Below are 72,089 nucleotides of genomic sequence, written 5' to 3'. Positions count from 1 at the left end.
AGTAGAAAATAAACCACTCGGTAATGTATCTTACTATTGATATTGTTAATGAAACATTTCATTTTGCAAAGGATTTGGAATATTTTTTTATATGGTATGTGTGTTTCTGCACTAGTTTTGCCTTACATTTATTTGTAGAAATGACATAAGACACTAGTCATTTGCAAATTCTATGAACATTGACAACTGAAATCTTTACCACAGACCTCCATCAAGACCTGAGCAGAATTAGGGAGCCAAGGAGATGCAAATTAGCATGGGTTTAAACCTTAATATTGGTTTTACAGAGATTGCATTGACAAGGTTGCCTGAAACCTACCTTCCAAGGCAGAGGTGGCAATGAAAGCTGTCCAATGTTCTGTATTCTGGGATCCTGTATTGGCCTTAAGTTTAGGTCTTAGGAACATTGATTACCGTGCCATGCACACTCATTGCTTTTCACTAGTTGCTTACATCTTCTTCATGATCTTGGAGACCATCCCTGTAAGACACACGAATACATACAGGCATGCACATACTTGTGTATTTGTGTACACTTGTGTGTGCATATCTCTGAGTGTGAGCATACTTCTGTGTGTGTGTGTGTGTATGCTGTTTGCCAATTTTATCTCTGTATCATTTCCAGAACTTGATATAAGAATGTTCTTCTTTATTACAGAGCTACAGTACTGAAAACAGCTTGGTACTGGCATAAAAACAGAGACATTGACCAATGAAATCGAATTGAAGAGCCGGATATTAATCGACATCCCTATGAACACCTGATTTTTGACAAAGAAGCTAAAATTATACAGTGGAAGAAAGAAAGCATCTTTAACAAATGGTGCTGGCATAACTGGATTTCAACCTGTAGAAAAATAAAAATAGATCTATATCTATTGCCATGCATAAAACTCAAGTCGAAATAGATTAAAGACCTCAATATAAATCCAACCACACTGAACCTAATAGAAGAGAAATTAGGAGATAGCCTGCAATGCACCAACACAGGAGACCACTTCCTATGTATAACCCCAGTAGCACAGATAATAAGAGCAACAATAAATAAATGGAACACCCTGAAAGTGAGACATTTTTGTAAAGCAAAGGGCACTGTCATTAAGACAAAAAGGCAACCTACTGGTTGGGAGAAGATCTTCACCAACTCCACATCAGAAAAAGGTCTGATTTCCAAAATATATAAAGAACTCAAGAATCTAGACATTAAAAATTCTAAATAACCCAATTTAAAAATGGGATACTGAACTGAACAGAGAATTCTTAAAAGAAGAAGTTCAGATGCCCTAAAGATACTTAAGGACATGTTCAACTTCCTTAGCTATCAGGGAAATACAAATCAAAACAACTTTGAAATATCATCTTACACCTGTCAGAATGGCTAAATCATAAACACCAATGATAGCCTATGCTGAAAAGGATGTGGAGTAAGGGGAACAATCATCCTTTGCTGATGGGAATGCAAACTTGTACAATCACTTTGGAAATCGGTGTGGTGGTTGCTCAGAAAATTGGGAGTCAACCTACCTCAGGATCCATCAATACCACTCTTGGGAATATACCCAAGAGATAACCAATCATACTACAAAAACATTTGTTCAACTATGTTCATAGGGGCATTATTTGTAATAGCCAGAAACTGAAAACAACCTAGACGTCCCTCAATGGAAGAATGAATAAAGAATGAGTGGCACATATACACATTAGAGTACTACTCAGTGGTAATAAGCAATGACATCTTGAATTTTGCATGCAAATAGATGGAAGGTGAAAGCACTATCCTGAGTGAGATAACCCAGACCCAAAAATATAAATATGGTATATACCCATTAGTGGATTCTAGCCATAAACAAAGGACATTGTGCTTATAGTTCTTGATCCTAGGGAAACTAAGTAATAAGGTGAACCCAAAGAAAAACATATAATGATCCTTCTGGAAATTGGAAGCTGATAAAAATCCCCAGACCAAAGCTGGGGGTATGCAGGTGGGAGTGGGGGAAGGGAAGAAGGGGAGGATTAGGGAGTGCTTGGGGAGGTGGGATTGTTGAGATGGAGAAAAGAGGGATATGGGATCAGGGAAGGAGATATCTTAATTGAGGGAGCCATTTTGGGGTTGGCAAGATGATTGGCTCTGGGGAGTTTCCCAGGAGTCTATAGGGATGATCCCAGATAGGACCCTGGGCAGTGGAGGAGAGGGTGCCTGAACTGGCCTAGTCCCGTAGTCAGACTGGTGACTATCCTGAATATCACCATAGAACCTTCATCTGGCGACAGGTGGGGATAGAGATAGAGACCCACATTGGACGACTGGGTTAAGTTCCTAACGTCCAGTTGAAGAGTAGAAGGGAGAATATGAGCAAGGAAGTCAGGACCACGAGGAGTTGATTCACCCACTGAGGCAATGTGTCTGAGATAATAGGAGCTCACCAACTTAAGTTGGACTGGGACTAAATGAGTATTGGATCAAACTGGACCCTCTGAGAGTGGCTGACAATTGGAGCAGACTGAGGCACCAATGATAATGGTGCTGGGATTTGTCTCTACTGCATGTACTGGCTTTCTGGGATCCTATTCTCTTTGGTTCCCCATCCCGAATGAGGTAATCAAGACCCAAAAATATGAATATGGTATGTACTCATAAGTGGATTCTGGCTATAAGCAAAGGATATTGAGCTTATATTTCATGATCCTAGAGTAGCTAAGCAACAAGGTAAACCCTGAGAAAAACATATATAGATCCACCTGGAAAGGTGAAATAGACAAAAGCGTCTGACAAAACTGGGAACATGTGGGTGGGGGTAGAAGAGAGGATAGAAAGGGAAAAGTAGGGGGAAAGGGAGGGGGAAGGAGAACGTGAGGGAAACAGGTAGTTGATATGGAGGAAGGACAGAGAAGAGAGCAAGGAAAGAGATGTCTTGATTAAGAGAGCCATTATAAGGCTAGCAAAAAACCTGGTTCTAGAGAAATTCCCTGGAATTAACAAGGATGACCCCAGCTAAGGGTCTAAGCAAAATAGGAGAGGGTGCCTGAACTGGCCTTGCCCTATATTCAGGCTGATGAATTTGGTAAATATCACCAAAGAACCTTCATTTAGGAGCTAACAGAAAGAGAGGCAGAGACCCAAATTGGAACACTGAACCCAAAGTCCAGTTGAAGAGTGGAAGGAGTGAGAATATGAGCAAAGAGGTCAAGACCATGATGGGTACACCCACTGAAACAGTCTACCTAAGCTAATGGAAGTTCTTCAACTCCAACAAGACTGGGAAAAAGCATAGGTCCAATCTAGTCTTTCTTAATGTGGTTGACAGTTGCATGGCTGGGCCATAATGAGGGGTGATTGGCAGTAGCATTAGGATTCATCCCTACTGCATGTACTGACTTTTTGGAAACCTGTTCTCTTTAGATGTATACCTTGCTCAGGCTAGATATAGTAGGGAGGGCCTTGGACCTTCTCCAAAACAATGTTCTGAGCAGCAAATGGGGGCTGGGGTAGTGGGTAAATGGAGGAATGGGAGGAGGGAAGGGAGTGGGAACTTGAGTTGGTATTTATGATGAAAAAAAAGATAGTTTGTTTTCTTTAAAAAATAAATGAAAAAATATTAGCAATATCAACTTCCTCAAGGAGGGACAGCTTAGCAGAATGATCAGAAAATACGACAGAATTTTTGATGTCTACACGAAACACACCTCATGATCAATGATACACCCACCACCCTAGGGTAAAAGGATTGAAAAAGGTATTCTTAAGAACTTAAGAAACAAGCAAATGTCACTGTTCTGATATCTGACAAAACACACTTCAACACAAATTAATCAGAAGATGTAATTTGGGACACTTGAGTTTCATTTAAAGAAAACCCAACAAAATATAGTACCTTAAAGCACAGTAGCACCCAACTTCATAAGTAAAAACTATTGAATTTAAAATCAATAATTGACCCCAATATAGTAATAGGGAGTGATTTCAGACAATCACATTCACCAATGGACAATAATCTTAGAAAAAAAAACTCAGATCTTAAATATAAGACATCATCATCTAATGGAATTAACATATATGTACAAAATATACATAGCCACTAAATATAATACTTTTTTCTTTTCAGCCCATGGAACTATCCCCAAGGCAGACCTCATTTCGTGACACAAAGCAAGTGTCAACAAACACAGAAAAACAGAAATGGCATTTTGCATTCTATCAGACCATGGATTAAAGCAGGATATCAACAACAAGAGGAAAAAGATAATACACAGATATATGAAGAGTAAACAACACACCCCTGAATCAAAGTTATAATAATAAATGAAAACAAAACACATTATATCATCATCTATGCAATAAAATGGAGGGAGTACTAAGAAAAAATTCATATCACTGAGTGCCTACATAATGTGAAATCTCTAAAATTAATAACTTAACCTTTAACTTCTCTTATTACCAACTCCTGCAGCTTAGACTGAAAAACTGCATAACTGATCTCCTTGTTGATGATTCAGGGAAAATAATAAGCACACAAATACATGAACAGTCATTATGTAATAGGCTCAGCAGCTTTCAAATGTCATAACATTGCAGTGAAATTTCTTTCAACGCTATTGATACATATTTAATATGTTTATTGCTGTGTTGTATACTAGAGTTATAGACTACTGATGTACTAGCACGGCTTTACCACTTCTTTAAAGGTATTTTTGTACATTTGAAGAACTGATAAAATGAAAAAAAATGACATAGATTCTTCATAAGAAATTACACCAATTATACATGGTATGCACATCTTCCTGCTGATGGTTCAGATGTATTTCAAGTAAGGATCCGAAGGATAATGCAATGTAAATAGTAAATCCCCAAACTAAGCAAAATTGTAGCCAATTTGTAATACTCCATAACTTTATAGAGACAGTGAAACTATAGGAAGCCAAGAAGCAAACTGAGGCATATGAGTAGTAAAGTCAAGAGTCTAGAGGTGTGTGACAGTCTGGTGGTGTTCATTTTCTGGAAAATATGAACATTAAAATATGTATACTATTTCTCATTTGTCCTTCACCTCATTTATTGAAAACAATTTCTTTTCTCACACAATATATTCTGTTTACACTTTCCCATCTCTACAGCTCCCAACTCCTCTGTACCTCATGTCTGGACCCACTTCTTTCTTCCTCTTTTTATAAAAGAACATGCTCTAAGAGATAACAAAGCATAAAAAACTAAACAATAATAAGTTAAAAACAATGGTGTGGCATTTATTTACAGGCATGAGGATTTGAGAAAGGAAAAAATGACAGGAAAAAAGAAAGAAAATAGAAAGACAAAAGAAAGAAAAGGGAGAGTATAAGAGAAGAATCATTAAACAGAGACTATAGTACTATCTAACTGTCACAACAATTAAAAAGATTTATATGTGTCATTACCTAAGGGATCATCAGACAAGTAAAAGCAAATTACACCTAAAGGAATTAACTTTTGTCTAGTCTGCATTACCACAACTAGTTTGCTCCAGAGATCAATTTTAATGCATGCACTTCAGATAAAAATGAGCATGATTTTAATTAATGGCCAGTGGAACACCTAAATCTACAAAAAAAAATGGACTTGGAATAAAAAGGAACTTCTTGAAACAAGTTCATGCAACCTGATTAAAATTAAATAGATATTTTATCATTTAGTCTCATGAATGAAGCATTACATGGACGCTATACTTAACATACAAAAGTAGAATACTCCATACTCTGGGGATTCATTATGTTTACATGATATTTCATAGTAGATTGGTCATATTTTATGTTTTCAAATTGAGTTTTGTAATTCCCATAGTAAGGGAATTAGTTTATGTTTCACTAATCCATTTTCAAATGTTAATTATCTTTCAAAGAATTGATAAACTTATAATCCAAAGTTATTATCAATTTAAGTTCTCATTTCTTTTCAATACATTCCAACCAGTTTCCCCTTTCTCCACTACTCATAGCTCCACCACCCATGCACACACTCACAGTTCACTCCTCCTCTGCTTCTTCAAAAGAGCAGGTCATCTCCAAAAGATGGCAGAGAGCACAAAACAAGATACAACAAGACAAGAGGAGGCAATCGTATTGAGGCTGGACAAGGCAACCCAGTAGAAGTAAAATAGACTCAAAAGTATCCTAAGATTCCAAGATATGAGATATATCCATTCCTACTCTTGAGAGTATCATAAGAACAGGAAACTAACAGCCATAACATAGGCACAGAGGACTTATTCCAGACCCATGTAGGCACAGGATTTGCCACTTCAGTCTCTGTGAGCCCGTGTGAACCCTGCTTAATTGATTTAGTAGGCCATGTTCTTTTGGTGTCCTCCATCTTCTCTGACTGTTACAATCTTCCTTCCCTTCCTTTGTGGTATTCCCTGATCTGTCTCTGAGGGGAGGGACCTTATGGAGACATCTAACTTAGAATTTCATCACATATTAACTGGTTGTGGAATTCTGTACCTGCTCCAATCTGGTGCCAGAGGAAGCCTCGTAATGATGGATGGACAACAGATTGATCTATGAGTATAGCAGAATATGCTCAGTAATCATTTTATTGATTTTAATTTTTTAGTCATTGTCAGTCCTATTTCATTCTCACATAGGTGTCTGGGCTATTCAGTCTCTAGCACCTGGCCATCTAGTCAGTGCAATGCATTGACTTCCTCTCCTTGAGGTTGGCCTCAAGTTAACGCAGACATTTATTGGCCACTGCCATGTGTCCTGTGCCACCATTGTACTGGCATCCTAAAGGCAGTATAGATCGTATGTGAAGGCTTTTGGCTGCTTTGGTGTTCAGTTTTCATTTTTATATTAATACTTATTTCAAAGTAGACACTCATCTTTAGAAAGCCTTTTTTAACTAAATGGTGTTAGCAAAACTAGTTTTAATACTAAGAAATAGCAGCAATATTAAAGAAGCACATTCATGTTGTAAAAAATTATGGTGAAAGTTCCTGCTATTCTTGCAGATGACTGAATTTGTTTCATGGCACCAAAGAGGGTGGCTCACAACTGACAGTGAATTAAGCTCCAATGGATTTGACAGCCTTTTCTGACTTCTAGATATGTGTACATGCATGCTACCACACACATACACTCACAAAGAGTGAGAAAGAAAGAGAGAGAGAGACAGAGAGAGGGAGAGAGAGAAAGGGAGAGAAAGAAATCAAGAAATAAATTAATTGAAAAACACTAAGGAATAATTTTAATACCAAAGGAAATCAAGCAATAATTATTAGGCATTTTGTATAGCATTTAAAAAATTGTAAATTCCTTGTCTGGCTGTATATTTTAGTAGATAAAGTGTTTGCTGTGCAAGCATGTGGAACACCATTCAAATCTCAATCAGTCATGTCAAAGCTGCTCATAATGGTGCTTGATTCTAATTCTGGTGCATGGGGAGGCAGAAGAGCACAGTAAGATATGCAGGAATAACTTATAAGCTTGTCTATTAAGAATAGCAAGGATTACATTCTGCAATAGAGGCTATCTCAGAAAAAAATCTTAGAAATCCATAAAAAAGACTTTTTTCTACAAAAAGCATGGAAGAGCACATTTGCACACATATACACATGTGCACACAAACACAAACGTGTATTCATACATGCAAACATATACACACATCCATGAACATGCTCACACACACACTCGGACACTCATGTACACATTGGTACGAAGAAGTAAAATATACCTTTCCTATATTCTTTTAGACTCATTCCTTACTAGTTAGTTATTATTTTGTATTTGAATAGTACTTTGTATGAAATAGATTATTTTATTCTTAACTTTTTTATTTAAAATGTTATTAGTGAGTAATAAGTAGAGTATGATTAAAATGTAATATATTTATTTATCCTATACATTATATTGAATCCTTTCAAATGAATAATTTTAGGAAGTTTATATGCTTTTAAAAGAGTAATAGAATATACCAATAAGTTTGATGTCATACAATGCAAGTGATAAATTTAACGGACTACTAATTACTGGTGGTGTAACACACTTCATACGCTCTTTAAACTGCATAGATACAAAGGCCACAGTACCACCTGTGAAAATAACCTCAGAAAATTCATCAATGGGATTTACTATGCAGGAATTCTTAATAAATTGCCTGTACATACACATTTGTTGCTGACACAAGGAACTGAAGTAGAATAAGGACTCTGTGAACAATGCTAATTTTAATGTTTTTAAACTCCTTCAATTCAATAATTAGATGAATATAAGTCTTTATTAATTTTTTCTTGAGCTGTATATTTTTCTCTGCTCCCCTCCCTGCCTCCCCTATACTCCCTCCAGTTTTCCCCCAAGGTTCCCGTTTTCCTAATTCACTCAGGATATCTTGTCTTTTTCTACTTACTACTCCCATGTAGATTAGCTCTATATAAGTCTATCTTAGTGTCCTCATTGCTGTTTAAATTCTCTAGGATTGTGGTTTGTAAGCTGATTTTCTTTGCTTTATGTTCAAAAACTACCTATGAGTGAGTACATGTGATAATTGTTATAATTGTCTTTCTGTGTCTGGCTTACCTCACTCAAAATAATGTTTTCTAGCTCCTTCCATTTTCCTGCAAAATTCAAGATGTCATTTTTTTCTGCTGTGTAGTATTCCATTGTGTAAATGTACCACATTTTTCTTATCCATTCTTTGGTCAAGGGTCATTTAAGTTGTTTCCAGGTTCTGGCTATGACAAACAATGCTGATATGAACATAACTGAGCACATGTCCTTGTGGCACAATTGAGCATTACAATATAAGTCTTATAGCTTCTAAAAAGAATATTAAAATGCCAACATGTTAGTTCTTATTGTCATGGATAAAATATATTCTAGTTAGTTTGAGTGGTTAAAGAGACATCTTTTTTTAAAATTAATTAATTTATTTATTTATTAAAGATTTCTGTCTCTTCCCCGCCACCACCTCCCATTTCCCTTCCCCTCCTCCAATCAAGTCCCCCTCCCTCGTCAGCCCAAAAAAGCAATCAGGGTTCCCTGCCCTGTGGGAAGTCCAAGGACCACCCAGCTCCATCCAGGTCTAGTAAGGTGAGCATCCAAACTGCCTAGGCTCCCACAAAGCCAGTACGTGCAGTAGGATCAGAAACCCATGGCCATTGTTCTTGAGTTCTCAGTAGTCCTCATTGTCTGCTATGTTCAGTGAGTCCAGTTTTATCCCAGGCTTTTTCAGACCCAGGACGGCTGGCCTTGGTGAGTTCCCGATAGAACACCCCCATTGTCTCAGTGTGTGGGTGCACCCCTCGCGGTCCTGAGTTCCTTGCTCGTGCTCTCTCTCCTTCTGCTCCTGATTTGGACCTTGAGATTTCAGGAAGAATGGATGAAGAATGTATGGAATATATACATATTAGAGTACTACTCAGCAGTAAAAAACAAGGACTTCTTGAATTTTACATGCAAATGGATGGAAATAGAAAACACTATCCTGAGTGAGGTAAGCCAGACCCCAAAAGAGGAACATGGTATGTACTCACTCATATTTGTTTTCTAGCCATAAATAAAGGACATTGAGCCTATAATTAGTGATCCTAGAGAAGCTAAATAAGAAGGAGAACCCAAAGAAAAACATATAGGCATCTTCCTGAATATTAACCTTCATCAGGCGATGAAAGGAAACAGAGACAGAGACCCACATTGGAGCACCAGAAATCTAAAGATGCATCTTATTGAATATTAAATAACATATGAAGCATTGGTAAGACTAAAGAAACTAAATATATATTCCTCTTTCAGGGGAACTTCCAATGGTTCTACTCAGGACACAATCCCAAGGAAACTTCAGTTCTAGATTCCATTAGCATGTTCATGGTATCACAGTTACTGTGAAACACTCATAATCGAGAAGCCGTCATTCAAAGCATCAGACATAGCCACAATAACACCTTTCAGGAACAGATGGTATCTCTCTGCCCTTTACCTCACTTTTACCATGCAAATCATTTATGGTAATATAAACAAACTGAAAAACTATCTTATATGGGAGTTGGCGATGTCACTCTTCTGTGAAGCAATGGTTTTTGCTTTGGGAATAGAATGTCATAGTGATATATATAATATTGTTTCAGTTTATTTTCTTGTTCAGTGATAAAATAGTCTCACAACAGTAGCTTAACAAAGCAAGGGAATATTCTGATTTTCAGTTCAGTTCAAGGCTGTAGTCTACCATGACTGGAAGTTATAGCAGAAGGATCTGGTCATATAACATTCATGGAAGCAGAGAGAAATAGGCATGGGGATTGTTGGCATGACTACACATTTTTGTTGCAGTTATATGCAACAAAATCCCTATTATATGCACAAGCATATAATAGGGATTGTGACAGATTATCCTTTCCTTGTTTTGCCTTAGAGAAAGCTGAGGAAGTGAAGGTTTATTGATGCTGACATGTAAACACAACACATATGTAGGGTATTCTGGATAATGTCAGCCAGAGAATGATCATCCTTCATTTAAGTTATTGCAAATTTTATCCACCGTTGGCCATGTGAGACGCCGTCTTCATCTTAGACCTTAAGTATGACATTCTCCTTGATGTGGTTTGGCTCTTTTTCTAGGCTGTTGTTATTCTTGCCCACCAGTGTTTCACAAAAATCTATATCTTGACTTCTGTTAGTCATTTTTTGCTTTAAAATAAAAGAATGATATGCAAATGCTTAATTTTCATTTTCCAGAGTTAAAAATTAGACCTTGATAAATGTAATTTACAAAAATCTATTTGACTTAAGTACATTAACTTATCACAATAAGATTAAAGCTTTAAATTATACACCAGTAGGTATTTATTATGGTTTCTGTTGTCAGCTTAAACAAATCTATAATCACTTAGAAGAAAGGCTCCTGAGCTTGTTATCAAGTAATTTTTTTCAGTGGCATTATTTGATGTGGGAAGGTAAACCTTAATTGTGAATTGAACCATTGAGTGGATAAAATGTAGAACAAATGTATATTCATGTGCTCAATTATGGACATCTTGCTAAGTCTAACACCTCAGCTGCTCCCCAGCAATGAAGAATAATTCTATTGAGTGGAGCAGTTATAAAAGATAATTTTAAACTACTTACTTATGGGAAAAAGGAACATAACAGAATAATAATCTGTCCCATTGTTCACATAGGGCAATCTGTATGTTTAATTAAAACATTTTCACACATATTTACAACTTGCAAGTGTAAGTCCCTGCCTTTGATAAGCATATATTATTAATTATGACTGACAAACATATTATATACTCATTTTAAATTTATGAATAAATGATTGTGTAAATAATTTATTTGAGGAGATATTGTACAAAGGAAAAAATAAAATTGCTCTATAGTTATGCAATGTAGAGTAAGTACTGGGAAAAGAAGTTGGCAGTCACAGACCAAGCATATGAACTGGAATCTTCCAGCTGTTGACGCTGCTCCAAAATGGAATAGATTCCCACAGTAAGCAACTGTTCAGCAGAAAACTAATGGCCCACTTTAAGGAATAATGTGAAGAATAGTCTGTGCTGTAAAACTGCAGTAACTATAGAAAACTACAAAGTCTTCTAAATTCCTAACCTCATAACTTTAGTTATTGTTGAAAATCATAGGTACAGACTAGGGAACTCTCAAATATAGCATTAATTTGACTACAAGTAACATGATTAAATTGTTAAAAATCAACAACTGCTATTATTATAAAATTATTTTATGCTTGGTGCTATTAATAGGTTAAAGAACCATTAGAAAGTTAAAAAATGTCAATCCTAGACAAAAGTCAAACTAAAAAATATACTGATTTAGAAACACTGTTTCTGAAAAGGCTCCTAAGTATACAGGCACCATTGTATTTTCTTCTAGATAAGTTTTTATTTTAGCTTTTGAAATTAAATATATGTGTCAGCACTCTATTAAAACTCAAATACCATGTTTATATCTTGTGCATACTTGTGCTATTGGGAATTTTTAATAAATTATCGGATATGCAATGGATATGATATTTGTATCCATATCAAACTATAGGTTGAAAGTTTATCGAAAAAGGAGTATATATTTCTAAGTCTCTGAGACTTTTCAAATATGTAGTTGTGTAAACAGAAACTGCACTTTCATTTCCCGGCCACCCAGACATGAATAATCACACAAAACTATATTAATTGCAATACTGTTTAGCCAACAGTTCAGGTGTATTCCTAGGTATCTCTTACATCTTAAATTAACCCATTTCTATTATTTTATATTTTACCATGAAGCTCGTAGTTTGTTACCTTACATCTTGCTTCTTGGCGGGGGTGGGAGGTAGGCCCACAACAGCTGCCTGACTCCACCTACTTTCTTATTTCATTCAGTTTAGTTTTCCTAACTAAATTCATTCCTGCCATAGTTCAAAGCAGCTTCTTTATTACCCATTGGTACAGAGAGGAATAACATATCATAATTGTACTAGTTATACTTAGGCAAATGACAAGAGACTAAAATGGACCAGAATACACTTGTCCTTATCAAATAGACAAATAATAACTCAGAAAAACTTATCAAAGCATCCTCTCACAAGAGCAACAGACACACAAGGACTCCTTTCTTATATATTTTTAGCTGACTTTGAGTACAGTGGTAGACATTCACAGTGATGCATATAGCTTGTTTAATAAATTTCCAAAGATGATCATTTTAAACAGAGAAATACAACTATTGTGTTTATAAAATGTTGACATAATTATAAAAACAACACTATTGTTTCCAATTTTTAAATGCAGCAAAGAATACAAATGTCTAGCAAAATTTTGTCACAAAGTAATCTCCTATTTGAATAAGGGCAGGTCAAAGAGGATTTTCATATTTACTATTTTCTCTAAGAATAATTTATTTTGTCTTGTGTAGTTGAAATTCTATGTGCTTTTTATATCTATTTAGTTATATCTTTCCTTAATTTTGGAAAATTATTGTTTTTTGTATTTTCTTCTTTCTACAACATGTTTATAAATATTGCCTATTCCACTGACCATGACTCTTCTATACTTATAGTTTAAGGAATTGGTATTTCTGTGGAGTTTGGAATTTTCTATATAGTAGATTCCTTTGCTTTTATTGTTTTTCTTTTCTTTGATTACTCAATCAATCTTGATATTCTATCTTTTGTTTGATTCATTCTACTTGTAAGAATTTCCACTGAGTTTTCTAATTTGGCTAATGAGTTTTTCTGTCATGAATCTTTTTTTTTGTCATTCCAATCCACTCCCAAATAATGGTACTAAGACTCCTTATTAATTATGGAAGTTCAGCCTATATCTTAGACTTGTCCCTATCTAGGTATTAGAACTTTAATTAATCCATTTATATTAATCTGTATTCTATCATATGGCATTTATTCTTTTTTTATCTTGTACCCTCTGTTTTTACTCCATATCACCTAATATCTCCTGAACATCTAGTTTGCTTTTCTATACCTTACTTTCCCCAGAAATTCCACCTATACTTCCTGTCTTGTTACTGATTGTTCAGCTTTTTATTAACCAATCACAGAAAATACATATTCACACAATGGACAAATACTCAACAATTTTTCCCCATTTTGTAATAAAAAGGAATTGTTTCAACTTTAATACAATAAAACTATACACAATTAGAACAATTATCGATAAGAATTACATTCTCAGAATCTAATCTATTTGCATTTGACAAATATACAGAACTTTTTCCAAAAAAGTTGAAACAACAGAGATAGCTGACTGCCTTTATAGTCATTAACGGTTCTTCTGTAACATTGGGACATCCATCTTCAGTCTCCAGTCTTATATTATCTGAGAGGCTTTATTATGGAATAGAAATTTTCAAAGGACTGTCCTACATTGTCTTGGCAAAGTTTTACAGTGACCTTCTTTTTTGTCCTGTTTGACCAATTGAGACAGCAAATTGTTAATAGTTGAGGCAATGGCATTTTCTTACCTAGTGACCAACTTTAGCAAAATGAAAAAAAAAAAATTCCATAAAGACATTCTTGTATGTCAACCATCTCTTTTTAAAGTAAATTGGTGCTTACAGGGGCAGACATGTCTCACTGTCATGAAAAAAACTCATATTATTAAAACATTTTAAATGCTGTATTCTATATTGTTTTGAAGTGTTTGAAGACTGTCTATTTAAAATATGTATCACTTTGACTTTGAAAACAAACAAAAATGACTATAAGTGTGATTATTATAGATGACTAACTATTCTCCTATCTTTTTATTATCATAAATAGCTTTCAAGGACTAAAACTTTACATTACATGTGCTGTATAGGTATAATACCATAAGCAAGAGTAAAAACAGATATACAGTATAACAAAAAATAATCTTGTTTGTATCAATATGAAAAATACATACCAATGTAAATTACTTTAGACAAGTGGTTTTTCAATAGTAGAATAAAAAATCTACTCTTTTATACCATTATTTCTATACTATATCCCTCTTTTCCCCTTAAGAAAGAAATCAACTTATCTAATAACCTTTGTGTATCTTTCTTCCTGACAATGACCAACATAACTTTCATGCAATCCTCATAAAGGATGATTAACATCCATAATACATTGAATGAACAAAAACTAATTACCCCACCCCCAACTCTTGGAAATCTGGGCATCATGTTCTCTAGACTGCTTCTTGTTGTTTAAATGTCATGGCATCTTTGAGGGACACTGAGAAGTTTGAGAGAATGATGAAATCCTGGGAGAACTAGTTATATTACTTGTTGTCCAGTCTCCTGGATCAATTCATTTAGCAGCATTGAAGTTGTTCTGGATGAAGAATTTTGTAGAACTCCAAAAGAGACATTCTGAGAGGCTGGGTCACCTTCCGAGATACTTGTTTTTTTGTTTTGTTTTTCGAGACAGGGTTTCTCTGTGACTTTGGAGCCTGTCCTAGAACTAGCTCTGTAGACCAGGCTGGTCTCTAACTCACAGAGATCCGCCTGCCTCTGCCTCCTGAGTGCTGGGATTAAAGGTGTGTGCCACCATCGCCCGGCAAGATACTTGTTTTTATTGGGATCTAGTCCTTTGCTTTTGAAAACACATAAACCTTAAAAATATATGAATATATATATATATATATATATATATATATATATATATATATATATATATATATGCCTTGACACAAGTTTTGAATGTTCAGTGTGCATGGGTCAGTTAAAGTTAATCTTTTCTGTTTTTTGTTTGAGCAGGCAAATGACAACTATTAACTATAAGTTTGTTTAGACTATATAGCTCAACCTCTATCAAAACCATATGTTTTTGTTTTGTTTTGATTTTTCGAGACAGGGTTTCTCTGTGGCTTTGGAGCCTGTCCTGGAACTAGCTCTTGTAGACCAGGCTGCCTCAAACTCACAGAGATCCACCTGCCTCTGCCTCCTGAGTGCTGGGATTAAAGGTGTGAGCCACCACCGTCTGGCTATCAAAACCATATGAAAGAATGGAAAGCATAAGTCATAAAACTCTGTAGCCAACAATATTTATCATGTCTCATCCAGTCTCAGAGCTGATGCCATATTAAGTGATCAGCTTATATGGCATATGTCCTGTAGTCTTTATGCCTTTTTCTCTCATGTTTGCAGCCAATATCCTCAAAAGGTCACCATGATCAAATCTCATCTTTATTAATTTTCATTAAGATTATAACATTTTGTTTCATGTGCAAACAAAGGCATAAACTCTCCCCCAACAAATACATTGTTCAACTTCCATTCTGGAGTGAAACCATTTTTAAAATACATAGATTGGCTTAATTTAGCAGTTTCATAATCCAATATCTCTCAACAGGTATTTTTTAGATGTAATTTATTAGAATTAAAAAATTCAAAGTCAGCAAAAGACCATACAGGATCTAGACACCCTGTTTATTTCCTATATTTTCAAGGCTTATTCCCTTTATATCACTTTACTCTCTCTTTAAAGACTTTATATTATTATTTTTCAACTGTTTTTCTATGACTGCATCATTTTCTTTTCTTTCTTCAGCACATAAGCACATTGTTAAACATACTATACCTTCTTAGAGGTTTTCTGTGTCTTTACTAAGCTGGCTTTACAAAGCACTTGCAACATTCTCTGACCAAATGAGACAAATTTTAGATTGCCATATCATTTTACTGAATTGAGTTTTGATATCCTGAAATATATTTCATACCTGTATTTTTATTTTCTTGATCATAGAGTATCTTTTATTTTCTTCTTAAAATTCACTGACTCATTTGCTCATGTCTTCTTTAATTGTTTGATAAATTTTATCAATATTCCTTGAACTTTTTCCTTCTACCTCTTGGACTTCTTCTAGGAAGCTCTCACCTGAGAACACCTACATAGGAATAATCAGAAGACATGCTGTTTTGGTCCTTCATGTTGTTTTTATTGTTACTAATGCTGTATTTTCTTTCTTTCTCTTTATTTTTTTCTCCTTTTTTTCCTTTTAAATCTATTTTACTTAGCTACATGAATTTATTTTTTTGGCTATGTGTCTGATGAAATAATATGACTTTTCTTGGGCTGGGCCTGGACAGGAGATGTGCAACCTGACTTAGACTTGGAAGAGCTGCTGGATGAGCTGTTTAATTGAAAAAAAATATCTCCAAAAGCACAGGTTTTGAGTTAGTCCTGTAATTACAGAGATTGATGAGAGCAAAGATAGGAGGGGAAAGTATCATGCCAAAGTTGGTTTTTGAAGAAAGTAGGTCTGATAGTCACTGATCTGTAGCTAAGCTTGTGGACATGGTAATGGCTATGGTTGGCCTGAGTGCAGGGAGGGTTATGGAGTTGATGTGAGTGCAAAGCGAATTGTTAAGCAAAAGACATAATCTTCAAAGATGTCTCAAGAATGAGTGAATTTTGATCCTTAGTCTTAGAATGGTATTGTATGAGATTGCTTGTTTGTTTACTGGCTACACAGCAGCTCATCCAAGAAATAACCAAGCAGAAACTGTATCAATTAAATCAGTGCTTGGCCCATTAGCTCTTGCTTATTATTGGCTATCTCTTACATATTAATTTAACCCATTTTTATTAATCTGTGTATCACCACGAGGCTGTTTTTTTACTGGGTAAATTTCCAGCATCTGTCTCTGGTGGGGCTACCTGGTTTCTCACTGACTCCACCTTCTTTCTCCCAGCTTTCGGGTTAGTTTTCCCTGCCCAGCTAAGTTCTGCTTTCCTATAGACCCAAAGAAGTTTCTTTATTCATTAACCAATAAATGCAATATATATACAGAACTATCTTCCATACCAGATTAGGATTTTGGATTTCCTGATAGTGACTGATGGGAGAGGAAGGATATCTAACCAAAAGTGAAGAAATGACTTACCCAGAAAAGGTGATTTGTAAAAAATGGGGTTTTGGGGTCCAGTGTCTATAACTGATCTAATGGGTTTTCAGATGGGGCAGAATGCAAGTAAGGGGGAAAGAAAAAAAAGTGACTTAGCCAGAAAACTTAGATCTTACTAGCATGTTTCATTTAGTTGTTTCAAATGCACTCACGTAATATTAAAATCTACTAACTGATATTTTTGTTCTTTATATTTAAAGTATTGAATGGGCAATTAATATTGGTACCTATTCAAAATTTATCAGAGTATGATGAAGATGCTTTTTAAAGGCAAAGTTATGCTCTGTTGTGCAGTTGCCACTTTTCAAAGTATTTTTCAAATTTATTTTTCTCTCTTTTCTTCTTGAGGTGGGAGAGACATCTGTCTATGTGTTACTTTTATTGGTTAATAAATAAACTGCCTTGGCCCTTTAATAGGACAGAAAATTAGGTAGGCGGAGTAAACAGAACAGAATACCGGGAGAAAGAAGCTGAGTCAGGCATTTGCCATGATTCTCCCACCCGAGACAGATGCAGGTTAAGATCTTTCCTGGTAAGCCACCTCATGGTGCTACACAGATTACTAAATATGGGTTAGAATTAGCCAATAAGAGGCTACAGATAATGGGCCAGGCAGTATTTAAATGAATACAGTTTCCATGTAATTATTTCGGGTAAAGCTAGACCTAAGGGAGCTGGACGGCGGGAAGCAGCCAGCAGCTCCTTCTACATCTTCTTTTTCCCTTTTTTTATATTTTCTTTTATTGCTGCTAAGATAGTTGTCTCTATAGCTCTGTATATGCTGAGCTTACTTTCCATACTTGCCTGGTTGGGTACTTGCAGCTCGCTTTATATGTGATATGATCCTAGCACTGGCATAAAGGTATGCATCACCACTTTTTTCCATTACATTTATAAAGATAGAAAATATCCTTGTGTTTTGTTACTGAATGAGGTAATAGATAGCTTCCGAAGAAATAGTTTTGACTCTCCAGATGTCTCCCTGTTTATGAGAGCACTCTTTAGTGGAAGAAAATAACTGATATTCCATAATGTCTTAGAATTACAATATTCAATACCAAAATAGTACATTCACTTCACTAGTGTGTTATCAAGAGGGTAACTTACAAATTGAAGAACAGGTTAAGTACTAAGTAGTGCTCTTTGTACAAAGGGAATCCAGTCCTAAACAGTGGTTCAAAACCGGTGGGTTGTAACTCCCAAAATCATCAGAAAATACAAACATTTACATTGGATTCACAACAATATCAAAATTAGAGTTATGAAGTGGTAACAAAATTTAGTAGTTTTGGGTCACCACAAGAGACTGTATTAAGACATCAAGAAGGTTGAGAAGTACTGATATAAGGCAACCAAATACACCAAGTATTTGAGAATCACTGCATCATAAAAACCAAGATCACTTTGAAGATACAATTTTGCCATGTTAGTTTCTATTCTCTCAATACTTTGTATATCATGGCCATGTGTTGTCTTCCCTCTGAAATATTTCAACATGGCATGTGTGAAAGAAATGCTATAAATGAAATTGATTATTTTGTAATATATGAAATGGAAGAAGTTTTATATCTACTATGGAAAATGAATATTTGTCTTGACGTTCTTTTAGAAGAAGTTTTACATTCATTAAATTAGGCTGTGTTTTATCCATACTCACATAACAAAGTAACACTATTGTCATGCATTAAGTAATAGAAATCTGTTCTACAGTATTGGAAGTGAGAGTTTCTGCCAGGTCAGTTTCATTTGAGACTGAGAAACAGGATGACCTTTTAGGCTGTGGCCCATACTTTTCCTAAGAGTTTGATCCAGGTAGTCCTTTGTTACATGATTGAGTTCCTCTCCCAGGTCTACATCCATGTTTTCATTCAGAGTCTGTTGATAATATATCTCTCATACTCTGGTAAAAGTTTTTTTTTTTTTTTAAAAAAAAACTGATCCATGTTTTCACTTAGGCTCTTGTTCATGCCCTTTCTCATATTTAAATGGTTTGTCAAAAACCTTGGTCTCCTCATTCATTATTCGGAGTCTTTACAAAACAGCTTTACAAAACAGGCTTTATAGGATTGTATCTATTTATGAATTTTCCTAATAAAAAGATAATTGCTGCATTGTATATGTTAAATTCATCTGTCACTACTCTATGTTCAAATGAGGTAAGTTTTGTAAATTTAAGGTTAGAATATGAGCGAACTATAAACTAAGTTTCTCTGTCCTACCAGCCACTATTCAAATAACCACATAGAAACTAAATATTAATTATAACTGCATGGCTGATGGCCTATATTTTCTCCAGACAGCTCTTATCACTTAAATTACCCCATTTCTACTTATCTATTTGCTTCCCTGAAGCTCATTTGCCTCATCTTTGAAGTTCCCATTTTGCTTCTTCTGTGTCTAGTGTGCAACTTTCCTGACTCCACTCTTCTTCACAGCATTTTCTCTACCCTAAAACTCCTGCCTAACTATTTGTCAGTTAGCTTTTATTAACAATAAAAGCAGCCCGTTTTCACAGTGGACAGGAGAATTATTTCATAACATTTGCCTTTTTGGTCTAAATAAAAAGGAAAGTTTTAACGTTAACACAATTATAGGCATATCAAAGAGTTCCAAAACAGACCAGAATGGAGTATAACAAATGTTTATTTATTTGGGGATAAACTCACAGTAAGTGTAGCTATTCTCAGTCCTCTGTGGCCTATTGCAACTGGGAACTGAATCCAGGAAAAACAGCACTTCACATGCTTTTCACCTACACTTATACTACCTGAAACCATGCCCAATATGTGACAGTATCTAAAAGGTTATTGGCTGAAGGATTTTATACAAAAGTGCCATGGGACAATGGTCTTTTATCCTGTCATTAGTATTATTTTTATAAAATGCTTATTGGCCTGGAGTCAGACAGGAAGTATAGGTGGGGCAACGAGAACAGGAGAATTCTGAAAAAAGGAAAGAGTCAGTCTTCTGTCGACACAAAGGAAGCCAGACACAAAACTAGCAAAGATGAGAAGGCCTCACTGACATAAGGTACCAAGCCATGTGACTAACACAGACAAGAATTATAAGCTAACATGAGGTACAATAGTTACTAAGAAGCCTGAGCTAATAGACCAACCAGTTTATAGTTAATGTGGACCTCTGTGTGTTTCTTTGGGACTGAACAGCTGTGGGCCCAGGCGGGACAGGAGCCTCTGTCAACAAATGGCATCAATGTGGACAGCTAAATCCACTTAAAACCTGAGAGTTTGGGAAATAATTCTAGACATAAAGGAAAAGAGTTAAGCATGGCTTTCTGGTAGCATCATTTTATCAGATGGGCTCAGATTGCTAGAGGCAAGCACATGTCATTTAAGAGAGGCTTCCTGATTCAACTTTAGCTCCAAAAAAAAAATGTAGCTCTTTTAAGAGGTTCTGCAATAAAACACTTAAATTGTGTTAATGAATAGTCAACAGCATGCTATTTGGTGGTGGTGTCAGAAGCCTTGAAACTCCATAGAGTGGTGGCAATAAATATGTCTCTGGCCAGTACCTCCACCATGAGGCTAGACTCTCAGAAAGCTAAGGAATGGGATGGATCTGGCTGTCAAAGGCATGGTTTTAAGTCTGGCCATACTGCTTAGCAAAGTAAAAACTCATGTGATCAGTAAAAGAGAGATATACAGTAAAAATAAATTCCGGTGAAGAAAAAATCTATATTTGGGCGCTCTCAGGCAGAGCAGTCATGTCGCACAAACAGATTTACTATTAGGACAAATAAGACGACGAGGAGTTCGAGTACCGGCATGTCATGTTGCACAAAGACATAGCCAAGCTGGTCCCTAAAACCCATTTGATGTCTGAATCTGAATGGAGAAATCTTGGTCTTCAGCAGAGTCAAGGATGGGTCCATTATATGATCCATGAACCAGAACCTCACATCTTACTGTTCTTGTGGCCACTACCCAAGAAGCAAAAGAAATGAAGCTGGCGAGCCACCTTTCAGCCGCGAGCTTTACACAGCTGTCTTTGCTTCCTACCGTCTCTCTAATGGCGTGATTATCTCGTTTTCTTATTTCTCACTTTGATATTTAAAGGATGTTCAATACACTGAAGTGCTGGGACCTGCTTTACTTCTTGAGTTGAGCCACCAATGCCACAACTCTGTCCAATGAGTGACTTCAAAGCCCTAGAGCGCTCTGTATCCATGGGCCATATTTGCCATCTCTTGAAAGCATGTGAAGTCAGATCATGGCTGTTATAGGGATCATGTGAATTTGCTGTTGTAGTTTTTAGTTTTGGGTGCTGTATTTATGGTGACTTATCGGCTTATATTTCAGTGTGTTGGAAACTTTACATTTTATCTGACAAATCTGTTCCATGTTATAAGCCTCTATTAAAGGAAGTTTGTATAATTTAAAAAATATATAAGTAGGCTTGGGAGAGAAAGGAAAAAAAGGATAAAGTCATTAAAATAAAAAAAATAAAAAGAGTAGTTGGGAGTGGTAGCATATACCTTTAATCCCAATACTTGGGAGGCAGAGGCAGGCTGATCTCTGTGAGTTCAAGAACTACCTGGTCTACAGAATGAATGCCAGGACAGCCAAAGATACACAGAAAAAGTTAGTCTTATAAAAAACAAAAGTTAAAAATAAAAATAAAAGAAATAGAGTTTAAAATAAAGCCATGTAAAAATGAAAAACATGAGAGTCTGATTACTGATTATTATGTGTTATCTTTAAATTGCTTGATGGCTGAGGAAGACGCAACAGCTGCTAAAAAAACATTTGATTATAAATGCTGCTGGATTAATGAATGACAGGTATATTGAAAATGCCTTGACTTCAAATTTAAGTCAAAAGATAGGTTACTTTGGAAAAGAGGTTTTGCTTTTGTTTCCACAGGAAATGAGAGGCTGTGGATTCCTTCTGGGCTAAAAAAATCAGATTTGATCAAGGAACTACCCCTTTGATATCTTCAATAGATGAATAGATAGCCCGGATGTCTGAGCTCTACATCCAGACCATCCTCGAGACTGCTGACTAAGATGACCAAGCTTCATAGAATATTCCAGTCAGGACTTGACCATAATTCAAAAATTTTCTTTAGGTCCCTGTAAGATTATCAGCACCCCCAATCAACAGAAAGTAGCCTAGAAAACTATACCCACTTCCCCCAAGGATAGATTATGAATATTTATCATTGTTTTGAGTATTGGTTACAAGATGTTATAGATAATCATCTGGACAAAATCTAAACAAAGGATATTAGATTCAGAGTTTTTGTTTTGAACAAAAAAAAAAAAAAAAAAGAGGGAAGAGCTGTGGGACAACAGTATTGCTATCCTGTCCCGTTTAAAATTTCAATAAAACACAGATTGCTTGTAGCAGGCAGGAAGTATAGGCAGGGTGACCAGGCAGGAAGTAGAGGTGGGGTGAGGAGAACAGGAGAATTCTGGGAAGAGGAAACAGTCAGTCTACAGTCAACACAGAGGAAGCTAGGCACAGAGCAAGCAACATGAGAAGGCCTCACTGATAAAAGGTACCAAGCCATGTGACTAACACAGACAAGAATGATGGGCTAATAATATAAGAATTTATAAGAAGCCTGAGCTAATAGACCAACTAGTTTATGATTAATATAGACCTCTATGTGTTACTTTGGGACTGAATGGTTGCAGTACCAGGAGGGACAGAAACCTCTGTCAACTCAACACATCCCCCTTTTGTCTAAATTAAAGGGTTCTAAGCCTAATACAAAACTATGTACAATAAAAATAAATATCAAGTATTGTCCATGGAAAAGAAGGAACCAAAACATACATAAAAATTAGAATTACAACCAGCATGAACAATATGAAGCAAAAAACACATGCTGCATGTGCCAATAGTTAGCCTAGCCTAAGAAGTCTAAGTCTTATATTAAAAATGTCTTGATTAAATCATGAGAGGAAAGTAACTATGACTATCTAGACTTCAACCCCATCAGAAACCTGAGAATGAAAATAATATTACCTGAGTAAACAGGAACTACATTTAAGCAACTTCCATAATGTGCTAGAATAGACAGAGACAACCAGCTACCTGGGTAATCACCCAAAGTCTCATTTGCAATGTTGGAGCAGCCAACTTTGGCTAAGGCTTGAGCATCTGACTGATCATTTTCCTAGGCAGGAAAATGTTCAGAACTGCCTTCCCTTGTCTTAGCAAAGTTTGGCTGTTATGTTGCTTGTATCCTGCTTCTCCAATTTTGACACCATGCAAGGCAGCTCTTTGCGCAAAGGCCATTATTTCTAAGAAGAAAACAAGCTCCAAGTTGTGTGTCATTGGTGCTCATCATTCTCCCTGGAATAGATCAGTACTGCTAGGAGCAATCGTGTCTCACCTAAATAGAATCCTGCATTATTTAAGTGCCATATTCTTCAATTCTATGAAGTGTTTGAAGATTAGCTATCTATTTTGAATATAATTTCTATGCATCTAAAGAACCTGACAAGTATAAGTATGACAAAAATGAATGACTATTGACCTTCAATTTTCAATACATATATACATTAACGACTGAGGCTTCTCATTAAAAAATTTAAAAAAAATCTTTAAATAAATGTGCAGCAATTGGGGACAATGACCTCAAAATGTAAACAATTTATATAACTATCTTCATAGGAAGTAGAAATGTGTTGTGTAATATGACAAATATTTCCTAAATTTACATCAATATTCAAAGCTTCTTAAGCAAAGGTAGAAACATGCATGCACACAACAAGACAAAATAACTTTGTATAGGTGCATACATATTGTAAAGAGAAATTAGAACATATTCAATATAACAAATACAATTTGATTTTACGTCATTATACAAGGATCTATACCAATGTAAATTATCTATAACTAATAGTTCATAAGTAGATATACTAGTCTACATATTATCCCATCCATTCACCTCTTGTTTTTAAAAGAGATCCCTGAGCCTTCTTCATTTTTCCTCCCAACCCTGTACCACTTATAACAAATCCCTAATAGATGACAATTGTCCTAACCCTGAGGACAAACTTCATTGGGAGAGGGAACATTGTTTTCTAAAATTACTTTGAGTTATCATAAGGTTGATGTTATTCTTATGAGATTTTTAAAAACTAAAATTAAGGCTAACTTCAAGGTTACTGTCTGCTACAACTGTAAATAATCTCTGAGTAGTCAGTAAGGTTTTTCTGAAAATTTTATTTGAAATTTTCACCAGAATATTGTAATAAGGTGTACCATCTCAGCTGGCCAAGGTGGAATCATCTTGAGCAGTTTGTAGTCCAAAAACAGTCTTATAGTGGTGTTATCAGAATAATGGCATCATATCAAACAGGTTGAATCATTATTGTGGGGCACCATTTTTTCCTGGAGACTTCATAGATTACTGTATAAAAATTAATTTTTATTGTGGAAATTTAAATATTATTTACATCAAAATTGAACTTTTGAATTTTTGTAGGCATGTATTTAAGAAAAGATAGCATAGAGAAAAATATATAAGAAGAAGTAAAATTATTGAAAGCAGAATTTCAATAATCTTTGTACCTAGATTTTATCTTTCTTTATCCCATACCAGGTGGCTCCTAATATGCTACCAGAATTCTGAATTTTTCTCTTAACAGCATGCTTGGGTTTAGAGAAAGAGAGCCACCTTGCTTCTCCAGAGCCACCTTTGTTTTTTAGGTGATTCATGATCAGCATTATATGTATTTTTAGATAATGAGATTTTACCATGCAGAGGAGAGTGGTATCATAAGCCAGATTTCTATTTGCTTCGTAATACTTTTTGAATAGCTTTCTTTTCTTCTTTAGGCATATAAATGTTCAAGGTCTCTTCAATTTTTGGAGATGTGTATTTTTCTGCAAATTCAAGAACGGAACTCTGCCCCAATCCTTATGATGTTTCCTAATGACCTGTAGGATTGTCTCCTCTGTGAATGTGCTGTCACACTGGGAATTGAATGCAGCTGAAAAGAGGGCCACACAAGCTTTTCATCTGCACTTATACCATACCAAAAATGGACCAGTATCCAAAAAGACTATTGGCCGAAAGACTTCCTGCAACACATAATGTAACTATATGCAAAATAGTTATTAATTAATAATTTCAGTTAAAATAGCCAGTTCATTTATATTTGGCAAAATGGAGAAAACAATCCATCAGCTATCCTCTACTGAAGAATCCAAAGTTTTGAATCTAATTTACTTTCTACTATATTTAGGGAGAATTGCAACTATAACTATCTAGTCTTCAATACCATCAAAGACCTGAGTAAGATTTAATATTACATCAGTAAATAGGAACTGCAGAGCAAGTAGCTTCTAAAATCGAGGACAGAAACAGCTAGCTGCCTGAATAGTCATCCTAGGTTTTTTCTGTAACACTGGGGCATCTAACTTTGTTCTACAGGCCTAGTAATCTGACAGACATTGGGAAAAGCTGGAGATTTTTAAAAACTCTTTTCCTTTGTCTTGAAAATTTTGGCAGTTGCCTTTTTGCATGCCCTGCATGTTCAGTTTGGAGAGTAAATTGTTAGCAATTGTGAAAAGGGAAATTTATTTGACCAAATTGCTAGTTTTTCCCATAAAGAAAATCAACTACATAAGGAGTCACTTTGATGCATATTATCCTCTTTGAAGTATATTGGTATTTTCAGGAGCTGACATCTCTCATTGTCACTAAAAGCCTTACATTATTAAGCATATTAAGTGTCATATTCTGTAGGTCTTCAATGTGTTTTAAAATTATCTATCTATTTAAACATACCTGGTATTGGGCATGACCTTGAAAACATACCAACATGACTACAAGTTTCACTATTACAGATGACGAACTACTAACCTGTATTTTTGATTACATTACATTTTAAATTAAGTTGTATAAGCATAATACCCCAAAAGAGAAGAGACATATATGTAGCATAACAAAAATATCTTTAAATTTATTCCAGTAAAGCAAAATTAATATCAATGTAAATATTTTTAGGTTAATAGTTGGGTTTTTATTGAAGTAGATTCAATAATCTATCCTATTTTCTATCATTAGTACATTATATCCACCTTTTTTCCTTAGAAAGAGATGTTTGAATTTAACCCTTTTGTTTAGTTTTTTTCCTTATTCTGACCAATAACACCTTGTGACCAACTTACACTTAAATGATAGCATCCATAACCTTCTGGGAATATGGACCTTGTTTTCTAGTTTCCTTCCTATTGTCCGGGTGCACTGGAATCTTTGGAGAAAACTTGAGTAAGTCAGGATGCTTGTTAAGACTTGACTGGAGTATTTTTTGAGGCTGGATCATCTCAGCCAGCAGCCTTGAAGTTGTTCTGGATGTTGGATAACCTGGGCCATTTATTTTTATTGATGCTTGTCCCTTTCTCTGAAAATACATAAACTTTATACAGTAACCTATACATCTACATTAATAAAAGTATAGATTTTTGAATTGTTCACAATTTAGCCAAAACTGATTATTTTTATTTTTGTTGAAAAGATTTCTGTCCCCTGCCTGCCTTCCATTTCCTTCCCCCTCTCCCCACTCCTCTCCCCCTCTCCACACTCCCCTCCCCTCCCCCCACTCCCCTTCCCTCCCCCCACTCCATTCCCCCTCCCTCTCGAGTCTGAATAGCAGTCCAGATTCCCTGCCCTGTAGTATGTCCCAGGTTCTCCGCCCTCCATCCAGGTCCAGGAAGGTGTGCCGTTCAGCAGGTAAAATACAAATTACATGTCTTGTATAACTTCTATTTTTATTTTTTTATGTGTATACCTGGTATTTTCAGGGGAGTTTCCTCTATTAAATGTAGTACATATCAACCAGGAATGAATCCACAACCTCTCATTTTCTGTGGAAATAAAAGCATATCCTCTTCATCAATGTAACATATCTTTTAACTTGTAGTTTGAAGTCAAGACATTATTAAAACATATAGGTTGGATTAATCTAGCAGTTTTCATAATCCAATCTATCTTTGTAGTTGCTGTTCCTTCATTAGCAAACAGAAAATATAAAGACAGCACAATATCATATAGAATCCAAATTCTCCATGTGTTTCCCACCATTACATGGATTTATTTATTTATTTATTTATTTATTTATTTATTTATTTATTATTTTCCATGACTTTATTAATTTTGAAATACTGTTAATATATGACTATACATACCTTTTTCTCTTCTCTCTCTTCTAAAGCCCATGCGTGGTTTTCAATACACAGTAACACATTCAGAGGTTTATTTCTTCTGCATCTGTCTTTACTGAGCATCTGTATTATTTTTTGATTGCATAAGACAAATCTTAAACTGTTATGTCAGAAACTGCTGATGCAATTTACCTTAGTGCATAGTTGTAATGCATGGCGGTTGTTGCCTAACTTTTGTAGAAGGCAGCTGTTGGGAGACATGTCTTGGCGCCGCAGCTGTCAGAAAGACATGAGAGTAGGAAGCCATATTTGGCTCCATTTTGTGTGTTTAGAACCTGTTATGACCCTTATGATGTTTTATTTGTATGGAAGTGCTGAACAGTTTGGCATCAAATGTAGGCAGAGTTTTCTATCCTGTTAGTCGCTTACCAAATAATCACACAGAAATTTAATTATAAATGCTGAGTTAATAGCTTTGGCGTCTCTCAAGTCAGAGATTGCAATTTAAATTAACAAATTTCTTTTAATCTCTGTGCTGCCCTGAGGCTCATTAACCTCATCTTTGAACTCATGTTGTTTCTTCTGTGTTTGGCTCTTGACTTCTCAGACTCCACCTTTCTTTTTCCCAGCATTGTATCTGCCCCCCCCCCCCCATTTCAGCCTACCTATTCATCAACTGGCTTTTTGTTTTTTAATCAATGAGAGCAACAAATTTTCACAGTGTACAGGAGAATTATTCTCCAGCAACTTATAATGGAAAAAGCTGGAACAATTCAAACCAAGACTGGGGAATAGTAGAGGAAATGCTAAAACTGTTACTCTATGATCAACCAGTTATTCAGTATAAAATAGAGTTAAATCAGTTTCAGATCAGAGTGGTCAGGCTCAAGGGCAGAGGACAGTCTGAAAGCATGTGTTCTATAAACCCTATACTATGATGGAATTTGAGAACTGGAAAAGCAGTGCAAAGTCTGAGGGAACAAGTCCCCGCCTTAATGCTGTGCCTCTGAGATGAAGATTGAGTTAGAACCTCCTTAACAGTAGATGACATGTAGAATTTGACCTGTCACTACTCATCCCTCTCTAAGGCAGAGTTTGCAGACCCTGAGGCCATAGAATTGGGGAGAGCATTTGCCAATGAGCTATAACAGCTGGAGATTTTCTAGTATGGGCCAGTGCTGGTGAGTTGCCAGAGACAGAGTAAATGCACAAATCCAAGAGTTTCAAATGTGCCCATTCATGCTTGATACCTACTGCTGGCCCAAATGTAGAACATTCTATTGCTAGATTGCAGACTTTGATCTTAATTCCTATTTTGTGAAGGGCATTTGGGACTTTTCTGACCTACTAAAATCCTGTGTATGCAATCATATTCAAGAGATAAGCACAGAAATGACAACTTTAAATGTTATAGTTTGGCAAGAAAATGGAGGAAGAGGAGGAGGAGGAGAAGGAGGAGGAGGAGGAGGAGGAGGAGGAGGAGGAGGAGGAGGAGAAGAAGAAGAAGAAGAAGAAGAAGAAGAAGAAGAAGAAGAAGAAGAAGCATCTCAAGGTGTTTCAAATGCCTATAAGCGTGTTAAGCTTATTTTATTTGGAATCAATATAAAAGATACAAATTGACAGTCAAATTAGGTGCTACTGGTCCTCTGGAACCAGATTAAGCCCACTAAGATGTATGAGAGTTTTCCTAGCAGAACAGACATTAAGCTCAGTCTATCAGAAATATTTTAAATATCTCCAGAATTTTATGATACTTTAATCAAATGGCTTCATTTTGTGGGGCTAGAAACAGGTTTGAGTTACTTAGCTGGGGTTGCTAAATGACTGTAAGCCTTGTGCTGTATTGACTATTAATTGGTCTCTCTCAAATAAGCATGCAATGTTGTTCCTTGGTGAAACTATAGCTGACAACACTTTAGTCTATAAGGAGCCCAGATGGATTTCTTCAAATGGTTGCGTACATACATGCCCATACCAGATACAAAATTTAGGCCATCTAGTGACTGTGATTTTGTATATTGGTCAGGTAACCTCCAATGCTATATAGTGTTTGTTTCTCCAATGGCTGGACATATTCTAGGGATAGATATCTCACGATGACTGGAAACCTTCCAAACAATCTCTAATAAATTTACATTTCAAGTTAGGGCTGTTAAGCCAGCCATCTCCAACACGTGATTCAAGCTCCAAGGCAGAAGGTTCACATACGTTAATTCCAGGCACCTTTGAGGCATGAAGAAATTGTTCATACTGTTTTGCAGTTAGAAGCAGCTGATATAATATGAGTATACAGCGTCACTACAACTACTCCCCTGTTTGGCCAGTGCAGATGCCAGATGAACACAGAGAATGACTGTGGACTGCAGTGAACCGAATAAAGTGACTCCAACTCTGCATGCAACAGATCCACTCATCTTAGATATGATGAACCAATTAGCTTTTATTTTGGGTCAATATCATAATTTGGTTGATCTGTATAATCTTTTCTTCTTCTTTCTTTCTCCTCTTCCTTCTCCTCCTCTTCCTCCTCCTCCTCCTCTTCCTCCTCTCCTTCTCCTTCTCCTTCTTCTGTTTCTTCTTCTTCTCCTTCTTCTGTTTCTTCTTCTTCTTCTTCTTCTTCTTCTTCTTCTTCTTCTTCTTCTTCTTCTTCTTCTTCTTCTGTTTCTTCTTCTTCTTTTTCTTCTTCTTCTTCTTCTCCTTCTTCTGTTTCTTCTTCTTCTTCTTCTTCTTCTTCTTCTTCTTCTTCTTCTTCTTCTTCTTCTTCTTCTTCTTCTTCTTCTTCTTCTAATTTTGTACTGACATTGCTCAAAGAAATTAAGAAGAGTTTGCCTTTACCTATAGGGGTTGACAATGGATATCTGCCATTTGTCCCATGTTATATGCATATCTCTATTTGCCATTGTTTGGTGACTCAGAATTTAGTATCCTAGAAAGGGTCCAAGGTTGTTAAAATATATCACTATATTGATGATATTATATCTACTTCTGATTCTTCTTTTTTTCTGTCTCTTTTTAATTTATTTATTTATTAAATATTTATTTATCTATTAAATATTCTGTCCTTTGTTTATGGCTAGAAACCAAATATGAGTGAGTACATACCATGTTCCTCTTTTGGGGTCTGGCTTACCTCACTCAGGATAGTGTTTTCTATTTCCAACCATTTGCATGCAAAGTTCAAGAAGCCCTTGTTTTTTACTGCTGCGTAGTACTCTAATACTTTCTTCATCCATTCTTCCATTGAAGGGCATCTAGGTTGTTTCCAGGTTCTGGCTATTACAAACAATGCTGCTATGAACTGTAAGTCTGAGAGCTGTCTTGAAATAATGGGAACAGATAGCGAATGATTCCAAAGTACACAGGCTTGGTTTGTCCTTCAAATTCTTGGGAAGTGCATTGTTGTTTAAGAAAAAAAGTTATACAAGAGACCAAACATGGTAATGTTCAGGCAGGTCTTTGAAAGAAGATGCTAAAGTCTTTGTGAGATTTTTGGAATATTGAAGAGTATTAATCTCCCATCTGTCCTAGATATACATCCTTTGTAGGCACTGTGGGAAAAAAACATGGGAGCATAATGTCATACGGAGACACCCAAATGGGTAGCTGTAGCTGCCCAGTAGCTTATTGACCAACCACAGATACTTAGTAATATTAATCATATATATATATATATATATATATATATATATATATATATATATATATATAATTAAATTGGATGTGACCATTTTTCCAACAAGTTTTGGTTTCACCCTGTGGGAACATATGGAGGAGAGAGCAGTACCTGTAGTTTTTCAGTGACAACTGTGGAAGGAGGCTGAGGCCTGATACACCCTTCACTAAAAGTAATTCATGAGCATGTACACAGCCTCTAAACAAAAGGGTCTGTCACCAGGTGAGGTAAAGTTCTAGTGCACATTCAGATTCCACATACCATTTTTGGATGGAGAATATTTGGCTCTCCACTAAATAAATAGTTAGAGCTCAAACTTCTTATTTATCTAAATGGGAGGCTTACCTGGACATGGAAGGAGTACTAAGTGGTAGACCCTAAAAGAGTTGTAAATCTCTGGGTGCTGTAGACTGTGTGATGATGCTAGACATCAGTTTCCAAGAAATGGAGACATCCAAATCAAGTCACTACTGAGAAGGAACTACTCTGCCCCAATACCTGGTACATGATGACTGCAATAGAGAGCTACAGCCTACTAAAAGGCAGTATTAGTCCAGCTATTCCCTGAAATCCAGACTGTTCACCTCTCAATAAAATCATGTGGGCTTAATTCGAAGCTGTATAGCTGATAGTTATATGTGTTTCCTCTCTATTTGCATATTAAAAATTGAGCTATACATAGTAGTTTCTCTGCCAATCCCCACAGGTACCTGAAGGACTACTGCAGTCCTGGGGAGGTGGACTGTCATCTCCTGCAGGGATCTTCTTTGTGTGAAGAAGTTTGAATGTTAGAAAACAGAAATCTGTGGCAGTCATATGGTAGACCTTAATTTTTACTCTCCCATGTATCTTTACATCAACAAGGTCAATGCATAAGTATGTGTTCAGTGGATACAGTGTATAATAGCAGAGGATGCCACTATATGGCAGAATCAACACATTGGGAATGCAGAAAGTGAGATTATAATATGGATAACTGCCCCCAAGGAGGCAAAAGTTCTAGTAAGGGTAGAATGTCTTTTGGTGATGGCTGGTGTATATCCAGGTATTTACCAGGCAACAACAGCTGGTAACAGTGTCTGATTGGATAAGAAGGTATACAGATTGGTTACTGACAACTCGATACAAACTGGAATCAATTTGTGCAAGCCTTAACTATGGAACAGTCTTAGTCCAATTGGGCAGTTGACATGTGTGTGGATTGTTGACTTCTGCTTGATGGTTGTTTGTTTCTCATGATTTTGCTCAATGGTCCCACTGTGATAAATGCCTTTGCTTATCAGATGGACCTAGACTGCATAAAAGTTGGATGCTCTTTGGTTATCTGGGTTACTTTCACTATAATGTGTGTAACAACATCACAAGCAGATGTTGCTAAACCTAGAGTTATTCCAGTCTGTAACTCTTTTTCATCTATGTGGTCTTTTCCGTGAGAAAGACCATAGCTTTAAAATTCTGATTGAGAACAAGTACAATGTACCCAGAGTATTTACTGTTACACAAACAAGAGGGAACAAGATCATATCCAACATTCCCTATGGCATTTGCTTTAATTCCTGCCTCTAGATACATGACACATTCCTCCCCTGAACTGCCTTAGTGATGGAGTGTGACCTGAGAGTTGTAAGCTGAAATAACCCTTCCTCCTCAATTAGCTTTTGGTCATGATGTCTCTCAGGCTGGTTCAACATATGAAAATATGTCAATGTAATCCATCATATAAATACACTGAAAGAAAAAAATATGACCATTTCAATAGATGCTAAAAAGCATTTGACAAAATTGAACACCCCTTTATGATAAAGGTCTTAGAGAGATTAGGGATACAAGGGTCATACCTAACTACAATAAAATCTATTTACAACATGCTGACAGCTAACATCAGATTAAATGGAGAGAAACTCAAAGACATCCCACTAAAATCAGGAACACGACAAGGATGTCCACTCTCTCCATACCTCTCCAATGTAGTGCTTGAAGTTCTAGCAATAGCAATAAGACAACATAAGGGGATCAAGGGGATTCGTATTGGAAAGAAAGAAGTTAAACTTTCATTATTTGCAGATGATATGATATTGTACATAAGTGACGCCAAAAACTCCACCAAAGAACTCCTACAGCTGATAAACACCTTTAGTAGCATGGCAGGATACAAGATCAACTCCAGAAAATTAGTTGCCCTCCTATACACAAAGGATAAGGTAGCAGAGAGGGAAATCAGAGAAGCATCACCTTTCACGATAGCCACAAATAGCATAAAATATCTTGGGGTAACTCTAACCAAGGAAGTGAAGGATCTATTTGACAAGAACTTTAAGTCTTTGAAGACAGAAATTGAGGAGGACACCAGAAAATGGATGGACATCCCTTGCTCTTGGATTGGGAGGATCAACATAGTAAAAATGGCAATTCTACCAAGGGCAATTATAGATTCAATGCAATCCTCATTAAGGTCCCATCAAAATTCTTCACAAATCTTGAGAGGACAATAATCAACTTTATATAGAAAAACAAAATAACCCAGGATAGCCAAAACAATCTCAGAACAGTAGAGAATAAAAAAGATAGAAAGTGAAAAGCACTCCTTTGTGGGATAATAAATTGACCACATAAATTATTTTCTAAGTCTAAATGTTGTGATTATGTTCTTATTTTTACTTATATGTCTGCTGGTTTTTCTTTGCTTACCCTTTTTACCAGGCTGAATGTAACCTCTGTGTGTAAGATGGTAGGCCATGTAATATTGAAAATAATCATGGGCTTATTCTTTCTACTACCCAAGTCTATGCCTGGGATTCCCAGATGGACAATGAATGTAAGTTTCATGTGCCACATTTCTCCTAAGCATTAGAGATGATAGAAAGTTGTTACATTGAGATTTAAAATAAGTTGCATTTGTAAATATGTTTTCTATCCCTCAGGGAATGCATGATCTGCTTTGATGGAACAGTATTTGTCCCTCACAGTGTTCTTTTTTTTTTTTTTTTTTTTTTTTAATTTTTTTATTGATAAAAGGAGGATAAAGAAAAGAAAAAAAAAAACAAATTTCCACCTCCTCCCACCAGCCTCCCATTTCCCTCCCCCTCCTCCCACTCTTCTCCCCCTCCTCCCACTCTTCTCCCCCTCCTCCCACCCCTCTCCCCCTCCCTTTCCAGTCCAAAGAGCTGTCAGGGTTCCCTGCCCTTTGGTAAGTCCTAGGTCCTCCCCCCTCCGTCCATATCTAGGAAGGTGAACATCCAAACTGGCTAGGCTCCCACCAAGCCAGCAGATTGCGTAGGATCAAAACCGCGTGCCATTGTCCTTGGCGTCTCATCCGCCCTCATTGTTCGCCATGTTCCGAGAGTCCAGTTTTATCCCATGCTTTTTCTGGTAACAGTCCAGCTGGCCTTGGTGAGCTCGCAGTAGATCATCTCCACTGTCTCAGTGGGTGGGTGCACTCCTCGTGGTCCCGACATCTTTGCTCATGTTCTCACTCCTTCTGCTCCTCATTGGGACCTTGGGAGCTCAGTCCAGTGCTCCAGTGTGGGTCTCTGCCTCTATCTCCATCCATCGCCAGATGCAAGTTCTAGGATGGTATGCAATATATTCGTCAGTATTGCTCTAGGGTAGGGTCATTTCAGGTTCCCTATCCTCAGCTGCCCAGGGAACTAACTGGGGACCTCAGCTTGGGCACCTGGGAGCCCCTCTAGGGTCAAGTCTCCTGCCCACCCTAAAGTGGGTCCCTTAACTAAGAATTGTGGTTCCGTGCTCCCCTATCCAACCTTCCTTTATCCCGATCCTCCTGTTTCCCCTAGTCCACCCTCCTTCCCTTCTACCTTTTCTCTCCCCATCTCCCCTAACCCCCATCCCACCCCACCCCCAAGATCCCACTTTTCCCCCCGGCAATTTTGTCTACTTCCCTTATCCAAGAGGATAACTATATGTTTTTCCTTGGGTTCACCTTCTTACTTAGCTTCTTTAGATTCGCCTATTGTAGATTCCGTGAACCCTATTTATGGCTAGAAACCAATTATGAGTGAGTACATCCCATGTTCGTCTTTTTGGGCATGGGATACCTCACTCAGGATAGTGTTTTCTATTTCCATCCATTTGCATGCAAAATTCGAGAAGTCATTGTTTTTTACCGCAGCGTAGTACTCTAGTGTGTATATATTCCATACTTTCTTCATCCATTCTTCCATTGAAGGGCATCTAGGTTGTTTCCAGGTTCTGGCTATTACAAATAGTACTGCTATGAACATAGTTGAACAAATGCTTTTGACATGTGATAGAGCATCTCTTGGGTAAATTCCCAAGAGTGGTATTGCTGGGTCCAGGGGTAGGTTGATCCCGAATTTCCGGAGAAACCGAAACACTGACTTCCACAGTGGTTGCACAAGATTGCATTCCCACCAGCAATGGATGAGGGTACCCCTTCCTCCACAGCCTCTCCAGCAAAGGCTATCCTTGGTGTTTTTGACTTTAGCCAATCTTACAGGTGTAAGATGATATCTCAAAGTTGTTTTGATTTGCATTTCCCTGATCGCTAAGGAGGTTGAGCATGACCTTAAGTGTCTTTTGGTCATTTGAACTTCTTCTGTTGAGAATTCTCTGTTCAGTTCAGCGCCCCATTTTTTAATTGGGTTAATTAGCCTTTTAAAGTCTAGTTTCTTGAGTTCTCTATATATTTTGGAGATCAGACCTTTGTCTGTTGTGGGGTTGGTGAAGATCTTCTCCCAGTCGGTAGGTTGCCTTTGTGTCTTAGTGACAGTGTCCTTTGCTTTACAGAAGCTTCTCAGTTTTAGTAGGTCCCATTTATTCAATGTTGCCCTTAATGTCTGTGCTTCTGGGGTTATACCTAAGAAGCGATCGCCTGTGCCCATCTGTTGTAGGGTATTGCCCACTTTCTCTTCTATCAGGTTCAGTGTTTTCGGGCTGATATTGAGGTCTTTAATCCATTTGGACTTGAGTTTTGTGCACGGTGATAGATATGGGTCTATTTTCATTCTTCTACAGGTTGACATCCAGTTGTGCCAGCACCATTTGTTGAAGATGCTTTCTTTCTTCCAATGTAAACTTTTAGCTCCTTTATCGAAAATGAGGTGTTCATAGGTTTGTGGGATAAAGTCCGGGTCTTCTATACGATTCCATTGGTCGACTTCTCTGTTTTTATGCCAGTACCACCCTGTTTTCATTACTGTAGCTCGGTAATAGAGTTTGAAGTCAGGGATGGTAATGCCTCCAGAAGATCCTTTATTGTATAGGATTGTTTTGGCTATCCTGGGTTTTTTGTTTTTCCATATAAAGTTGATTATTGTCCTCTCCAGATCTGTGAAGAATTTTGATGGGATCTTGATGGGGATTGCATTGAATCTATAAATTGCCTTTGGTAGAATTGCCATTTTTACTATGTTGATCCTCCCAATCCAAGAGCAAGGGATGTCCATCCATTTTTTGGTATCCTCTTCAATTTCTTTCTTCAATGCCTTAAAGTTCTTGTCAAATAGATCTTTCACTTCCTTGGTTAGATTTACCCCAAGATATTTTATGCTGTTTGTGGCTATCGTGAATGGAGAAGCTTCTCTGATTTCCCTCTCTGCTTCCATATCCTTTGAGTATAGGAGGGCGACTGATTTTTTGGAGTTGATCTTGTATCCTGCCACATTACTAAAGCTGTTTATCAGCTGTAAAAGTTCTTTGGTGGAATTTTGGGGGTCGCTTATGTACACTATCATATCATCTGCGAATAACGAAAGTTTAACTTCTTCATTTCCAATTCGAATCCCCTTGATCCCATTATGCTGTCTTATTGCTATTGCTAGAACTTCCAGCACTATATTGAAGAGGTATGGCGAAAGTGGGCAGCCTTGTCGCGTTCCTGAGTTAAGCGGGATGGCTTTGAGTTTCTCTCCATTTAATTTGATGTTAGCTGTCGGCTTGCTGTATATAGCTTTTATTATATTTAGGTATGACCCTTGTATCCCTAATCTCTCCAAGACTTTTAACATAAATGGATGTTGAATTTTGTCAAATGCTTTTTCAGCATCTAATGAAATGATCATATGGTTTTTTTCTTTCAGTTTATTTATATGATGGATTACACTGATAGATTTTCGTATGTTGAACCAGCCCTGCATCTCAGGAATGAAGCCTACTTGATCATAATGGATAATTTTTCGGATGTGTTCTTGGATTCGGTTTGCCAGTATTTTGTTGAGGATTTTTGCGTCGATATTCATGAGTGAGATCGGCCTGTAATTCTCTTTCCTGGTTGAGTCTTTGTGTGGTTTTGGTATCAGAGTAACTGTAGCTTCATAAAAGGAATTTGGTAATGACCCTTCTGTTTCTATATTGTGGAATACATTGAGGAGTATAGGTATTAGGTCTTCTTGGAAGTTCTGGTAGAATTCCGCATTGAAACCATCTGGCCCTGGGCTTTTTTTGGTAGGGAGGTTTTTGATAACAGCTTCTAGTTCTTCGCGACTGACAGGTCTGTTTAGCTTGTTCACCTGGTCCTGATTTAATTTTGGTAAATCGTATTTATCTAAGAAAGTGTCCATTTCTTTTACATTTTCCAGTTTAGTGGCATACAAGCTTTTGTAGTAAGATCTAATGACTCTCTGAATTTCCTCTGTGTTTGTGGTTATGTCCCCTTTTTCATTTCTGATCTTATTAATTTGCAAATTTTCTCTCTGCCGTTTGATTAGTTTGGATAGGGGTTTGTCAATCTTGTTGATTTTTTCCAGGAACCAGCTTCTTGATTCATTGATTCTTTGGATTGTTTTTTGTGTTTCTATTTTGTTGATTTCAGCCCTCAGTTTGATTATTTCCAGTCTTCTACTCCTCCTAGGTGAGTCTGCTTCTTTTTTTTCTAGAGCTTTCAGGTGGGCTGTTAAGTCTCCAATATGTGCTTTCTCTGTTTTCTTTAAGTGGGCACTTAGTGCTATGAACTTTCCTCTCAGGACTGCTTTCATAGTGTCCCATAAGTTCGAGTATGTTGTTTCTTTATTTTCATTGAATTCAAGGAAGACTTTAATTTCTTTCTTTATTTCCTCCTTAATCCAGGTATGGTTCAGTAGTTGACTGTTCAGTTTCCATGAGTTTGTAGGCTTTCTGGGGGTAGCATTGTTGTTGAATTCTAACTTTAGTCCATGGTGGTCTGATAAGACACAGGTGGTTAGTAATATTTTTTTGTAGCTGTGTAAGTTAGCTTTGTTACCAAGTATGTGGTCAATTTTCGAGAAGGTTCCATGAGCTGCAGAGAAAAAGGTATATTCTTTCCTATTTGGGTGGAATATTCTATAGATGTCTGTTAAGTCCATTTGCTTCATTACCTCCATTAATTCTCTAATTTCTCTGTTAGGTTTCTGTCTGATTGACCTGTCCATTGGTGAAAGAGGAGTGTTGAAGTCTCCTACTATTAGTGTGTGCGGTTTGATGGCTGCCTTGACTTTTAGCAATGTTTCTTTTACATACGTGGGTGCTTTTATATTAGGGGCATAGATATTCAGGATTGAGATTTCTTCCTGATGAATTTTTCCTGTTATGAGTATAAAATGTCCCTCTCCATCTCTTTTTATTGATTTAAGTTTGAAGTCAACTTTGTTAGAAATTAGTATGGCCACACCTGCTTGTTTCTTAGGTCCATTTGCTTGATAAGCCTTTTCCCAGCCCTTTACTCTGAGTAGGTGCCTGTCTTTGTGGTTGAGGTGTGTTTCTTGTAGACAGCAGAATGTTGGATCCTGTTTTCGTATCCAGTCTCTTAGCCTGTGCCTTTTTATAGGTGAGTTGAGTCCATTGACATTAAGTGATATTAATGACCAGTGGTTGTTAACTCCGGTCACTTTTTAAGTAGTAGGGTTTGTGTGTTTCCCTTCTTTGAGTTGCGCTGGTGAAGGGTCTCTAGATGTCTGAGTTATTGAGGTCTTTGTTGGACTCCTTGGTTAGTGATTTTCCTTCTATTATTTTCTGTAAGGCTGGATTTGTGGCTACGTATTGCTTAAATTTGTTTTTATCCTGGAAAATTTTGTTTTCTCCATTTATGGTGAACGAAAGCTTGGCTGGATATAGTAGTCTGGGCTTGCATCCATGGTCTCTTAGTTTTTGCAGTACATCTATCCAGGACCTTCTGGCTTTCATGGTTTCCATAGAGAAGTCAGGTGTAAGTCTGATAGGTTTACCTTTATAAGTAAGTTGGCCTTTTTCCTTTGCGGCTCTTAATATTCTTTCTTTATTCTGTATATTTTGTGTTTTGATTATTATATGGCGAGGGGATGTTTTTTTTTGATCCAGCCTATTTGGGGTTCTGTATGCCTCTTGAACCTTCATAGGTACATCCTTCTTCAGGTTGGGAAAGTTTTCTTCTATAATTTTGTTAAGTATATTTTCTGGACCGTTGAGCTGCACTTCTTCTCCTTCTTCTACTCCAATTATTCTTAGGTTTGGTCTTTTTATTGTGTCCCATATTTCCTGAATGTTTTGTGATGAGAGTTTGTTGGACTTGCTGTTTTCTTTGATCAGTGCGTTTATTTTCTCTATGTTATCCTCAGACTCTGAGATTCTTTCTTCTATCTCTTGTATTCTGCTGGTTATGCTTGTTTCTGTAGTCTCTATTCGTTTACCTAGATTTTCCATGTCCAGCCGGCCCTCTGTTTGTGTTTTCTTCTTTGCCTCCATTTCATTTTTCAAATCATGAACTGTTTCCATTATCTGCTTGATTGTTTTTCCTTGCTTTCCTAGGGTATCATTCACTGATTTACTCAATTCCTCGAACTTTCTGTTATACTTCTCATCCATTTCTATAAGGGCGTTTTTTATATGCTGTTTAAGGGTGTCAATCACTGTCATGAAGTCAGTTTTTTCTCCTTCTTCATGATTAAGGTGTTCATGTCCTCCTGTTGTGAGGTCGCTAGATTCTGGTGGTTTCGTGTTGTTCTTCAGATTGTTGGGTGAATTCTTGCATTGGCGTCTCCCCATCTCTTCCTTCCAATATTCTCCTATGGATCTTCTTTTACAGGATCAGGTCTTCTTGCCAACTGATGTACCTTCCAAGTGATGTCACTCCCCCGTGATGTTTCTCCTGGAGTCCAGTTCCGATCTCCTTGCTGCTTGGTTAGCTTCCAAACAAAGGCCCACCCTGCTTGCTGCAGGCAGGTTATGGAGACAAAGGAGCTACCACCTTCCCCTTTGCACTCACCTTCGGGTTCAGTCCCAGCGCCCAGGCAGGCTGAACAGGGAGGCACTCTGCTCCAAGAAGGGAGGGATGTAGGGAGACAGGGGGTAGGGGGATCTGGATGTAAGCTGGATGGGATAGGAAGAGAGAGGAGGTACCGGGCAGTGTAGCCCTGTAGGTTGATCAGGAAGTGTAGGCGGGCTGTTCCCGGGTGCCGCAGCACTCACTCACCACAATGATGTCTCACTAGGTGCCCTGATGAAACTCCGTGCTGCTTGGTTCGCTCGCAGACAAAGGGCCCACCCTGCTTGCTGCAGGCGGGCTATGGGGACAAAGAAGCCCCCGAGCTCCCCTTTACCCTACGCTTGGGGTTAGGACCCAGCGCCCAAGCAGGCAGAGCAGGGAGGCTCTCTGCCACCAGGGAAGGGAGGGGGAAGAGAAACAGAGGGTGGGGGGATCTGGATGTAAGCTGGATGGGATAGGAAGAGAGAGGAGGTACCGGGCAGTGTAGCCCTGTAGGTTGATCAGGAAGTGTAGGCGGGCTGTTCCCGGGTGCCGCAGCACTCACTCACCACAATGATGTCTCACTAGGTGCCCTGATGAAACTCCGTGCTGCTTGGTTCGCTCGCAGACAAAGGGCCCACCCTGCTTGCTGCAGGCGGGCTATGGGGACAAAGAAGCCCCCGAGCTCCCCTTTACCCTACGCTTGGGGTTAGGACCCAGCGCCCAAGCAGGCAGAGCAGGGAGGCTCTCTGCCACCAGGGAAGGGAGGGGGAAGAGAAACAGAGGGTGGGGGGATCTGGATGTAAGCTGGATGGGATAGGAAGAGAGAGGAGGTACCAGGCAGTGTAGCCCTGTAGGTTGATCAGGAAGTGTAGGCGGGCTGTTCCCGGGTGCCGCAGCACTCACTCACCACAATGATGTCTCACTAGGTGCCCTGATGAAACTCCGTGCTGCTTGGTTCGCTCACAGACAAAGGGCCCACCCTGCTTGCTGCAGGCGGGCTATGGGGACAAAGAAGCCCCCGAGCTCCCCTTTACCCTACGCTTGGGGTTAGGACCCAGCGCCCAAGCAGGCAGAGCAGGGAGGCTCTCTGCCACCAGGGAAGGGAGGGGGAAGAGAAACAGAGGGTGGGGGGATCTGGATGTAAGCTGGATGGGATAGGAAGAGAGAGGAGGTACCGGGCAGTGTAGCCCTGTAGGTTGATCAGGAAGTGTAGGCGGGCTGTTCCCGGGTGCCGCAGCACTCGCTCACCACAATGATGTCTCACTAGGTGCCCTGATGAAACTCCGTGCTGCTTGGTTCGCTCGCAGACAAAGGGCCCACCCTGCTTGCTGCAGGCGGGCTATGGGGACAAAGAAGCCCCCGAGCTCCCCTTTACCCTACGCTTGGGGTTAGGACCCAGCGCCCAAGCAGGCAGAGCAGGGAGGCTCTCTGCCACCAGGGAAGGGAGGGGGAAGAGAAACAGAGGGTGGGGGGATCTGGATGTAAGCTGGATGGGATAGGAAGAGAGAGGAGGTACCGGGCAGTGTAGCCCTGTAGGTTGATCAGGAAGTGTAGGCGGGCTGTTCCCGGGTGCCGCAGCACTCACTCACCACAATGATGTCTCACTAGGTGCCCTGATGAAACTCCGTGCTGCTTGGTTCGCTCGCAGACAAAGGGCCCACCCTGCTTGCTGCAGGCGGGCTATGGGGACAAAGAAGCCCCCGAGCTCCCCTTTACCCTACGCTTGGGGTTAGGACCCAGCGCCCAAGCAGGCAGAGCAGGGAGGCTCTCTGCCACCAGGGAAGGGAGGGGGAAGAGAAACAGAGGGTGGGGGGATCTGGATGTAAGCTGGATGGGATAGGAAGAGAGAGGAGGTACCAGGCAGTGTAGCCCTGTAGGTTGATCAGGAAGTGTAGGCGGGCTGTTCCCGGGTGCCGCAGCACTCACTCACCACAATGATGTCTCACTAGGTGCCCTGATGAAACTCCGTGCTGCTTGGTTCGCTCACAGACAAAGGGCCCACCCTGCTTGCTGCAGGCGGGCTATGGGGACAAAGAAGCCCCCGAGCTCCCCTTTACCCTACGCTTGGGGTTAGGACCCAGCGCCCAAGCAGGCAGAGCAGGGAGGCTCTCTGCCACCAGGGAAGGGAGGGGGAAGAGAAACAGAGGGTGGGGGGATCTGGATGTAAGCTGGATGGGATAGGAAGAGAGAGGAGGTACCGGGCAGTGTAGCCCTGTAGGTTGATCAGGAAGTGTAGGCGGGCTGTTCCCGGGTGCCGCAGCACTCGCTCACCACAATGATGTCTCACTAGGTGCCCTGATGAAACTCCGTGCTGCTTGGTTCGCTCGCAGACAAAGGGCCCACCCTGCTTGCTGCAGGCGGGCTATGGGGACAAAGAAGCCCCCGAGCTCCCCTTTACCCTACGCTTGGGGTTAGGACCCAGCGCCCAAGCAGGCAGAGCAGGGAGGCTCTCTGCCACCAGCCCTCACAGTGTTCTTGCATGGTATAAAGTCCTTAAAAGTGGAATGAACAGTAAATACTCAGAGTACACTGTACTTGTGCTCAATCAGAATTTTAAAGCTATGGTCTTTCTCATGGAAAAAAAAACACATAGATGAGAAAGAAAGAGTTACAGATTGGAATAATTCTAGGTTTAGCAACATCTGCTATGATATTGTTATACACATTATAGTATAACTAACCCAGATAACCAAAAAGCACCATTACAAGACATGCACAATAAAGTATAGAAAAATCCAGAAGTTGGTTGCCTGATGTGGGAGTGTCATATATCAATCTGTTGATTTCATTGGCTAAGCAATAAAGGAACTGCCTCGGCCCATTTCATTGGTTAGAAGATAGGTGGGAGGAGTAGACAGAACAGAATGCCGGGAGGAAGAGGAAGTGAGGTCAGACTCGACAGCTCTCCTCTCCAGAGCAGACGCCTCAGGAGAGACGCCATGCTACCTGCTCCAGGGAAGACGCACACCATGCCCCAGCTCCGACCCAGGATGGACTTAGGCTAGAATCTTCCCGGTAAGCGCACCTAGGGGCGCTACACAGATGATTAGAAATGGGCCAGAGCAGTGTTTAAAAGAATACAGTGTCTGTGTAATTATTTCGGGCATAAGCTAGCCGGGCAGGGCAGGCGGCTGGGGTGTTTGGGGACGCAACCCTGCCGCCGCCCATATTACTACAAATGACGCCCCTATTACTACAAATGGCGCCCACGTGATGGACTAAATCCACTTAAAAAACCTGAGAAGGCTTAAAATAATGGAGAGAGAGTTTAACACAGATTTTTACTGTTGGTTCGTGGCGTGCCATAGAGAGATTTCCTGATTCAGCAACAGCAGCAGAAAAAAAAAGCTGCGTTATCTTAAAGCGCTGCTTCCTGGGGCTGTGCCACCAGTGCAAACTCTGGTTTTATGTTTGTGTTCCCGCTTGGGATCGGAAGGAGAGTGCTCTGAGACCGTGACAATGACTCAGAGCTCCCCGCCTGCTCCTGGGCAGAAGGCAGAATCAGGCTTAGGCAGGCGGAAGAGCATGGCAGATTCCTGCCGCCATACAGAGACGTGTTTTCAGACTGCACAGTGCTCAGCGTGTCAGATTTGGATGTAACTTGGATGAAAAGAATTTTTGTGCTGCACGCTCAGTCTTAGAATTAAACTGCTGAGTGCCGCTCCTACCTGGTAGCCCCAGAGCTAGCACAAAATGGTACGTCCTCCATTTTGAAATTTTCCTGACTCAGCAGCAGGAACAAACCTGTGTTGTTTTAAAAATGCCGGCTTTCTGGGCCATCCTGCCAGGGCAAACTCTGACTGTTTGAGGCAGGAGGGCTGGCTACCGAGAGAGGATTTGAGTGTTGTCTGTTGTAGCTTGCTGGCTGGCAGGGACCTTGCAGCCAGTACCTCAGCCATGAGGCTGGAAAGCTAAGGAATGGACTGGATCTAGCTGGCAAAGCCACGCCTTTAGTCCTACTGATATTGCTTGGTAAATTAAAGACTCATGTGGTCAGAAAAAGAGAGATATACAGTAAAGAGAGATTCAAAGACAAAGAAAATTTCTAAATGGTTTACTGTGTGTTAAAAAATATATGCAAGCTAAAAGTTGAAGTTCTTAAAAAAAAAGGAAGAGAGTTGTTGTGTGTCCTAGTACACACCTTTAATCCCAACACTTGGGAGGCAGAGGGAGATAGACCTCTGTGACTTCAAGGTGTGGTAGCACACGCCTTTAATCCCAGTGCCTAGAAGACAGAGACGAACAGATCTCTGTGAGTTCAAGGTGTAGTGGTGTACGCCTTTAATCCCAATGCCTGGGAGGCAGAGACGGGCGGATCTCTGAGAGTTCAAAGACAGCCTGGTCTACAGGTCAAAGATATATGCTCAAAAAGCAAAAAGTTAACCTAGGAATGTCACAGCTTAGATTCTTAAGCGCCTAGTGATTTAAAGGTGCAAATCAAAAGTGCTCCTGGATAGTAAAAAATTGCAGATTCACAATAGGACAGATTCAGACCGCTAAACAAGTCACACTGTTGGATGAATGTACGTAGGCTTGGGAGAGAGAAGAAAAAGAGTACAGAGAATAAAGTTAATGGTTTAAAAAGAAAAAAGTAAAGTCTTTAAAGAGACAGAGTACAGATAGTTATAGATATAAATAAAAATAAGCCGCGTAAAGATGAAAAATTCACAGAGAGTCTGGATTATGTACATTGTGTTTTCTTTAAAATTTTTGACTGTGAAGGAGCTAAATACAGAGAGACATTTCATTATATGGGCTGCCAAGTGGAACCAGAACGGATATCATGAGGGTATGACTTCAGAATCTGGATCTAAGGATATGATGCTTTGGAGAGAGTCTTCTTTTGTTTTCACAGAGGATCAGACCTTGTGGATTGCATCTATCCCGATTTGGTATGATGGACCACGTCCTCCTGAAGGGTTGCTGTGAACATCTTCAAAAAATTGCTTTGCTCAACTGCCAACTGAGATGAAACTAGCACACAGGTTATACCAAGAAAGACCTAATTAACGACGCCCCCATTCAGCAGGAAGCAGTTTGGAGAGAAAAACTGCGCCCATGTTCCCAAATATGGTTTATAAACGTTCTTTTACATTTAAAGGGGGATATAATATAGACATGAATAATTTGCATTAGTATAGATTTTGCTTTATTGATAGAGATTTATGGTCAATTTTGTTATATGTATAAATGTTTCTGATGTAACTTTTACTTGATAACTGTTTTGTTATATGTAATTTTGCTATGTTAAGGTTAAAGCCTTCCTTTTTTTGTTTAAACAGAAAAAGGGGAAGTGATGTGGGAGTGTCATATATCAATCTGTTGATTTCATTGGCTAAGCAATAAAGGAACTGCCTCGGCCCATTTCATTGGTTAGAAGATAGGTGGGAGGAGTAGACAGAACAGAATGCCGGGAGGAAGAGGAAGTGAGGTCAGACTCGACAGCTCTCCTCTCCAGAGCAGACGCCTCAGGAGAGACGCCATGCTACCTGCTCCAGGGAAGACGCACACCATGCCCCAGCTCCGACCCAGGATGGACTTAGGCTAGAATCTTCCCGGTAAGCGCACCTAGGGGCGCTACACAGATGATTAGAAATGGGCCAGAGCAGTGTTTAAAAGAATACAGTGTCTGTGTAATTATTTCGGGCATAAGCTAGCCGGGCAGGGCAGGCGGCTGGGGTGTTTGGGGACGCAACCCTGCCGCCGCCCATATTACTACAGTTGCCAGCATCCCAGAGTAATATAATGGTTGTCTTTCACTAAGAAAAAACATACTAGACTGACTCTAGACTCTTTGTTGTTTATATATTATTTCATACACTGTTGCTATAGGCTAGGTGACCAAAGAAAAGCTCCAAAGGCCTATTCAAATGAAGCACCCAATGTCTAAAATTAGTAGATTGAAAGAAATAGAGCAAGATAAAAATTTTGAGAATATGCCACTGGTGAGGACATCCAAAATAACTTAGTTAAAATGACTGCTAACAGACGTCCAAGAAATCAGGAGTGAGCAATAAACTTGACTGTTGTATAATTTGTTATGTAGCCAGTTACTGAAATAAGTCACCTTCATGTATTTATCATATCTCACAAGGACCAAGTGCACATGCTATCATTTTGAAAAAAGTGTATTTAAATTTACTAAATGTCTCTGCATTCATTTTCAGTCTCCAGGCTTCTAGAGATTCCCCATCCTTGGCTTCTGAATTTGGCTCTTTCAACCTGGGAATTCAGTGGTGTTGGGAAAAAAATAATAATATTTTCCTGGGAAGAGAAAACACTCACAAATCTAATAATTTCAAAAAGCAATCCTAAAACATATCCACAATATAATGTCACCAAAGTCCAACTTGGAGAAACAATAAGTTTTTATCTTGTTTATTAATAGAGGTATGGGTGAGGAATTGCTTACAATATCAGGGATGACTGTAAAAGATGATGTGTCACTGAAAATCCTGTTTTAATACTGGTGATATTTCACAAAAGCAACACCCCTGTATCTCCCTCTTCTATTTGTAGGATGTTAGACAGAAGAGAGAGATCTCCTTACAGTTCAATTAATCAGTATGTTCTCCAAAATATTTTACTAAGTTTATAAATCTTCAAGAATATTCCAAGTTTCAGTTTTCCTCCATACATGTGTGATGTTTGTTAAACTCTTGACCTTTATGCCAATGTTCCTTCCACTGAAAGAGAATGCTTTCATTCTGGGGAGAAAGTCACATAACAGCCAGAAAACTCAAAGACGGAGGTAGAAGAATCATTTTTTCTTATGAGTTTGAGGTCATTCTGGAGTACAAAAAAGAAATTTTCACTTTCAAATAGAAATCTCTCCACACTCATTACAATTATAAATGGATATCAGAGAATTAGTGTTTGTATTAGAAGATAATGATAATACTAAGTATTGATATGTCTTCTAAGTCCTAGATATGGTGAAATGGAAAAGGGTAAATGCTTTGGAAGTTACTTTCCCAAAAGAAGAGGATGCTGGGTCAAGGAGGCAGAGCAAAGACACAATATGAGGCATGAGAACAATGGCAGCTGGACTTTTGAGATTTGTAGGATTCTGAAATTTTCTTGGAAATCTAGAGAATGTGAAACTAGCATTGTCCCAGAAAAATGATGACTTTCTAGAGCACTAAATAAAAAAAAAATCTAATAGAACCTCTAGAACAATACCATACCAGCAACAGAATGACAACAATGAGCTTTGTTCAATTACTTTTACCATTAATGGTCACAACTATTCAATGAAAACTTGTAGATTAAGAGAATGAATTAGAAAACAGAAGTTTTCTTTGTGTTGCCTTAAATAACCATACCTCACAAGCAATAATAAATACCACCACAGGTAAAAAGGAAGCACAATTTTATTTCAAGCAAGTAGCACTAAGAAACAGGCAGGACAACAACCTGAAAAAAAAGAGACCAAGCAAAAACAAATTAAGAGAGCAAAAGGAGGAATAAAAATACTCTTCAAATTGTTTTTAATTTTATTATAAAATAAAAAATTGAGAATTATTTCCAAATTCCTTTTATAAAGCTATTGTTACCCGAAACAGTATCTAGAGGGAAATAAGTGAGCAAGGAAAGCAAAAGAAGTTTAATGAGACAGTAGATTGTTTTCAGAAGGTATTTCAATAAGAAATGGTGGGATGATACAAATATAAGTATCTAAAGATAACCAATAGAAAAAAGTGTAGACAAAAGAGTTCTATAAAATACTCAAGTCAGCAGTTGTTTGGTGGAATCCCAAATTTAGGGACCATCCTATCTTGAACTGGTTAAAGCTCTACTTTCTCAAACTTCAACTCTTTTTCTGTATCAGGGAACAAGCTTGGGGATTCCATAAATGACAATCAGCATTCTTCAATAACTTCTCTGATACCAAATCCAGACAAAGAGCTACCACTACCACCATAAAATAATATAAAAAGATGGAAAAAATATTGGACACTGTGTTCTGATGAAAGTACAAGTAATTTTTTCAATAAAATTGATGAAAGCTGGATTCAAGAAGACTCAAAGGACTTATCGACCATAATCAAGTGGGCTTTATCTGAGGGACAAGTATAGGTGCAAATAGATAAATTAACAAAGGCAATCTAACATGTAAACAGACTAAAGGAAAGAAACTACAGAATCACTTTATTAGATACAGAAAAATCCTTTGACAAAATTGACCATTAATTCATGGTAAAAAGTATTAACGATAATAACATTACAGGAGTCATATATCAACCTGATATAGGTAGTAAATGAGAAGCTCACAGCTTACATTGTCTTGTATATCAAAGAACTCAAAGCATGTCCATTTTATTCAAGATGAAACAATCATCTCCACTGTCCCTCATCCTGTTCAACATAATATTTGAGCTCTTATCTAGACCAATAAGACAAATGAAGGTGATAAAGTAGATATGAATAGAAAAGGTAGAAATCAAAACATTTTTATTAACAGATGATATGTTTCTATACATAAAAGATGGTAACAAGATGTACTGGAATCATCCTACAGGTTAAAACAAACAGTCAGCAAAGTAGTAGAATACAAAATTGACACACCAATCATAACCTTTATATAAATGATGACAAACTGAAAAAAGAAGGAATAGGAAAACAGATAGCATTCACAACAGTTAAAATAAAATAAGGAAATATCACAGATTAAATCTAAGAAAGTGAAAGGCATAACCAGGAAAATCTTTAAGGCACTTCTGTATAAATTGAAGAAGACAGCAGAAAGCAGAAAGGTCTCCCTTGTTCAATAATTGGTATAATTACTATTGTTAAAATGGCCTTTCTACCTAAAGCAGTATAGACATTCATTTTTATTCTCCTCAAAATTGCAACCAATTTCTTCACTGAAATTGAAAACCTCGTAATAAATTTCACATGAAAGTAGAAAATGTCTAGCATATCCAAGGCCATCCTGAAAAATAAACTGCCAGAGATTTCCCTTTTATACATAGTTGTAGTGTAAGACAAGAATACACAGTGGATAAAAGACATCTTCAACAAATGGTGTTGATCAAAGTAGATAGCTCTGTCTATAAGAATGAAACAGGATACTTATCTCTCACACAATTCAAAATTCAACTCCAAATAGAGCAAGGAACCCTCCATAAGATCTGACACTCTGAGTCTGAAAAAGTAGAAATTCTTGAATAGGCATAAACTTACTGGAACAGAAAAGACCTTTTCAGAGAGGATCAAAATCTGATAGGCATTATGAGCAAAGAGCAAAATGAGAAGTGGGAACTCATGGCACCAAGAATGTTCCATACTGCAAAGAAAACCAACATAGTTGAATAAGACAGCCAACAAAAGGGAAAAAAATATTTCTATCAGTTGTACAGCTGAAAGATGAAATGTAAGGTCTGTCAGAAAAAAATAATAGAGTAATACAAGAACTAATAGGTGTTATGTCTCAATTTGACTTAACAGGGACTTATGAACACTATGAAAGCAGCGCTAAAAGGAAAATTCATAGCACTAAGTGCCCAAATAGAGAATTTGAAGAAAACTCACACTGGCAACTTAACAGCACACCTGAAAGCTCTACAACAGAAGAAACATATTCATCCATGAGGAATACACAGAAGAATATAGTTAAACACTGGCTGAAATCAATAAAATACAAACAAAAAGAATCCTTACTGAAACAAAGAGTTGGTTCTTTAATAAAATCAACACGCTTGACAGATGCATACCAACACTAAAAGAAGGCAGAAAGAGAATATCTGAATTAACAAAATCAGAAAGGAAAGAAGGGCATAACAAAACAGCACTGTGGAAATCCTGAGAATCATCAGGTAATATTTCAAAACCCTGTACTCCACAAAACTGGAAAATCTAAAAGAAATAGACTTTTGTGAATAGGTGCCACATACTAAAATTAAATCAAGACAAGATAAATAATATAAATAGGCCTATCAGCCCTAAGGAAATAGAAATAATCATTAAATGTCTCCCAACTAAAAAAGTCTAGGGCTAGATAATTTCAGTGCAGAATTCTACCAAAATTTCAAAGAGATAATGCCAATACTCCTCAAATTGTTACACACAATAGAAAAAGACTCCTTTTATGAGGCTACATTTCTTCTGATATTCAGTCCACACAAGGATGTAACAAAGAGAGAATTGCAACTAATCACCTTCATGGACATTGGTTCAAAAATACTGGAAAACCACATCCAAGAACACATAAGAGAAGTCATCCACAATGAGTGTTATTCTTTTGGTCCCTGCCCTAGCCACGCCCACTCCTTTTTTACTTCTGACCTCCTCCCGCCATCTCGCGCTTTCTTTTATTCTCTCCCGGTGTACACATGGCTTTGCCTCCTCTCGCTCCTCCTTCTTCTCTCTCTGTCTCTCTCTCTCTCTTTCTCTCTCTGTCTTTCTGTCTCTGTCTCTGTCTCTCTCTCTCTCCCCTTTTTCTGTAATAAATATTTTACCTTTATGCCTATCTTTTGTGTTTATGTATCTGTTACCCACCGCCACTGCCTGCACGTGCGAAACTGTAGCCGCTTGCCGCATGGTGGCTCCACCAGCCCGCCCCAGGGACCAACAACCGTCTCTTTGGGGCTAGCAGCTGCTTTTATGGCTACTTTCTGTGTTCATGGGTCTGCTCACAACCGCGGCGCATTGGGTATTCTGCCACGTGGCTTCCTGCTGGTGGGAACTTTGCCACTGCTAGGGTGCCGGACTCTGGAGCCGGTGCCCCGCACCGCTGGGGACCCCCACCAGAGCTTGCTGCTGCTCCGTGAGCCCGCCAGGCAGGGGAAACCCCCATATTTTTAGGAATAAGAATGAGGAAGTAGGCTTCATCACAGAGATGCAGGATTGGTTCAACATACAAAAATTCAATACCCCTTCATGATAAAGGTCTTGGAGAGATCACAGAGACAAGGAACATATCTAAACACAATAAAAGCAATATTCAGTAGGCCAACAACCAACATCAAATTAAGTGGAGAGAAACTCAAAGGGATTCCACTAGAATCAGGAACAAGACAAGACTGCCCATTCTCTCCATATCTATTCAATATAGTATAGAAAAATTAGTTAGAGCAATAACACAACAGAAGGAGATCAAGGGGTACAAATTGGAAAGGAAGAAGTCAAAATATGTTATTTGCAGATGATTTGATAGTATACATAAGTGACCCCAAAAATTGTATCAGGAAACTCCTACAGCTTCAGCAATGTGGCAGAATGTAAGATTAACTAAAAAAGTATTCCTCTTATATAAAAATGATAAAAAGGATAAAAAAGAAATCAGAGAAACATCACTATTTACAATACCAACAAATAATATCAAATATCTTAGGGTAAGTAATCAAACAAGTGAAAGACTAACATTATAAAAACTTTAAATCTTTGAAGAAAGATATTGAAGAAGATATCTATCAGAAAAAGGAAAGATCTCCCGTGCTCTTGGATAGGTAGGATCAATAAAATAACAATAACAATCTTAACAAAAGCAATCTACAGTTTGAATGCAATCCGCCTTAACATTCTTACACAATTCTTCATAGATCTTAAAAGAACAATGCTCAACTTTATATGGAAAAACAACAACAAAAATATCCAGGATAGCTAAAACAATCCTGAACCATATAAGAACTTCTAGAGGCATAACCGTACCTGACTTCAAGCTCTAATATAGAGCTATAGTAGTAAAAACAGTGTGTTAGCCATATAAAAACAGAAATGTGTATCAATGGACTCGAATCAAAGACCCTGACATTAATCTACACACTTATGAACAACTAAATTTTGACAAGGAAGCTAAAGTTATAAATGAAAAAAAAAAAGAAAGTGGCTTCAACAAATAGTGCTTTCATAGCTCCTTGTCGACATAAAGAAGACTGCAAATAGATCCGTATCTTTCACTATGCACAAAACTCAAGTCCAAGTGGATCAAAGACCTCAACATAAATCCAGTTACACTAAACCTGAAAGAAGAGAAAGTGGGAAGTAGCATTCAATGCATTGGAACAGGGGATTACTTCTTAAATATAACACCTATAACTGAGACACTGAGAGCAATAATCAATAAATGGGACCTCCTGAATCTGAAAAGCTTCTATAAGGTGAATGATACAGTTAACCAGAAAAAATGACATCTGAAAAAATTGAAAAAGACCTTTACCAACCCCACATCTGAAAGAGAACTGATATCCAAATTTTATATATATATATATACATATATATATATATATATATATATACAATCAAGATATATATCAAGAAACTGAGCATCAAAAAGCAAATAATCCAATTTAAAATGGGGTACCGATTAAATAGAGAATTCTCAACAGAAGAATCTCAAATGGCAAAAAAAAAAAAAAAGGAATTGCTCAGCATCTTTAGGCATCATGGAAATGCAAATTAAAAATACTCTGAGATACCCTGTTACACCTGTGAGAATGGATAAGATCAAAATCACTGATGACAGTTTATATTGAAGAGGATGTGGACTAAGGGATACGCTCCTCCACTGGTAGCATAAACTTGTATAGCCACTTTGGAAATCAGTATGCTGGTTTCTCAGAAAATTGGGAATCAATCAACCTCAAGACTCAGTATTATCACTCTTGGGCATACAGTCAAAAAATGCGCAATCATATCACTAGGACACTTGCTCAGCTATGTCTATAGTAGCAATATTCATAATAGTCAGAAACTGGAATCATACTAAGTATCCCTTAACTGAAGAATGGATAAGGAAATTGTGGTATGTTTACACAATGGAGTAATAATTAGATTTAAATAATGATGATCTCATGAAATTTACAGGCAAATAGATGGAACCAGAAAGAATCCCTTTGAGTGAGATAACCTAGCCCCAGAAAGAAAAACATGGTATGTACTTACTCATAGGTGGTTACTAGGAGTAAGTATAAGATAAACCAAATACAATCCATAACCCCAGAAAGTATAGAAAACAAGAAAGGCCTAAAAAGTATTGCATGAATTTCCCTGGGGAGAGTACATAGAAAAGATCTCCTGGGTAAACTGGTGGTGAGTGGTTGGGGGGATGAATAGTTGGGAACTACAGGGAGTGGGTTGGGTGGGCTGGGTGCAGAAGGTGGGTTGGAGGCAGAATGTAGGAGGAAAGAAACAAAAGAGAGAGGGCTCCATGGGCTTGCACAAAAGGTGGCATATCAAGGTCAGTGAAGACTCAGGTCCTCCAGGACTAGGTAATCCAGCATGGATATCAAGGTATCAAAAGCCTGCTATATACCAGGTAGAGGTCCTTCTCTCGCTGTATGAAGCCTTACAATGAAACCAGCTACATAATTGCCACACACATGCAGAGCGCTTATTTCGGTCACATTCAGTCTCCCTGACGTTGGCTCCCAGCGTCTATGAGCTCCTAAGAGCTCAGGTCAGCTGTTGCTGTGGATTCCCTCTTCATATACCCCCTTGCTGGTACAATCCCTTCTCTCAAAGCTCAACATAGTGCTTGTCTGTGGTTCCCTGCAGTGCTTTTATTAGTCACTAGAGATTTCTCTGCTGGCAATTAGTGAAGTCACCAATCTGCTTAAAGTAGATGGCCAGTTCAGGCACTTTCTCCACTAATGCTAGGGGGCTTAGTTGGGGTCATTCTTTGGGTTCCTGGACATTTCCCTGGTATCATGGTTCTCCCTAACCCCATAATGCCCTTCCATCAAGAAGTCTTAACCTGCTAACAATACTAGAGTTATTTTTTCAATATTAGAAATTTAAAAATAAATCTTAAATCTTAAAATAAATAAAATCTTAAAATATTCTTCATATAAAGAATTTTTAAAGCAATTTGGTTTATGTAGTGGCATTTCATTTGTGTTTTAATGAATGAAGCTTGTCTGAAAACCAGAGAGTAAAACAGCCCCACTGGTCAGTCTTACAGACCAGGCAGTGGTAACGCACCTTTAATCCCAGTTTCTCACTAGTTGACACAGAAAGTGGGCGGTCGATGCCTTTAATCCCAGTGGCGTATGCCTTTAATACCTGCCTTAGAGAGAAATATAAGATGGAAGGAGACAGCTCTCAGACACAGTCTCATTCTGAGATTCCTGGAAGCAGGCCATTTCAGACTGAGGTTGAAGTAAAAGTCAGTAGCTGCTTTGCTTTTCAGTCTTCAGGTTGAACCCCAATTTTTCTGTTTTGATTAATTATGGTTCATTTTTAGAGTGATATTAAATAACCCTCTACACAACCTTATAATGATATTATTGGGGTGCTCAGAAAAGTATATATAATATACATATATATTTCCCTAAATGTTATTATAGACAGTATTATCTTGTATAACAGAGTAGTATGTTTCTGTTTTTCTATGCCGGTATTTGGTTTTGATATGAGAATTGAATCCCCAGAACCACCTGAAACCTTTCTGAAAAGAGCCTTGTTCATATTTATCTAATATACCCACTGGGAACTGTGAAGCGTTTCACTTAGTCTTGGATGACTGAAGAAAATGTAGTTATTTTTCTATGAAGTATCTTTTATTTGAAAGGTACTTAACAGCAATTCTCAGTGAATCTGTTTGAATGCTACTCAACACGTATCATTAAAATCCTTTCAGAAAAGTGAATAACATCTCATCCACAGACTAACCTTCTGACATTTCTCACTTCCCAATGTAAAATATACATTTAAACACTGGATCATTTTTATAAATCCGTATTTTCTGCATAGTTTAAAGTATGTCGATTATACAGTGACACTCTACTCTTGCTTCGCCTGCAGCTGTGCTAGCCCTCTTTGCTCACATGCGATCTTTTGTGCAGACATCCTGTCTTTGATGAGTGTTAACTTAGATCATTCTGGGCAAGTCAAAGCTAGTACCTGTTACCAGAGTGGAATATATCCTCACTTTCAGTTTCTAACCAACTATTACCTACCTAGCTTTTGCGATGAAAGGAGACAGAGACAGAGACCCACATTGGAGCACCAGACAGAAATCTCAAGGTCCAAATCAGGAGCAGAAGGAGAGAGAGCACGAGCAAGGAACTCAGGACCGTGAGGGGTGCACCCACACACTGAGACAATGGGGATGTTCTATTGGGAACTCACCAAGGCCAGCTGGCCCGGGTCTGAAAAAGCCTGGGATAAAACTGGACTCTCTGAATATAGCGGACAATGAGGACTACTGAGAACTCAAGAACAATGGCCATGGGTTTCTGATCCTACTGCACGTACTGGCTTTGTAGGAGCCTAGGCAGTTTGGATGCTCATCTTACTAGAACTGGATGGAGGTAGGGGTTCTTTGGACTTTCCACAGGGCAGGGAACCCTGATTGCTCTTCGGGCTGAGGAGGGAGGGGGACTTGATTGGGGGAGGGGAAGGGAAATGGGAGGCGGTGGTAGGGAAAAGACAGAAATCTTTAATAAAGAAATAAATTTTAAAAAAGAAAATAATAAATATAACATTTGAGGCAATCACCTTAGTCCAAATTAAACAATAATAAAATAAAATCTGGTGCTTTATAAGGAACAAAGCAACTCAGTCTCAGTAATTTATGTGTGTTTTATTTGTAGGTATGTTTTGTGTATATGGGTACATAGCTAAAAATAAGATTGTATTTGAATGTTATTGTAAACTACTTTTCTCTTGGTATACTTAAAAGGCTATGCCCAAGTTAGCAAATGATAATGTTTTAGCTTTATTTTTTTTCTTAAATGTCAAGGATAACTTTTCTTCATCCCAACACTGTGATACATAAGTCACCCTCCAAAGATTAATAACCTTTGCCAAGATTGGAGTTGATTTATGTTCTGGCTCTGTTGGCAACAGAGGCCTCCCTACCCCAACTCTCATCAGCTACACTGATTGGGCACCAGAGCTTCCCCCAGCCTGCTGCTTAAGCAGATGCTAATGGGCAAATGAGCAGCCGCAGGAGGGGAGGCTGGGGTGATCTTCATTCATTAGCAACTGTTCGAGCAGCAGGCTGAGGGACTCTGCAGATGCTGAGAGAGAAACCAGGATGAACATTGACCTCAAAGGTACATTCTTGAGCAAAACTTGAATTGTTTACCAGGAAACCAGTCTGCTTAATGCTTATAAAAAAATCACACCTTGTGATATAGGACATTGTTTTCTCGCACCCTCTTTTCCTATAGCAATGTCAGTGTAGGTCTCAAAATCAAGCTGTCAGCTCTTTGAGGTTAAACCACAATCTTGAGAAACTGAAGGCTGACAGTAACCACAGCAGGTATCAGCGAATATGGATTATAATTCAGCAGGTTATAAGTAAGAATGGAAAACCTGAGTTTCTTCCAAATTCTATTACTTATATTCATGATAAGCAAGAAAAACCACATTTGATGTCCTTTTGTTTGTTTGTCTCAGAAGCATGTTTTGAAATGTTTCCTACTACTCTTTGGTCACAAAGACTGAAATGATCATGAAAGTCCAACAAAATGTTACTTCATGTGATGCTTTAGTATATGATAATTTTTAAAAAAGAATCCAGCAATCTATTTTTTAGTGGGGAAAAATATTCGCATGTCGGAAGAATTAAAATCTTATCAAAAGATGGATTCAGTTTATTTGACAGCACTATTAATGTCAATTTGAAGATATGAGGTCTTTCTAGAAAGAAATCCTTGGTCCTTCATGCAAAAAAGATCAACGGATGATTCCTCATGCTACATTTTGCCTTCTGAACATGTCTGGAATCCTATTTCCTTCCACTACCTGTGGACTAATTTTCTTCTGAATGCTTGTACACCAGGCTCTGGATTTGCTCAGGAAATATTGGTGGTCAGCTCGGAGACCTCGCATACATGCATCCAGAATGATTTTTGGACTTTTGGCACTCCTGTTTCAAGAAGCCTGATCTTAAGTTATCAGTGGGTTCTATTCCCCTGGAAGACTGTGAGAAAGGACCTCATCCAGGCCACACTCCAAGCTTCTGAGTGCTCTAAAATCCTCTGAACACATGGCTCGCAGGTGCCATTCTAGACCCTGCCTCAGTTCTTGTGCTTTTCTACAGAGTTCTTCCTTTTACAGGGCATCCATCATTGGACTTAGTGCCTACTCAGGATGATCTTACACTAATTTCCAAGTGAGTATAAGTGATGGGCAATGAGAACAGCATCTGAACATGTCCTTTAGAAGGATGAATCTCAACTCACTGAGCTCATATTCTTAACACCACATTTATGAAATTATGTGACTCTCTTCCTGAGATACATGGGATCATTTTGAAAATATAATACACATGTATTCCATTTCTCCCTTTCAGGAAAAGCAAAGAAAACAAACAAAAAATAACAAAACCCAAAGAATTTACTTTCCAATTTTCTTTTAGGAGCTAAAAATACCTCTAATTTTAATGATTATTATTTGTTTTTAAGTGAAAAGAAAATTTAAAGGCATGATTATTATTTACTTGTATTCTGATCATCAACTTCCTGTGCCTCTTCTCACCCCTACCCCATGTTATAACCACTGTTCTCATCTGTTTTTTTAGCTGAGTTCAGTTGAAGAAGGCAGCTTAGGCCTGCAATATACTCTTTTCTCAGTGCTGAGAATACAGGTTCTCATTTCACATTCACCAAGTAAAGTTCTTCTGGCCCCAGGGATCTTGAACTGCTTTACGTTGTTGCTATAATGAGAATAGACTGACACATTTTCATTATTAGATCAAAGGAGGAGGACATTATATGAAGTCACTTGAAAATTAAACATCAAAATTGGCTGGAGTATACACATTCATTCTAATCAAAAAGCATTCTTTTTTTTTCCTGAATCAATAGGAGAAACAAAAGTAAGGAGACACACAGTCTGAAATTAATACAGCTGATGAATTCAGAGTTAAAGTAAGTCTATTTTTTTTATAATAGACTTGAATAACTAAATCATGGTCTTTACCATTAGAATGTATTAAAAAAGAAGCAACTTTAGCTTTTAATCAAAAAAACAAAAATGTAACGTGAATTTCTTCAGTTTTATGTAAAATTGTACTACAGCCTTGGTTTAGTAGTTCAGGGAGTAAAATATGAAGTACCTTATTTCAAACAACCATTACTTTCTGTACATTAATGATGATGTCTTTTGCAATTAGATATCAGTTTAATCTGGTAACTATTTTTAAATGCTGCTTCATCTCTAATGAGCCCAATTAAAAAATCATTTTATTGTGACTGTCATTGATTCATAGCTATTGATCTTCAGTTAAGATAAATTAAAGAACAATTATGTTAGAGAAAGAATAGAAAAATGTTTTAAGCTAGTCCTTCTTAAGAAGAACTCAAGTTTTCTTTGTTATTGGTGTTGTGTAATTTCTCTGCTTGTTCATCAAGGCCTTTAGGGTGTGTTATCTAAAGGGGCTCACTTTGTAACAAATTGAGAAAGTTATTCTTTGCAGGAGGCAATGCTACTTTGGCTAATATCAAAGCTAAATGTTCATTGCTGTTAGTACCTAAATCATATAAAAATATAGTTGTGTGAGGCTATATCTAACTATCTAATTGCTTGGCATTACATTTGTCCAATCACACATATCTAAATATGCACTGTGTGTTTCTCTTACTATCTGAACATCATTATTGTGCTTTCTGGGATTTGAATAATGAAGTTGGTAAGAACAGATATGAGTCTGATAGTAATTTCCTTATGCTTAGCTCAAATGATACATAAATTTCCTCCTCAGAAGCTTTTCTCTTACAGTTGACCTCAAGTTGTGGGCTTTCCCAATTCAGAATCAACCAAAATAAATGTTTTCTATAGTTACCCACACTCTGACAGATCTGTGGCTTTGCCAAATTGTTGCTATAGTCACCAAATGTATTCAAACTAGAAATGAATATATAATGTGGGCATTTATATCTTCATTCTGTATATTAGCAGACCTTTTGTTTTTCAGGGTTAATCTTCACAACAATGCCCACAACAAATTTTTACAATTTCAGAGACGAACATTAAGGTAAATAACAATAAATTTAATAAAATTCCCATTTTCAAATGAAAAGGTTCTTCAGTTAGAAGAGTAATGGGTCAGAGAAAGGATCAGAGCTTGGCCCATTTTTCCTTGTGTCTGAGTATGTTTGATTCATTTCAATGATTGTTAATATAGACTTACGTGCTGAATTAAGAAACTATCTTTTTCACAGCCACCATTTAGTTTTGGAGAGAAAATGATACTACTTATGTGTAGATTATAATCATTGAATGGAAAACTGACATATAAACCATCTAAAGAAAATGCTAAGAAGATATTTTAAGATTAAAAATTTTAAGGCGTTTATGTATCATTGGAAGAAAAACCTGGTCTAATTTTATCAGCAGCAAAGTCCTGAGAAGATTCAGTAACTTTAAGTTTAGTTGTCTCTCCTGGAATTCTCATTAAAAGATTACTTACTGTGGCCCCGAAATAATACGATAACCATTAGTATGTGGAATATTCTATTAGAGAACATTTATGCTATGGGTAATTACTAAAAGAAGTGGATGATAATAGCTACTCTGCTACACTGTATAATTTACACATAATATGATCTTCATTAAAGTGATATTAGCAGTGCTATTTTCAGTTCAGAATGAAGAAGTATTACCATGTGATTCATTTTATTCTTAATTGTAATGACATGCAATATGATCACAATTGCGTTCTTATCTAGTGTAAAGAGGAAGTGCCCCCAGGTTCTGACTACACTCTTGATGCAAAAGTACAATTATCCAATTTTTCTTTCTCACTTGCAATAGACATAATGGGTATTTAATAATTATTTTCTTCAGTAGTTCTCCACAGTATCCAAGAACTAAATTCTCTTTGGTTTCAAGGGGAATCGTTAGAAATTATCATAGGTTCCTTAATGACATTTCAACAACAGATGCATCTAGTTTTACGTGGCAAAATCTTGGAAAATTCATTTCCTAAAAATGGAGAAAAGAAAGTATCTAAAGTACATAAACATCACATGACTTATAACTTATCTGTCTGACGTCAAGCATTGAGGATCATTTGTTACAGTGCTAATCATGTTCATTCACATATGGCTGACTGGGTAGGTTTAAGTAAGCATGACCCATGTAGAGACATGTTGCCTGATGTTGGCTTGGTTTGTAACTGACAGGAAAATTGGATAAAATCTGTAAAATACTCAGAAATCAAAGGGCAATTTTAGACTCACTCTTCTTTGAATGAATCAATATGCAGAGAATTTTACCTACTTAAATTTGAAATTTTTGAGTAACTTACTCAGATCCAAACATTTTAAACCCTATTTTCATAAATGTATTATGGAACCATGGCTCTCCAGGAGTTACTATGTGCTTCCTTTACTGTCTAGACTTTCCAGAACACAAATCATCAATCACTTTATATTTTTAAACAAACTTAAAAAGTAAGAGTAGGCCAGATGCCAATCATTACTTGTTTAAAAGACCTCTATAAAGCGATAGAAAGAAGTCAGTGATGAAATCCAAAATACTGAAATACTAGAGCTACTATAAATAGTACAAATATAACAAAATAATAGTATAATTGTATAATAGTACAAATAAAATGTTAAAACAAAAAATTAAACTTTATAGAAATATAAAATATCAAATCATACACAAGAAGAAAATATGAGAAGATTATAATATTAAAAGGTTGTGTTCACAATTTATAGGCAATTTTATGAAATATTAATTAACAATTAAACAACAAACAAGTAATCCAAAAATCTAAATACTTTACCAAGGAGATATAGGTAAGAGAAAACAAGTGGCTATAGTTTCAAAAAGGATAGGTATTTGATACAATAAATTATGACTATAAAGCAATACATGTATAAACATAAATATACACATGCACAGTTACAGAATACTAAAGACTATAGTATATTTACTTTGGTTGTATAAAACTTTAACAATACAAATTTATGTACAGGGATTAATAACAAACTCTGAAGTTTAGAAGCAATTATAGAGGGAAAAATATAAAGAAATTCAAGGAAATAACTTGAAGGTGAACTTGTTTTTTTACATGAAACTTTTACGAGGTCATAGGCTCAACCATATTTTAAATCTTATCAAATTAAGTGTATCAAATATATTAATTTTGAATTATACCAAATGTCACCAAAATTACAAGGTTTTCTGTGATACATATAGGTAATATAAGTTTTTATCAGGGGTGATACAAACAACTTCATTATTTGCTAAATATACCTTCATGAAGCAGTGGCCAGTAATAGTGTCTTCAGGAGCTTTAGCATAAGATGTGCTATGAGGAAATGCGTAGCATAACAGTTAATACAACCATGGTCTCCACTAATAGACTTTCCTTTTCTAATAGGCTTTACCATCTCTAAAGCTCATATTGTGCTTATACCCACAAAAAATGTACTGGAAATTGCAAAGTATGAATCACAAAAATCAAATTTTATTTCATCCAGACATGTCATAAACCACAAAGTAGATGACACTATGCATGTACAAGACAGATATCACTGAGCAGACAAGTTTGAGAAAAATCATCACCTTCATTTAAAATCATACTCTAAAGGAAAATGAAGTGTCAAGAAATAGCACCCCAATAAGGAAGAGCTGCAAGCCCACATGAAAAGACAAGGTATGAAAACAGGACGACATCTTTCTGTCAGGAAATTGAAGATTTAGGTTATGACTAGAGACAGTAATAGACTTTCCCAATAGCCTAAAAGGTGGAAAAGTTAAGCATGTCACCAAAAGCACTGAAATAAAAAATAGCTGACTCAGTAGTTTTGGTGGAGATAGTAAGAGAACTAGATGAGCTGGAAGCTTGGCCCACCCCATTATGTAAGAGTAGAGAATAAAAATATCACAGAATAAATAACAGAAACTTGACCTTAAATAGAATGAATACAAGAAGTCTACAATATATGTGTGAGTTTTCCTCTTTGTAATTAGTCCCTTTCCTTAGTCAGAAAATCCAAAATAATTGTTTATACATGAATTTTCATGTAAAAATGTAAGATACAGAAAAAAATCTACATAACTGTATGTGGAAAGCAGTTAACCAGATGACAATAGGCAAAGACAAGTTTTTTTTATATAAATGAATTTCTCTTCTAAAGAAAGAAAACTAAAGTATTAAAATATGATCACTTTCTCTAGACTACCAGTGTGATCACGGTTCTTAAAAATTTTACAGTAACTTGTGTCTTATTGTAATAAAACATGTTTGTTAATAAAATAAAGACTTCTATGTATACCATAATTAACATTTTTTTCTACTTTGTCAAATTCAGGTGTTCATAGGTATGTCAATTGCATAACTGGAAATCAACATGTTGTAGAATGAAAGTAGATAGATGTATATCTATTATATCTATTGCCATACATAAAACTCAAGTCCAAATAGATCAAAGAGCTCTACATAAAGTCGGCCACACAGAACTTCATAGAAAAGAAAGTGAAAAGAACACTTGGTACAGGAGAGTACTTCTTAAATATAACTCCAGTAGCACAGACACTGACAGAAACAATTAAGAAATAGTACCACCTGAAATTGAGAAGTGCCTGTAAAGCAAAGGACACAATCAACAGGACAAAATGACAACCTACAGACTGGGAAAAGATCTTTACTAAGCCCACACCAGACAGAGGGATGATCTCTAAAATATACAAAGAACTCAAGAAATTGATCATCCAAAGAACAAATAATCTAATAAAAATAAATGAAGTACAGACATAAACTGAGAACTCTCAACAGAGGAATCTAAAATGGCAGAAGGACATTTAAGGAAATGCTCAACATCCTTACCCATAAGAGAAATGCAAATCAAAACAACTCTGAGATTCCATTTTTTACCTCTAAGAATGGCCAAGATCAAAACCCTTGAAGACAATTTATGTTGGAGAGGTTGTGGAGTAAAAGGAACACTTATGCATTGCTGGTGGGAGTGCAAGCTACTACAGACCCTTTGTACATCAGTGTGGCAATTTCTCAGAAAATTAAGAAACAATCTATCTCAAGACTCAGCAATACTACTTTTTGGTATATACCCAAAGGATGCTAAATCATATCACAAGGATATGTGCTCAACTATGTTCAGAGTAGCATTGTTTGTCATAGCCAGAACCTGGAAATAACCTAAATGCCCCTCAACTGAAGAATGGGTAAATAAAATGTAGTACATACACAATGGAGTATAGCACTACATAGCAAAATGATAAATAATGAGATCTTGAAATTTGCAGGTAAATACATGGATCTAGCAAACATCATATTGAGTGAGGTAACCCAGACCCAGAAAGACAAATATAATATGTACTCATTCATAAGTGGCTTTTAGACATAAAGTAAAAAAAAAAAAAAACAGCCTATAATTCACAATCCCAGAGAACCTAGACAACAAAGAGTACCCTAGGAGAGACATACATGAATCTCATCTACATGGGAAGTAGAAAAAGACAAGATCTCCTGAGACAATTAGAAGTAGGGGACTATGGGATATGGTAGAAGAAGAAGTTAGAGTAAAGGACAAAAGCAGAGAAAAACATATAGCTCAATAAAAACAATTTTAAAATATATCTTGATTCACATATTTTCCCACATATTTTCCCTAAGAAATTATATAATTCTTTCTCATGAAATTTTAACTTATTCCACTTGTTTTGCTTTGAAAATTTTAAAGTATCCCATGTGTGTATGTAACACCCAAAGTCAGCAATAAGAGAGCATTCGGCTTATTTAATGACTAATAAAATCTAAATGACATCCTAAGGAAAATCAGAGATGATAAAGAAATATATAAAAATATGGGTTCACTTGCCAATGAACCACCCATGGACATCTTTTTTTTTAATTTTTTTTTTTATTGAGAAAAGGAAAAAAAAGTTTCCCCCTCCTCCCAGCCTCCCATTTCCCTCCCCCTCCTCCCACCCTTCTTCCCCTCCCCCCACTCCTCTCCTCCTCCCTCTCCAGTCAAAAGAGCAGTCAGGGTTCCCTGCCCTGTGGAAAGTCCAAGGTCCTTCCCCCTCTGTCCATGAGAAAAATTCAAGGCAACAAGATCAGACCAAGACACATGGAAGTATAAAGCAGGGGATTTCCTTGTGAAGTGGAAAGCAAAACTTGCCAGCCAATTTGAAAGACTGGGAGGTTTCCTGAAATGTCAAATATGCCCTTATCATGTGTCTTAGCACTTTTACTAAGTTTTTAACCTATGAATTAAGACACATGAATAGATGTTCTTGAAAGGCCCGTCTATAAAACAACTTTCCACTCATTGGCAAAATATGACCTAGATGCTTTTCAGAAGCTAAATGCATAAGTAAGACACACTACAACAATACAATATGGTATTGTTCAAAGCTAAAATCATGAGATAGTGAGCCAGGAGAAAATACATTGGCGAGAAATATATATTGCTTAGTGACGGTTGACAATTTGAAAAGTCAAGATATTGTGTGGTTCCAGATAATTGACATTTTGGGAATGGAACACAGATTATGAAAAGAATAAAAGATCAGTATTTTACAGGAGTTAGGAGCTTGGAAGAATAAATAAAAGATCCTTAGGAAAGTGTTAGAATACTGAAACTGTTCTATTAAATATTATAATAGTTAATACATGCCACTATGTCCAGAACTGTGAAAAGTACAATATCAAGAAGAATGTGCCCCCTATGCATATGCATGGGTCACCTGCCATCTTTGTCACCAATGTCTGATGCAGAAGCCCCCTTACGCAGGCATAGGGCGTAGTGTTGCTCGTCATCAGCCTCTGACATGGGCACATCTTTCCCATTTGTGCGCATGTGCTGGAGAGCCTTTAAAAGCTAAATGTGCCATTCCCATGCTCTCTCTTCTCCCTCTTCTGTCCACCCCATTTTCACCGAGCTTGTGCACATAATCTTCTTAATAAACTTGGGTTCGTTCGTGTCTCGTATTCTCTCCTCATTTCTGCTGGACATTTTTAATTATATCATTTCTTCTTTCAATTTCCTTTTTCAAACCTCATGTCTACCCCTCCTTGATCTCTTCAATGTTGTCTTTTTCATTAATTATTTTTACATGCATTTGTATATATATATATATATATATATATATATATATATATATATATAGTACGAATATGTGTATGTATGTGTTCTAATTATAACTGACTCATTCTTCATAATATACTTTTTATGATTTCTGGGCTGAATATTTGGTATGGGTTCCTCTGCCATAAAGAAGATTATTTCTCCCACTCTTGTAGTTCTTGTATAGGGTTGAGGATCTTGCCCTTGACCACTTCTGCATGTCTGATGTTATCCTTGTTCAGATCATGGTGAAAGTTTACTAATATAGCTTCTGGCATTAGTAGAAAACGCAGTCTGACAGAGAACTTCCTGATCCTCTGGCTCTTACAATATTTCTGCCCCCTTTTCTGAGATGTTCCCTGAGACTCAGATGCAGGAGTATTTTGTAGATGTATCCACTAGAATTGTATTCCAAAACTCTGTAATGTAATGGATGTAATTTTCTGTAGTAGTGTCTTATGTTGAAATGAAAAGTTTTCTTGATGAGGAGTGAGGACTAGATCTGTATTTGTATAGTTGATGTTAGGAGCCTCTAAATAAGAGACATTTGTCTTTCAGACTCTAGGTTGCCCCATTAGTATCTTTTTAAGTTCCATTCATTTATCTTTAAAATTTATCATTTAATTTTTTTCTTTACACCTGATTTGTCTTCTATAATATATATGAATACCTTTTCATTATCTCCAGTTTAAAGACATTTAGGAAGTTCCATTTCATAGCTATTGTGAATTCAGGAGTAAGGAATATAGCTAAGCAAGTATTTGCTCCAGAGGATGTTAGGTCCTTTGACTTTATGCCAAAAAGTGTTATAGCTGTTCATATGGTAAATTTAGTTTTAACTTTTTTTGTGAATGTATACTGATTTCCATGGTGGCTACACCAGTTAGTAATCTAAGAAACAGTTAAACAGGGCTCCCATTTTCCACATCTCTACAACATTGGCTGTAAGTTGTTTGACTTGTTTATTTTTGCCTTTGTGAGTGGGGTTATCTTTTCGTGGAAAGACTAGAGCAAAGGTTTGTTTTCTCTCACTCTTATAAAAAACAAAAAAACCCACAAAGTTTGGAGTCTAATAAGAATAATGTAGCTAGCATTTGCCTGGAAGAAAACAAGTAAAAAGAAAAGGACTGCTTCTGCTATGATAGAGTTGCATTAAATATTTGATAAAAACAGAAACAATAACTGAGACAATAAAAGTGAGGGAGGAGGGTTGCTGCACATTTCTAGTACTTAGCAGAAGGATTAGAATTTTGATACTTCCAGTTAGGATAGAAAGTCTCATATGGCAATGTGCCATATGGTTTAGATTTTGAAAGAGTATACTTTATTTATTGAAAAGAAAAATTCCCTAGTCCCCCAACAGTCTGGGCTTCCTCTATTTAAAAAAAAAAATCCAACAAACTACAACTTGAAACACACTACAATTTTATAAATAAGATTAGTACTTTTAATAAAATTTTCAGCAAAATGACAACTTACATGTCTAACATCAATAAAAATTCTTAATAGTCCTAATTGGTAGTGATGTCTTTAATCCGAGCTCTTTGGAGGCAGAAGCAACCTGATCCCTGTGAGTTTGAGGCCAGCCTGATCTACATAGTGAATTTCACACCAGGAGAGCTACAAAGTGAGGCTGTCACCAAAACACAAGCAATCAAACTAAATACTTCACCCACAAACAAATAAGAGACTTCTTTATAACCAAGAAAATTTGGCTCATAAATTATAATCAATTAAACTACAAATTACACATATGATATAACTAGTAACCAATGCTATGAAAGAGTTATTAAAACTATTATTTATTTACATGTTCAAAACTGTATGGAAGTTAAGCACAATAAAGATAGATAAAGAAGATTTGAGATAATTCAAATTACATTTCTGCAGATACAAGTAGGGTTTTGAAGGAAAAACAAGTAGCATAGAAAATATTGTACAACAAAAATATTAAAAGGACTTGACAATTAAGCCTAAGAAACTGATGGAAATTAAACAGACAGAGAAAGAAAATGAAGATGAGGAGGAAAAGCAAGAGGGGGAACAGATCCATGCTTTAATCTGCTATTTGATTTGTACTAGCCAACCTGTCTTACTTAACACAATGATCTTGAATTTCATCATGTGGTCATCAATTATGGAATCCCATCTTATTTATTTATTTACTTTAAAAAATCATTTAACAGTATTTTCTGTGCATATATAACACCTTTTATTAATCCAAGCACCAAATTTGTGAGCAGTCTAGTTGTTTTAACAATCTGGTCCTTGTTAATAATATTATAATAAACAACAGACGACAAATGTCTCTTTGATAAACAATGTTAAAACTCTTCCTTTCCCTCTCTCTCTCTCTCTCATTCTCTCTCTCTCATTCTCTCTCTCTCTCTCTCTCTCTCTCTCTCTCTCTCTCTCTCTCTCTGTCTCGTGTGTGTGTGTGTGTGTGTGTATGTCCGCAAACACACATATCCAATAGTTGTGTTTTAGAGTCAAATAATAGTTCAATTATAAATTTTTGATGAATTTTACATTGATTTCTATAGAAGCTACACGAATTTCATCCTCTCCAGCCATATTTTTTTCTCCATAGCCTCACCAAGTATCTTTTCTCTTCACTGTAGTAGTCATTTTAAATGAAGTGAAGTGATGTCTCCTAGCGCTTTTGGTTTCCATCCCTGTGTTGATTCTGACTTTGACCTGAGTTGAAAATCAATAGACTCATTCAGAAAATATCCTTAAGTTGCAACCTCAAAGAATTCTGTTTTACTGTTTTGTTTGTTTGGTTGTTTGTTTTATCTACTAGACAGAGTCTAGAATCACCTTGTAGATAACTCTCAGGGCATGTCAGTGAAAGCAATTGTAAGACTATGTTAGTTGAGATGAGGAGGTTACCTAAAACGTCTGCAGTGCTAGACTGCAGACTGGAGTCCAGGATTGTATAAAAAGTGAAAACTAAGCTGAGTCAGGGCTTTCCATGGCTGTCTCCTGGTGTGCACCATGAGACCAGGTGTTTCATCCTTCTACAGTCATGCCCTTCCCATCATTCCTGTTCCACCTGCCTTTTCCAACTTTGTGCATTTTCCTCTTAAATTGCTTCTGCCATGTATTTTCATAGCCATGAGGATGTAAATAATAGAACAACCATCAAAAGAGTAATTTATTAAATATATGTGGACATCTGATTCCAGTGTATGATGCAAGGAATCACACTCGCCACGAACACTTTAAAAGCTTGCCTCCTAGGGCTGGATGGAGGAAAGAGGGCCTTGGATTGCCCACAGGGCAGGATTCCCTGCCCTCTCTTAAGGAGGGAGGGGGAGGGAGGAGAGTGAATGGGGAGTGGGAGGAGAATGGGATGAGGGGAGGAAGTGTAAATTTTTAAAAGGAAAAAAATATAAAAATGCTTGCCTCTTTAGTAAATGAATCTATTTGACATTGGTACAGTGATTTGTGTGTGGTGTGGTGTGTGTGTATGTGTGTGTATGTGTGTTTGTGTGTGAAAAACAAACCTTTAGCATCATTGAACATGTCAGAAATAATAATTTTAAGTATTGAGTGAAATATTGTAATAAATGAAGTAAAAGGTGAAAAAAAGGGACACTAAGCTTTCAGCACTTTTTCCATAGCTTCTAATGAAAAACATTTAAATTTGTCATTGTTAGTTTAGAAAGGTAACCCTGTATTTCTAAAACTAAATGACTATTAAAATTGTTAAAAATTGTCCACTCAAAACTGATAATTGATTACATTAAATTAGCTCTACTGTCAACTACCTGGTACTCTGTGGGTCTGATCACTATAACTTAACTTTGAGACTAGAGATTTTAAATGCTATGAGGGAGAAGGTTAATATCAAAAGAAATACTGTCAAATGCTTATCTAAAAGAACTGTTTCAGGAAAATAGATAAAGTCACACCAATTTCCCAGGTAATGGTTCAGTGAAGAAAAACCTAAGGAAAGTGTTTTATTGCATATAACAACAGCAACAGAAATAACATGCTATAAAACCTTCAGGCAAAGTCACCTACAGCCGGTCTCCTTCATAATGAAAAGTGTTCCACAGTTAAGAGTCAAGTTTCTGGAATTGCTACTCCTATTTTGATCATAATGATGGTGGCATTAGCTCCAGACTCATTAGCGCCTAGAAATGGGAAGCCTTGACAAATATCATTGGTAATGTTCCCTTCCATATGTCCAGAATTCCTGCATTACATCTGTTCCAACCTTAAGTCCTGATAGCCATATCAAGCAATGTTCAACTACATTGGAAAATGACACAAGATAACGTAAAGTCTCCCTGGCAATCATTAAAAGTAGATGTGAAAAAATAAAATAAAATTATACATCATGTGATTTCAAACATCAAAATTTAGATGTTTAATGAAAATAAATTGAGAAATTAAACAAAAATTGTCTTGATTTGTAAGAACACAGAGATTATTTTAAACTATATTGCAATTATTAGGGATAACAAAATATTTGATCATTTTACACATCAGTCCCTGAGTTTTTCCCCATCAACAAAAATAACACAATGGTAATTGTTGGATATGGCTAGTCATTTTCTTTAATAAATATATATATATCAAGTTGAGTATGTTTTAATATAATGAAATAATCATTTTGTATCATAGAATATTATCAGAGGTTTATGTATATTAAAATGTATAATATGTAAGTTCTTGTGAAATGAGAGCCTTGTGTAACTCCACATTGCTAAATGACTCTCCCAACTGCTAAATGACTCTCCCAACCAAACTGCCTTATTTTACCAAAATATACAAAGCCCTTGAAATCATTTGAAAATCATGTAAAAACTAGTCAACTTGTGTTATATTTGTTTTTATCATTAGACACTCAATAGCAACCCAGAGAATAAGTCATTAATTTGTGTATCATTAAGTTGACACGGGTTTGGTGGCTAAGATGTGACTACTTAAATCACAGCACCAAAAACCACCCAGTGGTCACTAAGCCACTCATCATTATTTCTGTTTCTAAACTCTTTCCCGATTAAATGTGGAGAATGTTCTTGTTTTTCTTAGAGTTCATTAACCTCTTCTTTTTGTCATTTATATAACATTTTCAATTACTATTAACATCATCCTTGAATTTCCCATTTCAGTCACTGAATTTGTTCGGTTGCTCTGAATGTCATCATGGAATTTACCATTTCAGACACTGAAAATTTTTGAATGAATTTCTTCTTGGATCATTCACATTCTTTCTATTTAACTGTTACCTTTTCTGGGTTTTCAATAGTGTACTGCTGCTGTTGCTAGAGGCATGAACATAGGTCTCAATGCTCTATAGAATGTGTGAATTCCATTTCTCTTACAGGGCATATCCTATCCACCTCTACTTCTGTTGAAATTTTCCTATCCTGGCATTGCCTAATGCACTTTCTTTTAGTAACATTTTGTCATATACTAGATACTATATACTATATACTTTATCTCGACTATCCAGAATTATTTTCTTTCATGGAAGAGTGTTTATTTTTATTATCTAGATAAATAAATTATTTGAAAGAGTGCTTATTTAGCCAACCAATAAATTTAAATTATCATTACCTTTTGAAGTATAATAATTTTTTCTTTGTTTCATAATTCAGTCTTACAGGAATCAAAACAACAGTCTTGTATATATTAGTCATGCCTTTTGAAGATTTTTTTGTCTTTTATATTTTTGTTTACTTTTTAAATTTTAGTGTGCAGACTTGACTGTCTTGTTTGATGCACTCATTCACAGATAATGGTTGCTCCGACTTTCCTTCACTTCCCTCGTCCCTGTACTGTTAAACATATGGCTTCTCCTGTGGGTTTATATTTCTTTCCACTCTAGGTACCTGATTTTTTTCCAACCTCATGCCATTTCTTAAGAATCACAATCTTATTGCCTTAATCTTTATTTATCTCATAGAAATTTATAATGGATTGCAGACAGATAAATCATTGAGTTTTACATAGTATTATGAGTTTATCAGAACTCTTGAAAAGCATCATAGTTGATATTTTTGTAGGAAGAGTAACTTCAAAGTGAAAGACAACATGATATGACAATGGCAATGTGAATTCTGTGTTATGAATAGGGTTTGAACTAGAATCTACTATAACGTTGGTGAAGCAGAGAACAAATCCCTTGACAAATACATGCTACTCTGGCAAAATGAATGAACGATTCTATCTTTTCTGCAATCAGATTCACTTAGGTAGATTTAGCAGTGACCTGCATTATGATATCCAAGAGAAAGAAATTGTAAAATCCTAATTTTCTGAGAAACTGCCATACTGATTTCCAAAGTGGTTGTACAAGTTTGCATTCCCACCAGCAATGGATGAGTGTTCCCCTACCCCACATCCTCTCCATCATAAGCTATCATTAGTGTTTTTGATCTTAGCCATTATGACAGGTATAAGACAGTATCTCAGAGTTGTTTTTATTTGCATTTTCCTGATAGCTAAGGATGTTGAACATTTGCTTAAGTATCTTTTGGCCATTTGAGATTCTCCTGTTGATAATTCTCTGTTTAGTTCAGTACCCCATTTTTAATTGGGTTATTTAGAATCTTAATGTCTAATTTTTTGAGTTTTTTATGTATTTTGGAGATCAATCTGATGTGGGGTTTGTGAAGATCTTTTCCCATTCAGTAGGTTGCCATTTTGTCTTATTGGTGGTGTTCTTTGCTTTACAGATATTTTTCAGTTTCAGGAGGTCCCATTTATTTGTTGTTACATTCAGTGTCTGTGCCACTGGGGTTATATTT

The 72,089-nt window shown here is 37.2% G+C and overlaps 1 pseudogene; it reads left to right on the top strand.

Moving 5' to 3' along the window:
• Positions 1 to 21,073: 21,073 nt before the first annotated feature.
• On the top strand, positions 21,074 to 21,451 carry LOC142834127 (cyclin-dependent kinases regulatory subunit 1 pseudogene; annotated as a pseudogene).
• The last annotated feature ends 50,638 nt before the right edge of the window (positions 21,452 to 72,089 follow it).

This window comes from Microtus pennsylvanicus, chromosome 13, assembly GCF_037038515.1.
Source record: "Microtus pennsylvanicus isolate mMicPen1 chromosome 13, mMicPen1.hap1, whole genome shotgun sequence".
NCBI lineage: Eukaryota > Metazoa > Chordata > Mammalia > Rodentia > Cricetidae > Microtus > Microtus pennsylvanicus.
This window is presented reverse-complemented; position numbering and strand designations above follow the sequence as displayed.